Genomic DNA, 59,386 nt, shown 5'->3' on the forward strand with positions numbered 1-59,386 from the left:
GATTCCAACAAATTTCATTTCAATTCTTATGAAATTCAATCAAAGTATATGTGGAGTTTAAGAAAGTCAAATAAAATCCATAGAGTTCTACCTACTTTAAAATCTATTAAAATCTTAATTCAATACACCCCCAAGACAATCTCTTAGAAATAACGGTAAGAGACAAAATTGATGTGCATGGTTAATGTAAGAACAATCTGAGACATTAAAAAAATTATAGTTGTTAGTTTCATAAACTGCATTGACGTTTTGTGACAAAAACTATTGTTCAATAGCTTATTTATTGATTACCCCTTGTGCTTTGCTTATTGTCTCATGTTTTCCTCCTGAACTTTTAACTGACTCAATTTCCCTCTATACTTCATGTCTCACGTTATCCCAATCTATCAATTTCTTCAATAAAACCATTAAGTTGCTGATCTAACATGGTCATTTTAGTAATTTGAGTTATTAATAATTTAAAATCAAAATTAAATATAACAACAAACATATTAAAATATTTAAATATTATATAAAAATATAAGCTTAGAAAATAAAGAACCCAACAGCCCCTCCTCCCCCTCTCTAGGTACCTTGCAGCCACCTTCCGCCTCCTCCCTCCCCCACTAGTCCAACCATTGTACAAACACTATTAGACACCTCAAATAAAGAAAACCCATCAAATCACCTTCATCATTAGGCATAAGCACAAATCGATTTGGAATGGTAAATGGCTCTTCCGTTAACTGTACCAAAGTTTTTAGTAAGTCTCTTCCATTAACCGAATATTAGGAGCTTTAACCATTCGGATCGGTTAACCAAATATTCGGTTCTATATGATCGGTAGCCCGATAGTACTGTTTAACAAGAAACCTACTAATGTAACATCCATATGATCTTTTTGAGAACTATTTTAACATCCATCTTTATTTGTTCTATCAATTTTGACAACATCACAATGGCATCAATTGGTAGCAATTAAAAAAATGCAGAGAAGTATCACATCACAATGGCGTCAGTTGAGCCATCATGAATAATTCCAAATCTAACATGCTCATTCAAAAGGGAAAATTCAAAATCTTGATTTGTTGGGTTTTGAAAAAAAGAAAAGACAACATTCAAGTGATAGGCTTTAGTAAATATATACACAATATTTTCACCCAAAAAAAGAAAGATACACACAATATACTATTATGAAGTAATATCATGATTTGTTTAATACAAAATAAATCAACAAACAGAGCAAGAAATATCTTCAATTCCTGTAACTTTAGATACATCCAGTGATGTGTATGAAAACAACCTGTTACAAATATAAACAAAATTGAAACCCGACTTGTTTAGAAATGCATTATTATGGTACATACTGATATTTGGGACTCCAGAGGCATTATAACTTGGACTTGGGAGGAGATGAGACTTCTCATTCTACCGGTACAGCCGATGCACCACAGAATTATCATGTTAGAGTAATTCTGTGGTGCATCGGCTGTACCGGTACAACCGATCACATGTCATGCACGTGACTTTTTTCAAAAACATGGGAAACCTACTGCTAAGGTTAACAGGTGAATCGATTTCACGCGCGCATTACAGTTGACGTCATCTTCTTCCTTAAACTCATCTAGTTCAACTTCAAACTGATTTCTTCGTGGTCTTCAAAGTCATCTTCTTCAACTCCTCTTCTGTAGAAAGTTTCTTCCTCCTCTCTGCAACATCTCTCTTTTTTTTGCCATCATTGTCAAAAACCCCCTATTTTCGGGTTTGGATTTTGATGATAATTTTAGGGGTTAACATTTCGAATTGATAATAGGAATTAGAATTGAGTTTTTCCAATCACTGGTGGGTTGTTGGCACTCCTCTCATCTGCAATCGAGCCCTTGTGAAAGCATTTGGTATTCGCTCCTTGTGAAAGTAAGTTAACACTATGTTTTATGTTATTCTTAATTGAAATTTTGTAGTGATAACTTGGGGCAAGAGAGGAAGTAGGTTTCTCACATTCATGAGATGAAGTGGGTTTCTCATTCTCAAGGTGTGGTGAGGTGAAGTGGGTATCTCACATTCATGGTTGTAATGTTCATGCAATTTTAACTACTGTCATGCAATTGCATATGTCTATATGCAATTACTAATCACCTGTATACAAATCCAAGTCACTGAATGCAATTACATTATATAGTTTTGTTTTTAAATTATGCAAGTGAGGTGATTTCGTGGTAGGTAGGTAGGTTGGACTGTGTTTTCGAATATTTTGTTATGGAGTGTAAAGTGTTCCGAAAGTGTAATGTTAGGATTGGTTAAGATTTGGATTGAGATTTGAAAGGATTGAGAATCCCAGCCCAAAAGAGAAATGCATGGGTGGGTTGTGTGCATTATTTGTGCAATGTTATAATAGAGGGTTGATGCACTTGCAAGTATTGTCGTGCAATTTCATATCAGTATATGCAATTACTAAGCGATTGTGTGCAAATCCAGGTCACTGTATTTTTGTAATTAAGCAATGTGATGTTGTGCTGTTTAGGGGGTTTAGGGTGTATTAGGCTTTGGATTAGTATTCAGATTCTCGTCGCTAGAGACAATTGCATGATAGTATTGTGTACTTGATTTGTGCAAGTTAGGGAAGCTCAAAAAAGGGGAGAAGCGAAAGAAAAGCGCAAGGCCGAGAGTAATGTACAACAATCAAAAGTTGGCCAATATGCATTTTTTAATTTCATGTAAGTTACACGTACATCTAAAAATTGGAAATGTGGTTACTTAATATTATGATAGTTTTTTTATATTAAAAATAAATAATTGACAGGAAAAAAGAACAACATGAAATGGGGAAAGTAGCCAATGCAAAGATGGACAGTAAGGTGAGAGATGGTAAAGGATTGTGTGAGTTTATTAATTATTTTATTAAAAAGGCTCTTTTAATGAGAATTTTTTTTTTTCAGGTAAAACAACAAGAGATTGTTAAAAAGTGGAGGAAATTGAACCCTAAAGAGAAGGCGACATATGGTTTTGCCATCGAAGGTTTGAGTGGGCAAGTAAATGAGACAGCAAAGGAGATGGGTTTTATCACTAGACGTAGCCCGGACCGATTCCATTGTAAGGTGGAAAAATTGTCTGATGAGAAGCAATTAACAATTAATGCTATTGGGTTCAATAACTTGTCATCTTTATGTTGCACTCGTTTACACCGCAAACTATGCCATTTTCTGATTCAAAGGTTCAATCTTGATACTTCTTCCAGAGAACTGCACGACAATATTTTGGGAATAAGTGTCGTTGACTTCGGGCGTGTTATGGGTCTTAAGAACATCGGTGAGGATGTTGAACTCGGGTGTTAGGTAGAAGATGAAAAGGTGAAACAGTTAGTGAAGAGTTTCAATAGAAATGGTAAAAGAGTATTTAGTAAGTGGTTTAACTGAACAGTTGGAGTGTGAAAATGCGAATGAGGACTTTAAAGTTCGATTTGTAATGTTTGCACTTAGCACTACTCTGCCCCACATCTTCACTATTAGTGACTAGGAATTATTTGACTTTCTTGACCATCCCAGGGAAGATAGAGATAAAGAATTAGGCTGACCATGGATTCAACTTCTTACACGAAGGTGTTAGGTCGTTCAAATCGAAGAAAGTTGCATATGTAAATGGGTCACTGCTTTTTCTCCAGCTATTCTATTTCGATTCAATTGTCCACGGTGGAGTGTTGATAAATCTTTGGATCCCATTCTGTCGTGGAACAATAACTTGGCGTGGAAATTGATTAAATGGGTTAGAAAGCAAAGTGGGTTTGATAGTCCTACCGTTCGGGTTGTTTCAAAGCGCAGTAGAACGAATGAAGTGTACGGAGTAAATATTGAAAGAATTGTTGAAGAAGTTGCTATTAGTTTGGCCCCAGTAATACAGTCCGAGGTGAAGCGCTCAGTTGAAGGACTTGCTATCACTTTGGGGTCAATAATACAGGCCGAGGTCCAGCGCTCAGTGTTGGAACTCACTGAAAAGGTCATGAGTGAAGTGAGCTCCTACATGAAAGACGCAAGACAACATCTTCTTTCGGGACATGGACATGTAAATGAAACTAAGGGGGACGAGACACTGAAAAAACCCGATGAAAGTAGTGAGAATGTTGTGACGTGGAATGGTGAAGAATGTAGCAAATTAAATGAGAAAGGTGCAGTTGATGTGAACAATCCTTCAACAACATTACCGGATGGACGGAGTTTCATTCAACCCAAGGTACGATGAGCGATTAGGAGTTTGAAAATCGAGTTTCTTATTATCGTTTACATTTTTTAAGTATGCATTTATTTGGATAGTTGTAATATACTTAAATATTATTTTTTTCGTATATGTAATATTTGAATTCTCTTTTCCATACAGTTGAAGATTGCGTGGAAAAGAGGAATGTCACAAAATCAGCCCATGGTGATCAAAGTGGAATAAAAGCACGTCGTACATCTGAAAGGCATCCAGGGCATCATTGTAAAGAGCCATGGGTTGACTCGTCAAAAGGAAAGGGAAAGGCCGTGTAGAAAATGGAGTCTAAGATTAAAATTGGGCCATTCAAATTAAAATCCGGGGACTTAGAAGATTCGGATTTGAAGTTATTTAGTTATATTTTTAGGTCTAATGACATTTCAAGGTAACTACTACTTACAACTCTAGAATTAAGAAATCAACCAAATTCCTTCTATGTTGTCGTGTACGTGAATTTAATTATAACAATTGATTTCTTCTTCCGGTGTAGTGAGGAAATTATAATTGAAATTCAAAATGGGCATCATGTGACCCGAGGTGAGTTGATGTGCTTGAGGCTCGAAAGGTGGATTAATGGCAGAGTAATGAATGCGCAAGTGTGGTATCTACAACAAACGAGATCAAGGAATTGGTACTTCCCCACATACATATCGATACGTGTTCATATTTTTCAAAGTATTATACGTTGTTATTTAGTAAATCAATTTAAGCTCACACTATATATCAATGTAGGATCACGTTAATGAAACAAGTGATGATAAACTTTTTGAATTGGGTGTCAAACTGAGAAGGGGAAACTCAAAGCGGTTCACCGTAGGCCTTAATAAGTGTAATAAGGTATCAATTTAAGCAAGTCATTGTAATCCTAGATTTTCATCCCCATTTTGGATTGAATCATGAGTCATTGGTATTTGCTAGTGGTACTTGTTGGTGATAAAAATGTTGAAATATAGGATAGCCTCCTTGATCCTAAATACAACGCATCTCGTTATCAACTAATGGAACGAATTGTAAGTTTAATTTACCTAATTTTGGTTTGTATTTTTATTCTCCTAACATCTCGACTAAGAATTAATTTGAATTGATTGTATCTTAAAATACCGTTGCTTCACGGAGCTCGCTTCTCCAAAATATCAATTGCTTCGTATACCTCAATATTGTCATACTTAGTTGAACTAGCATTAACAAGCTGAGCGTATTTCCTAAACATCTCTAAGTCGATCTCAATCCCACCATTGTAAATGTTGTACTTGGTCACTGAATCTTCTTCACAAAGTATATTGTTACTAGTCTCGATGGGAGGCTTCATGACATTATGGGCTCGTTTCACTCGTTGGCAGACATAATTCAAAGAATCATCATCATCATCACCCACCCTCTTGTTCTTATGCGTGTAGGAGCCTCATAAGCTACCAACCATTGAATGTGACATATTGTTTAGGTTTTCTTTTTCCTGTTTCAGATTGTGTGCAAGACGTAAGAGTATAAGTTTGAGCAATGTTATTAGTTAAAGAGGTGGAACTTTTTGCGTTGAAATGTAATGTCTGTTATAGGAAGTAACTCAACTTAAATAATGCTTGAAATGTAGTTGGTAGTTGGTAGTGGGGTTCCTTTTTTGGGTGAACATCGAATTTTTCTGAACGAACGCACCCCCTTGTGTTCGGTTGCACATAAACCCCATTTGTTTGAAAGTATTATATTGGTTGGGTAATTTTTCTTGGGAACGGGAAACGTTAATAAATGAACACACCCCTTGCGTTCGCTTGAACAAATACCCCATGTATTTGAAAAAGTAAGTTAGTTGGGGACATTTTTCCGGGAAATGGGCAACTTTCTTCAATGAACGCACTACTTGTGTTCATGTGAACAAACACCCCATTTGTTTGAAAAAGTGAGTTGGTTTGGGCCTTTTTTCTAGGGAACGGGCAACTTTGCTAAACAAACACACTCCTTGAGTTCGCTTAAAAAACACCCCGTTTGTTTGAAAAAATAAGTTGGGGCCATTTTCCGGGGAACATGCAACTTTACTCAAAGAATGCACCCCTTGTGTTCGCTAGAACAAATACCCCATATTTTTGAAAAAGTAAGTGGGTTGGGTCCATTTTTCCTGGGAAGGGAACCTTTACTAAATAAACACACATCTTCCGTTCATTTGAACAAATACCCCGTTTGTTTAAAAATGTAAGTTGGTTGAGGACATTTTCCGGGGAACGGGCAACTTTCCTCAACGAACGCACCCTTATCGTTCGTGTGAACAAACACCTTATTTGTTTGAATAAAAAAGTTGGTTGGGGCTATTTTTTCAAGGAACGGGCAACTTTCCTCAACGAACGTATTCCTTGCGTTCATATGAACAAGTACTTCGTTTGTTTGAAAAAGTAGTTGATTGGGTCCCTTTTCGGGAAAACGTCGAATGTTTCTAAACTAATGTACCCTCTTGCGTTCGGTTGAACAAATACCCCATTTATTTGAAAAAGTATGTTGGTTGGGTCCATTTTTTCGGGAAACGGACAACTTTACTCAACGATTGCACCCCTTGTGTTCGCTTGAACAAATACCCCGTTTGTTTAAAAAAATAAGTTGGTTTAGGACATTTTTTCGGCTAACGGGCAATGTTCCTGAACGAATGGCAAAAATGTTCAAAATATGAAATTAGAACTGCTTCAGTTTCTCACTCTCGCGCGTTGTATCTGTCTCTGGCTGAATTCAACTTGGCGTTTTGCTCTCTCCTGTCGTCTCACTCGCTCAATTCAGCTGTCTCCTCTTTCTTCACTCGCAGTTCTTGCTCTATCTCTCTCTCTCGCTGTCTCTGTCGACTGCCATTCTCACCCCTAAACCCTTGTCCGTTGGTTCTCTAAGTCCATGTCAAACGTAAGAACTTCGATCCTATTCATTCAGTTCTGTTTCTAAATGTGCACATGAGGATTTACATGACAAAAAATCCTAAGGGTGTTTGGGTTTGTAACGAATTGATTTCTATGAGGGTTTGGGGTTCCTCCTTGATATTGAAATTATTTTGCAAATCCCTCGTTAATGGAGTAAAAAGGTATTTGTTGTTGTGATTGACAATATGAATTAGCTTTATGGATGGGTTAATTGGTTGCAGCCATCTTGTTGTTGATTGCATTGATAAAGTATTCCTAAAGTATAGATACTAGCTATCGATGAAAACAAAGCATGCATGGTTAGGTGTAACTTTCTCTCTAGAAAGGAACAGAAAAATCTTGAATAATGGCATGATATATCATGTGACATACTTATCTAATATTGCTAATTCATGCATAATGCCAATATACATTCATTAACAAATTATGCTCTGCTTGCCCAAAAAAAATTATGTACCAATTGTTTTAGTGATAAACTAATTTCTAGTATAAACATGTTTATCAAAGTTATTGTTATTGTATTCAGGTTGAAGGATATTCCAAGCGACAATGAGGACCAAGAACAAGTTCACTGAGGTTGAAGCATCTAATGAAGGTTCCCGGCCGCAAAAGACCGCACTTGCAAAGCCTACGAAAAGTAAGTCTTCAGTGGCTACCTCAAGCTCGAAAAAATGAAAGCCAGCAAAACGACTCTGGGGTCCTCTGGGTAGTGGAGTGTTCGGTGTACGTGTGTTCATACCGAAGGACTGAAATCCTTGTTCACCCTTGCTTCACGTGGAATTAGAGGAACATATCTCCTTCAAGGTATTCTTATTTTATTTTACAATTCGCATTTCTCACTTTGGAATAAATTGTAATTAGTGGATCACAATCAAATTAAGATGAATGATGTTTTGTGTTTTATGCAGCTTCCTTTAAAACAAATAAGAGGGTGTGGAAACAATGACAGGTGTGCTACATGGTATAACACAACAATGCACGACACTGTGAAAGCGAAAAGGGATAGGCCATTACTTGTGGCCTTAGCTGAGAGATGGTGGGACACTACCCACACATTCCACTTCGATGAAGTTGGAAAGATGACGATGACCCCTACGGACTTCGAAGCAATCACAGGATTGCGTGTTGGTGGGAAGCGATTAAAGTACGACTTGGAGATTTATAAAAATAAGAACAAGCTAGTTAAATTGTTTGGGAAACCAATTGCAAACCTACTGGCGAGCGAAAGGAGAGTGCCGTATGAAAGCATTTCTACTCCATATTGGAAGAAGATTCCAAAAGATGATAAAGAAGCAGACCAAATTGCAAGGGCATTTATACTGTGCTTGATTGGCTCCTCATTCCTAAATGATAAGAGTCAATACGTGAGTATGCACTACGCTCCCAGTTTGGAAATAGTCTTAGACATTGGTAATTACGACTGGGGCGATGTGGCTTTGGCTTGCTTGTATAGATCAATGGATTCTTGTTCTAGGGGTAGGTCCTCAAGCATGGGAGGGTATTGGAGGGCATGGGAGGTTAGTGGAAAAGAAATAAATGTCCCCAAAGTGCAACAAACTTTTTTGCTTAAATTGCTAATTTGTATACTTGTTTTGTGTAAGTATGGGTTTGCGAGAACCTAAAGCCGTTTGCTTTAGCAAGGCCCAATTGGACCTTGAACACGTGGCCCCGAGCATTGAGGTGGTTAGGTTCAAAAGCAAAGCAAGACTTGCACCATTAGTTGGTACATTTTAGAGTCATGATGCAACATCTAAGAAATGATATGGTATAAAGCCTTCACTCTTGAACCGATATTTTATTACCAAAAAAATGTATCATACGCAAAGGTAACCAATTTGTATTGCAATTAAATTGGAACCCATGGGGGACCGATGAATCTGAGATGTCGGAAGAAGTCAAAAATATCATGTCAGCAACCCGTAAATGAATCCTACTGGAGGGACCAGCTGGTTCTTCCTGGTATTTGGGAGAGCGAGTCGCAATGCAAGGCTTAGGCAGCACGGAACATCGAGTACCCAAAATTCCACCGAGGACAATGCTTTCCGATTATAAGCTCACAGATGAGTAAGAAGTCGAGGAAGCACTTAATGGGTACCCAGCTTCGGAATGGCTTGCAAATTCATCTGACTATGCCCATTGCAGAGATGAATACATAAGGTACCACCACTATGAGGACTTACGTGAAGCGGTAGGTTCTACACTGAACACGTGTTATGTATTTACACTTCCTACATTAAATTGAAATTTTTTTTCTTAAAACTAACATGATACCTCAATTCCACAGGAAGGACAACATAGAAGGGTTGGAAACATCTCTCCTCAAGCATGGTCAGTCCGAATACCAAGTTGGGCCGTCGATAATGGAAGTAAACTTGTGCGGATACCCCATGGACAAGATAGTGCTGATCTATCACACCCCAATTTATTTACTTATTTATTGAGAGTGTGAGGTAAAAGAAAAGAAAAACTAAAATTACAAAATTTAAATAGCAAGAAACTTGAGAATTAAACATAAAACTTCTATTTAAACCAAAGTAATTTACATTGTAATTTTACAAGCAAAATTTCAATAAAATACAGACTCTTAACAAAACATCCAAAACTATCTGCAACTCATTCTTCTTGTTTCCTTGTCACAACTAAACTTCAGATTCAAAACCTGCAATAAATTCATTAAGGGGTGAGCATTACATGCTCAGTAGGGGCCCTATATGATTAGTGAGATTTTTAATGTACAATTTATGCAATGTACGAATGAACTTCAATTCTTCCCAACCCGTTAATCTATATAATAGGGCAAGCAAATCTGCATGTCCCATACCATGCATTTTACCACCGTGATTCCGAATGCCCCATTATATAAACTAACACCCATTTCAATCATGCCATAATTCCCCTTTTGCTAGTCATCTTGTCGATACCATTGATCTCCAAGCCCAAATCACCCAATCGACAATTATACCGCCAATTTCCTAATCTACTGTGCACACGGGCTCGCCTGAACTTGGTCCCTACAATGGTTAGACTCAACTACACAAAAGATTCTTCCCATTATCCTCTTTTCCATAATTTCTTTATCAACCCAAAAATTCCAACCACCGCCGACAACATATGAACATGTCAATATTAATCAAATTATAATGATAATTGATAATCATGTAAACATCCAATATCAAGGATAATAATCAAACAATATTACCAAGCATAATATAGTGTTCACAATATTTAATTAAATCAATTTATGCAAAACCTCCCCAAGAAAGAACCCCTACATCAAATCCAAAGCTATTGCGTAACTCCCAGTTGCAAGTTCAAAACACCTCGAGTTCCTTCAACAAATTTCTTGTTTACACTTTCTAATATTTTCTTCTTCTTTCTATCATGCATTACTATGCATGCTGTTTAAAACAAGTTAAAGGAATCGGTCCCTATTTATAGTAGTGAAAGGCGGCAACTTGATGGTTTGTGATTGGTGGAGTGTAGGTTTGATGAAGCTTAATGTTGTGCCACCTAATTAGTCTATAGGTTCCTAGACTCCCAAATAGCCTTTTGCGTTGGCTTGGTAGAGTGCTTAGTGAGCACTCTCCTATCAAGTTTATATATATAGGAATAACTATCATTCTTACACCTCAAGCTTTAATAGATTTTGAGGACACAACATTGCAACACGTTAGTCATCAACAATGCTTAGTAAGCAAAACTGTAAATATATAGTTTTTTGGAGATTAATAATTGTAAATATTTAATTTTATGAAATATTAAAAAATATGGGGTTTCACATGATCTACCATTACCTGATGGTGTAACGCATGTAAATAGTTTCCTTTGTATAATTTATTCCTAATTGATGGCTTCCAGTGGTGATTGTTGTAATTGCATGTGCCTGAATGTAGGTAACAGCTGAAGCTGCAACCGAGATTTTGGAGCTGAATGCTGGGTTGAATGCCCTACTATTTTCAACATCATTGGAAGCAAGCATAGAGATCAGGCGCCTATGGCAAGAGATTCTAAGTCAGTTCAGCTTCATTTCATAGTGATTTCATAAAATTAACGAACATCACCGATGTTATATTGAAATAAGAGACCAATAATGAACATGAACAATGTTATATTGTAATAGGAGATATTGAAGAATACCAAGGGGACAACCATTGCAAGTGAAGATATTGGTCAAGACGTCAGCTGATGATGTACATGTAAGTTTGATACCTCCATTGCCCTATTCGATTTATAAGATGTTCAATTTTGCAATTTTTAATTATATGTAAAATTCTGCAATGCAAATCATCATCACTCGTGTGCACAACAAAATTGAACAAAATTGATTATTTATATATGTCAATGTTTCCATGTATGTAGGAGTTTCGCTCAAAATTTAAACATGACATAGTTAGAAAATGAAAGACCAAAATTGTGGTACCAGAAGAGCAGGAAGAAGATGAGGAAGAGGAAGAACAAGAGGAAGACGAAGATGAAGCTTGGATCGAAGAGCAAGAGGTTGGGGATGAGGATGAGGAGAGGGGCCGCAGCTAAGGGTAATCCGAATGCAGAACAACACTCCATAGACCAAAAATGCAAAGGTGATAAAAGTGTTCATTCATGTACCCCAAAGAGAAAGAAAACCAATTAAATTATGGATACGATTAAATTTTTCAAATCATTGCTCCGTTTTGTAATAAACTTTCAGTTTATTGCCCCTTACCGTTTCTCATGCTCTGTATGTCGGATAATAGAGCCCTTGGATTAATAGTAAAAAATGTCTAATTATGCGTGTACAATAAAATATGATCCATTTTTCCTTATTAGGGGTTTGCACACAGTCACTCTTGCATTGCATCACCGTAGTGCAATTGCATGTGTATTATGCAAACGCTACCCGCCTGTGGGCAAACTCCACATAGCTTAAAAATGCAAACCTAATTAATGTATAGCGCAAAGACAAAGAAGAGCAAGTAAGTACTTTATTATGACTCTATGTCTATTATCAAATATTATGGTTAATTACAATTTGGTTTACGAAATTCGGGATATTTTGGAATGTAATTCGCACTACATGACAATTTCTATTACTATGTATAGGTCGTTTTGTAATATAATATGTTCAGATTATTGCCCCTTACCGTTTCTCATGCTCTGTATTTCGGATAATAGGGCCCTTCGATTGATGGTAAAAAATTTGTCTAATTATGCGTGTACAATTAAATATGATCCATTTTTCTTTATTAGGGGTTTGCGCACAATCACTCTTGCATATTGCATCATCGTAGTGCAATTGCATGTGTGTTATGCAAACGCTACCCACCTGTGGGCAAACTCCACATAGCTTAAAAATGCAAACTTAATTAATGTATAGCACGAAGACAAAGAAAAGCAAGTGACTGCTTTATTATGACCCTATGTCTATTATTAAATATTAGGGTTAATCACAATTTGGTTTATGAAATTTGGGATATTGTGGAATGTGATTCGCACTACATGACAATTTCTAGTACTAGGTAATTTTCATATAATTGGTGGTTTTGTAATATAATATGTTAGGATTATTTCCCCTTATCGTTTCTCATGCTCTGTATTTCGGTTAATTTCGCTCTTCGATTTATAGTAAAAAAAAAAGTCTAATTATGCCTGTACAATAAAATATAATCCATTTTTCTTATTTTCGTTTGCGCACAATCACTCTTGCATTGCATCACCGTCAGGCAATTGCATGTTTGCAATGCAAATGCCGACCGACTGTGGGCAAAACTATTAAGACCATAAACATGAAGCTAATGAATGTATATAGCAAAGACAAACAAATACAAGTAACCATTTCATTATGAGCCTATGGATATGATTAAAAAATAGGATTAACCAATTATGGTTTACGAAATTGGGTATATTTAGGAATGTAATTCGCACTTTGGGGCCAACAATTTTCTAATACTAAGTATTTTCAGATAATTGGTCTTTACCGATTCTAATATGTTCAAATAATTGCCCCTTACCCTTTCTGATGCTACGTATTTCGGATGACCGCCGCCTACGTAAAACTTCCATCCAAGCACCCCATAGAAGTCATAAAATCGTTTCTCAACAATACATACATAAAACAATAATATATCAATCATATGAAAGCATCTTGTCCATCACTAAATCTATATTTAATGTTAATTGTTACATGTAAACCAAGTTCCAAAACTACAATTGTTTTGGGTTGAACCAGTAGATAGGGAGATAGGTTCACCATTGTCAAATGAGAAACCATTGTCACTGTTGGGGGTAGAATTGGTTGGGTTTGTAGTAGAAAAACTATCAGAACCAGACAAATCAACCACATAATTGCCTTTGCATTGAGAAACTGTTTGACTATCATAATTGTAGCTAATCTCCGGGGACGGCCCTTTCTCGTTACTATACTGATAGCTTTGACAACCTGAAGGGATATTCACATATGCATTTCTACTTGGATGCAAGTTTCTTTGAGAGCAATTACGCTTTGTATGTCCATATCCGCGACACAAATGACATTGTCGACGTTTACGCGTTCCACCCTAGCTTGCTTGAGTGCCTTTTGTCCTAACGATCTTTGGATCTTTGACAATATTTGGAGGACATTGCCTAGCACTACCCAATTTCAGACTTGTCTCTTCTTCCTTTTGCCGTAAGCCTTCACAAACTCCCTCCCATCTACTAAACTCATTCGTCAACATGGCATAACCATCTGCACTCTTCGACGCATAAAAACAAACTTTGTTTGACATAGCACTTAAACTTCCATACCTCTCCATTTCTACAAACTTCGTTGGTAGTGTCTTCACTTCGGGCACTTTTGTCCATCTCTTCATTATGAGTGATGGAGGAATTTCCGTAAGGTGCTCGCACTTCATTACATAAAATAGGTGGCAACACGGGATCCCTTCACTTTCATATTTCCGGCATCCACACTCTATCCGCATATTTTCCCCACCGTGGTAAACACCATATTATGCGATTCACCATATTTTGACAATACGTATACACGACCTCCAAAATTATACATCACCTTATCATAGGTGAGTGCTGAACAAGATTCGATCTCATGACGTATCAATACAAAGCACCTATGCGTGTAAATCAAAGAAGCTTGTTGCTTGAGTTTTGTAAATGCGATTTTAAAAATTGGTGTTGAGTACTTTTCGTTGAAACCATCCTTTGCCGTGGTATTCCTAAGACGTAACATAGCCCTATCAATTGCTGGAATACATTCAAACAACTTCACGCCTTTCCTCAAGTAATCCTTCAAATACTTGTTCATGGACTTCATGCGTTGAGCAGTGCACATACCGCTGAAATTTTTTTCTCTAAGACATGATTCAACCCATGAGTCTCTTTTTGCATACATCATTGTCAACCATTCTTTTTGTTTCGGAGTACTCGCTCTTTCCCTCAAAACCTCCCATTTCTTCTCAAACTCGTCTAATGCAAATGGTTCCCAAATACATGCCTGGAAATTTCTTAGGAATTCATCATCCTTCAAGTTATTCTGTGCATTCCTTGACACATGCCATGAGCACAACCGATGGTTAGATATGTCAAACACATCATCAATGGCTTTATGCATCGCCTCATCACTATCCGTCAATATTGATATTGGCTTATTATCTTTCATGGATGTCATGAATGTTTTCAATAACCACTTGTAAGTTTCAAATGTCTCGTTATGCAATAATGTGCAACCAAACATTACAATAGAACAGTAGTTGTTGGAACCGACAAACAACATTAGGGGCTTGTCATACATATTTATTTTGTACATGTTGTCGAATATGAAGACGTCGCCATAAGCAATGTAATCCAAAAGTGAAGTGGAGTCCCTCCAAAATAAATTACCAAGCCTATTTTCCTCGTCAACACTAAACTTACAAAAGAATTATGGATCCATTGCTCCTTTCGCTTTCAAGTAAGAGAGTGCGGCTTCTGTGTCATCGTCGAGCAAAATTTCCTTGCGTGATGCATCCAACTTATTGTACAGATCCTTTATTTGAAAACCAACATTTAAATACCAGCCACATTGGTCAACCATACTCATATGTATGATATGTTCTAACCAATGCTCTTTGCATTCCCACTGCTTGTGCTAAATAGGAATTTCGAACAACACGGTTACATCGGAGATATGGCGATTCAAGTGGAGTAACTAGTTCATGATGTGATGTGGTTCAAAATTTGTAATAACGTAAGTATCACGTTTCTTCTCATAACCCACCCAAAAATGGGTAGGACAATTCTCTCTTGTAATTGGCTTTGGTTGCCGAATCCTATCCGGTCGATCATTAAACTTCTCATTTCTCAAACCTTCTTTAGAACAACACCATCGTCTCCTACATACCTTTCCTTCCGAATTACGAACAAATTTGTCTTTTCTCAAGAAAAATCCAATGCCCTTTGCATAACTCATATAATATTCTTCCACTAATTCTATCGTTTTAAACTCTTTCCCCATAACATCTTCTTTCCTCGGTACAATAATGTCAACATCATTATCATCACTACTTTGACTAACCGGATGTTCGACCAACATATGCCCACTCTCTGTTGCCAATACCCCGTGAATCAACCTTTCACAACCACCCAGATACCATGAATCACTACAACCACCCTTTGATGTCTCTACACCCCTGTCCATCTTAGCAGACCACTCCAAGCCTGACAAACATAAATTCAAACTAAAATTACATTATAATCTATGTGCTAACATACTTTCTCTTCAAAACACACAAATGAATAATCTCATGCAATTGCACATAGTCAGGTTAATAATTGCCCCACGTATAACTGTTTCGCAACCAAAAACATGCAATTGCATCAACTCTTTACCCAAAATACATTTAACTCCTAAACCAGAAAAATAGGGTTCTTTGAACTCTTATTTGATGTTTCCAAACTTTCAACACCTCCTCATTACACTTCCTATCGCCACCAACTCAAATGTCTTCGTTAACAACCAAGGATCTTTGAAATCTTTACTACCTTGTTGTTATTACAAATCCATTCCGCTGATGTCATCAACAGTCAAACTCTTCGCCTACCCACCTCATATATCGATTGAATGTAGTACCCGCTGGAATGGGCTTCAAAGCTCCTACACACATAAAGAAATGGTTGATCTCATATCAGGCCGATGACACCCTTCAATGTGCGAGATTGAAGTTCTGTATCAGACAATTCCAACAGAGCAAACTAAATTAAATTCTTCCAATTTGGTGACCATTACATCATGGAGGTTAGACCCACCATCAATTCAATATCTGCAGATGAGTTTTGGGCAAGTAGAGAGAAGAGTTGAGGAACTTGCTTAGGCAGAGTCACCAGCGTCAGCTTGGGTTTTCTCGTGGACGACCTCAATTCGGTGAGCATTAGCTTCTTGCATATGCGTTTTGGCCAAGCACAGACAAGAGTTGGACGCGCTTAGGATGGATTTGGGCAAGTGAGAAAGAAGAGTTCCTGGCGAAGCAAAGAGAAAAGAGTTCGTCGGCAAGCAGAGAGAAGAGTTCCTGGAGGCGCTAGGGATTGGATTTGGGCAAGCAGAGAGATGAGTTCCTGGAGGCGCTTAGGATTTTTAATTTGGGCAACTAGAGAGGAGAGCGCGCGTTGTCTTCATCCTCCAAACCTGCCTTTCTCAGAGTCACATGCGACTCATGTGTTGAATAACAAAGGGCTCAAAAAGTTACTAAGTCATTGAATCTCAGCCTTCCATTTTTAACATGCAAACTCAGCCCTTGGATAGATGGCTGTACCGGTATAGCCAATGCACCACAGAATTTTCATGTTATGAGAAGAAGTTTTCATTGTAGTCACTTCTCCTAGTTGTCCACATTATGGTAGCTATCCAACCACTAATAAGTTGACACGTATATTAGTATTTTAAAAAATAAATTAAATATAAATATCGGTTCAATACAAATTTATGTTGAGTTAGGGATATTGTTACCCGATCTTTTAACCAAACGTTTCAGTACGAATCATATTAGAAGAATTAAAAATATAATAATAATAATAATTTAACCAAACTAAACCAAATTGTCAGTATGATACAGTCGGTACACGAATTTTTCAGATGAGATGCCCACCCATGTTCATCATATATTCAACTCCTCTTAGACATGTTTACTAATCCGTAATCGGATTAGGAGGAATTGAATTGAGGAGGAGTTGGGTTGAGGAGAGTTAGAATCCAGATTCCTATTGAAGTTGTTAACTAAACCCTATGGAATTAAGGTAGGAGCGGTACTAATTCCTTATAAATTGTTTACTAAATTCCCATGAATTGGAATTAAAACCAAATTGATTACTAAAATGCCCTCGTTGTTGGGTTAAAGTAAATGAAAATTTTGGAATATTAGAATTGTGTGAGGATATAATGGATAAAAAAGATGAATTCCTAATGGTTTAATTCTTTAGGAATTAGAATACCACCTCCCACCCAAGAGTACAATTCCTCCAAAATTAAGAGTTAAAGTCTTGATTTTGTGCGGGTCGTACTTGTATTTTAATTACTCCATGTGAAGTAAACACATGAGTATTCGTAAGAGGAATTCAACTCCTTATTCGATTCCAATTACGAATTAGTAAACTTGTCTCAAAAAATCCTAATGAAAGTATATACATGGTGGGGGTGGGAAGGGAGGAGGGGGAAAATGGGCTGCTTTTGTTTTTGTTTTTTTGTTTTTTTGTTTTTGTTTTGTTTTGTTTGTTTTTAAAGAAAAGATGGTATTACATAAAACTGAAAGGAACATTACATGGTAAGAACTAGCATCTTAACGACGATCTTGTTAAAAAGTTCCCAGAGAAACAAATCCTGGGGTAGGAAAGAGTACTGTTGCGTAGATACAGCTGCACCAAAATGGATTCAGTTGCATCCTCAACTTGTGATACTCGCAAGTGCACGAGCCGTTTGGTAGTATAGCATATGTAAGTGCGAGGTCGATCCCACGAGGATTGGTGATTGAATGATCCAATTCATTTTTCCTACACAAAACAGAAATGAAAAAGAAAGGAAATAAATAAAACAAGGAAGAAAGAAATAACTAACTCAAGCAGATAAGTTCCCAAGTTCAATTAGATTAATGGATTGATTCTAGCTAAAGTATGATTAAGCCATGGTGTTTGGTCTTAACCTTGTGTTCCTAATTCCCTAATTTGATCATTTGTTGTCTAACCTAAAATTAAGCATTAGGAACCCATTAAGCATAGAAGAACAATTTAAACAACCAAGCATGTATCTAATCCCTGTTGTCGAATGTCCATACATACTCTTCCTATTCATAGTTCAATTCGAATTAAAGCATGGTGTCTACTCTTAATTCAAACCAAGATAGCTAACATGCAAGACTAAATGGTGATCAATCATTCAAACTAGCATATTAACTTATAAGCATAATGAATAAGAACAAAAACAATAATTGAAACTTGGAAACTAATCAAACTTGAAACTAAAGAAAAGAATTTACATAACAAGAAAAATAAATTACAACTAAGAAAACATTAAAGAAAGCTAGAATTGAGAACTAGAAAGCAAAACTAAGAGAATTTGAGGGAGAGAAGGGAAGGGAGCTCTAGAGAAGTGTTTGAGAGCTCCCCCCCTTGGGGTGTGTTTACAAGCTTAGAGAACTTCCCTATTTATAGGCCTAGGGGAAGTGAAAATCTGAATTCAATATGGCTAATGCATACAACACTTGTTTTATAAAATCTGAAATGGTTGATGCACTTGTATTAGAAAATCTAAATTGGGTGATGCACTTGTATTAGAAAATCTTGAATTGGTTGATGCACTTCACCAATAGATCCCACCAGCAGCCCTAGCTCATCTTCATGTCACCATGACCAAGCTTCCAACCAGAAATGATAGCTCATACCTAGCTCACCATGACCAAGCATCCAACCAGCACATGCTGAGGTCAGCATGACCAGCAACTTCAAGGGCTTACAACTTGGGCTTCTCTTAATCAAATTAGAACTTTAAGCACTCGAAATTGAAGTTCAGAATGTCTTCTTTCCAGCCATATATCATTTGGGCCAATCCAAGGTCGGAGGACGAAGTTAAGGCCAAAACAAATTGCTAACTCATTTTGCGCGCTGATAAAATCCATCCTGAGCATGGCTCTGTGTTTGCTAGGTAACAGACTCCATATTTATCCAATGGGGCTGAAGTTTGGATATGTTATAGTACACACCCATTGGAACAACTTTCATGAAGAATGTTGCCTCATCCGAGTTGTGTAGGTTGCTGAAACAAAGCTTGCAATATGACATACGGAACTGGACTGGCAGGGGGCTGTAGCCAAAATGAGTTTGTCTTTAAGCACTTCTTCCCTTTATCCAAATCAGGCTTTAACATGCATGGATTGCATCATTTCCTATCCAAAGCCATCATTGTTACCTAAAGCTGAAAGATAAACACAAAAAAGATTAAAAGCACAAGTTTAACTCAAAAACATAACCAAATCATAAGCTAGAAGGGTACAAAATGATATACAATTATGAACCGATCAAGTACCATCCATGTTGTTAACTAAACAGAAGAGTCAAACAACTTATACGAAACAAACCAACCTAAACCCCAACTACAAAACCCTTAAAACAACATCCCATCACTACGTAGGTACTGTCAAAGAAGTCCTCCTATGATCTAGAAAAAGTATCATAATTCTTCGTACAAAGTCAAAAACGTACTGTGTGTATTAGAATAGATCCAGCCAATCACCCAACCACAAAACCATTGAAACACATCCCATCACTATGTAGATACTGTCAAAGAAAGCCTCCTATGATCTAAAGAAAGCATTATAGTTCTTCGTACAAAGTCAAAAACGTATTATGAGCATCATAACAAATCCAGCCAAACACCAACTGTCACCTCCAATTTTCTTGATCCAGAACCCCAGTTGACAAGCAAGGGAGACCAAGATTGGCCTCTTAGCTTAAAGAAAATTCCAAAGAAAGATCTTCATAGTTGGAACGTTCATCGGTTGCCAAGCCCACGAACATTCCATAGGAGAATTATTAGGGAGATCTTGGAGACCCCTCGAGGCTGGTCTCCTCCGCCTTGTCAACAAAATCATCGATACAAAAACTATGCTTACGGGAAAAATCCATGCCACTAACAATCATATGCCCAACACCAATTTTTGCATGCTTCTGATTCCCACTTGGTGCCTTATACTTGTTATCCCCTTGAGTAGAAAGGCGGTGGCCTTCTCCATAGCGTTAAGATAGAGACCCCTCACCAGCGACTGGCTCCTTGGGAACCCAGAAAGGAAGCCAACGCAGTCACCCCACGGAGAACAAAAGAGCAAAAAAATGTCGTACCCAATTCACCAAGAAGAACCCGAAGAGACAATCAGAGAAGATTGAGAGAGACGGCGCAGAGAATGAGTAAAGAAAACTAGAGAAACCCTAACTCTAGCCATCAAGGCTCTCCTCGCGTGAACGAGAGAGCAACCCAAAAATTTATACCGTTGTCTCATAATAGTTGTCTCTCTATTTCCTCTCATAATCAACCAGAAGTTTTGAAAACCTCTCTCATCTTGTTGTAAGTTTTGTTACTTTTTAATTTTATGTTTATTTAATATTTAAACATTTTTATATGGTTTTTCTATTTAATTTAGATTTTAAAATTTTATTATATAAAACTATTAAAATACCAATGCCACATCAGCATTTTAACGATTATTTTATTGAAAAAATTGATGGAATTGGGTAACATGACGAGGAAAGTGAGAAGATCGAATAGGGACATGCATATCAATAAATAAGCTTTTTTAAATCATTAGAGTGTGCAGTGTTGAGATTAATATATTAAACGCTGCGTTTGTATGCCAAAACTCGTAAGAACATAAAAATCTTGCTCAACGGATAAAACTGGCCGGGGGAAAGCCACGCTGCAAGGAATGGTCGATTCCAAGGTCCTTTAGACAGAGCTCATGAGGTGCTCCTCAAGATAAAGAAAAAAGATATGCCAGTCCTTGTTTACCCCTGTAAGTCTTTCTCCTTCCCCGACTCATCTCTGCAGCTTAACAATTTGAACATACCAAGCAGAGCGCTTGCAAGCATCCCCAAATACTCAATTGCAAAGCGTCCAAGTTATAGCTCATTTTCCACTGTTGGGTTGTCTAAAAGACTGAAAATTTCTAGGAATTTACCCATTTGGGGAAGCAAGCGCATTACTTTTTGCTCTAGAAGTGATGTATATGACGTTTTTTCGAGTACCCATTTGGCCAATAAGTCTGAAGGAGATGCAGTTGAAGAGAATGAAGAGCTTGAGTTGCTAGATAAGCCTTCCCCTATGCCTATTAATAATGGGTCTGTTTCAGAAGTAGATAAAGATTCTGAAAAACTTGATAATGATTCTGAGAAGCTTGATAAAGACGAGGCCTTAGCGCCCTTCTTGAAGTTTTTCACGCCAAGAGATTCTGCAGATGGAGATGGGGTAGAAGAAAAGGGAGGTGAGATAGGAGTTTTTGAGGAAAAAAGTGAGTTGGATGATGAAAATGAGGAAGTTGAGAAGGTTAATGTTGAGTACTATGAACCAAAACCGGGTGATTTTGTGATTGGCGTTGTTGTTTCGGGCAATGAGAATAAACTTGACGTGAATGTAGGAGCAGACTTATTGGGTACAATGTTGACTAAGGAGGTGCTGCCTTTGTATGACAAAGAGATGGACTACTTGTTATGTGATACGAATTATGATGCTGAAGAATTTATGGTTAGAGGGAAGATGGGAATTGTGAAAACTGAAGCTGTGGATGGGGGAGCAGTTCTAGGGAGGCCTGTTGTTGAAACTGGAACTGTTTTGTTTGCTGAGGTTCTTGGAAGAACGCTTAGTGGTAGGCCTTTGCTTTCGACTAGAAGACTCTTCCGGCGAATTGCTTGGCATCGAGTGAGGCAGGTTCTTATCTTGCTTTTTCCTTTTTCTGTTTAGTGAATATAGCAACTTATATGGTCAATTTAAGTGGTTGCTGCATGACTTCTTATGAGCTTTTTCAGAATATGTTGCCTCTGTCGCTGCAGATTTGGGACCATATTTATATCTTATAGGTTTTTAGGAACCATACACTCTTTTGCAACCAAGATTCATGAACTTCATTTTCTCTTCACAACTACTTTGTTGGTGGCTGCATTTAGCTCATAATATCTTGCAGTGTTGAAGTTTGGTGAGGATGTAAACCAAACTTTCTTTGAAGCTTTTCTACTTATTATACAGATAAAACAACTGAATGAACCTATTGAAGTTACAATTACAGAATGGAATACCGGAGGCCTTCTTACAAGAATTGAGGTTTGTGTCTGGCTTTTGAACATTGCTAAATGCAGTCGTTTCAAGCCTAACATTTCTACAATTTGGTTCTTCAGGGTCTGCGAGCTTTCCTCCCAAAAGCTGAGTTATTGAGTAAAGTGAACAACTTCACTGAACTCAAAGAGAATGTAAGTTGATGGTTGTGAGGAATTTTATATATTTATTGTTTCATGTAATGTTATTCATTTAGCTACTTTTCAGGTATGATTTGTATTTCTTTATGTTGATGCATTCAACCCATCAATCATTTCTGATATCATGTATGCACTGGAACTATTTATTGCTAAAACATTTTAAGTATGTCAAATGCATGAGTTCTATAACTTCTATGAGATGCCAATCAGTATTATCAAGAGAAGATAGCATAAGAAAAATAGTTGGACGTTCTATAACATCAGTGGAGCTTGTGTTTACTGTAAGCACTTGTAATCACTGGACATAATCCATTAGACTCTGTTTTCTTACAACCAGTGTTTCATAATGATATGGGCATGCTTCACTTGACTATGCTACTTGACTTGACTCTGTTTTCTTCCAGCCAGTTTCAAGAGTCATTACTTGACTTGACTTGACTATGATAATAATGGGGTCCATGACTTATTCACTATATACATGCGAAGATTTGTTTTGTTAGTCTGCTTCTTACACATTCTGTTTCCTAATGGTGTAGGTGGGATGCCGGATGCATGTGCGGATTACTCGCATGGATGAAGCTAAGAATGACTTAGTATTGAGTGAGAAAGAAGCTTGGGTCAGTTTCATATTTGAAATTTAATTTATTCATGCTCTTTTGTTGCATGCAATGTTCTCTCATTGTTTGTTCTTAGATTTTATGTTTTTTTTTTTCTTAAAAACTAATCTCAGTTGGCAATATAATGTTGCAGGAAATGTTACACCTTAAAGAAGGAACACTTTTAGAAGGAACAATTAAGAAACTTTTTCCGTATGGAGCCCAAGTGAGGATAGGGGAAACTAACAGGAGGTAAAGGACTTTCAAACTTACCTCAAAATTAGACTGGCTATATGGTTTCCCTGATTTTACTACTTTTTAAAGAAATACTGTATGTGTGTGGTGTACATTTCAAAGATTAGGAACACCAGGACATGAAAATAAAATTGTATGGGGTTTTCTTTGAAAAGTATCTACATGCATGGAAAAGATGAGAAGATAAATAACTTTAATCTTCAGAAAGGAAATGAAAATTCCAAACTTTAAACTGTAAAGGCACGCAATTTTGTACCATTTTCACCTAGCAAGTTGTGGCAATGAGAGAATGAGTTATGAGTTGTCCTCAAAACTTTGAAGAACTTCTGCTCATTCTTGAAGATTAAAACACTTAAGAAATGTATCATAAAGACATTATTGTGGCAATGAGGGTATAAGTTGAAATAACTTGAAATGTATCATAGACTTTTTCTGCTTCCTCTAATGTAGATAGAGCCATGCAAGTTGAAATAACTTGAAATGGAGATTATCTTATCATTCAGTATGCTGGACGCACCTGCTAGGTTTCCTTTTCGTTATATTTTGTTTGAAGACTTCTTTTTCATCTGAGTATAAGTTCTATGTGGTTGTCGTTCCCTACTTACACCAGTTCTTGTGTCCACTTGGATCAATATTCTATTCAATTGTGTACTAATTATAAAACGCAACCCAGGTTGGTTCCTTGACTCTTTTTTTGTTTTTTTTGTTTTGTTGTTAAAGAGGGGGCTAGAAATTAGAGCTTAGATGCCGATAAACTTCTGAATGTCAACAGGACCTTGTAAGGAAACTTTTTGTGCGGTGACATTGTCAATAAAAAGTATAATATTCCTGAGGCTTATTCTTGTTAAATTTTATTGATTATATAATATCTTGATTGCATCAATTTGTATCCAAGACTATAGATGTATCAAACAAGCGAAATATGTGTCTCCTGTTTTCACTGGTGGATCGACAATTTGAACCTTCTTATTGTTTCTCAGTGGCTTGCTGCATATATCAAACATGACTCGTGGTCGAATTACCTCTGTCAGTGACATACTTAAGGTTAATGAGAAGATCAAAGTTCTGGTTGTGAAGTCAATGTTTCCTGACAAAATATCTCTCAGGTATACAAGGGGATGAGATGCTTAACTTTCAGTTCATTCATATTCCATACATTTGTGGTTGAGAAAATCTCCGTGATTTTTCTTCCTAGTAAATTCATAATGCTTCGGGCTATTCTGTAGCAATGTTTTCAACACCGGACCTAACTGGCCGATCCAATCTATTAAACAGGGAACTGGTCACACTTCCAATTTAGGCATAATGCATGAGCCATTTTTGGTCAAATCATGAATTGAACCAGATTGACCAAAAGTTTGACCATTAAACTGGTGACTTGTTCTGGTTTTTATGACCCAGTCAAGATCTCTATTCCATATTCCATAAGATAATAAAATTGGACTTTTCGGGAAAAATAATGCATAAAGGGACATGAGAACAGACCTGAACAACTGACAAACCACTTTGTGTTATCATTGTGTCATTTATTATTTAAAAGAGAGCTTTGCTTAGTTATATATTTCTTTCTTTGCCAAGAGAATCACATTGCTTCAGTTATTTGTGGCCATGTGTTGGCCACAAAAATAAATTATTTGATGCCATGGCAGTCTAGGCCATAATTGATGCTAACTCTTTCTTTTTCTTGGCAGTCTAGGGCCTAAAGTCTGATTCTCTATGTAGGTTGATCAAATAGATGATCATTCTGTTGAATTTGTCCATCATGTTGTGATTACATTTTAAAAGTCATGTAATATAATTGATAACAGATTATTGGTTTACATAACGAACTGCAGAGCTTAATCATGCAGCATAAAATGTTTAAATAGATATCAGTAACTGAGAAATACATTAAGGTGAATCAGTTTTCTTGTTTTATTTTTTCCCCCCAATGGAAAGTACTATATGATGAATAGATTGCCTGGAATGGTGGCAGTTTTCAGTTTGCCACTTAGGGCTCCCATCTGGTTCCAAAGTTATCCTCATGAACTAGCTAATGTCTTTGCTGATTTCCTTTTACTTTTGTTTTTTCCGTTGAATTCATATTGTTGAGCAATCCTAACTGATACAAATTCAACTTTGTCTGGCTTACAGCACTGCTGAACTTGAAAGTGAACCTGGCCTCTTTTTATTAAACAGAGAGGTATTTAAACTGTTCTTTCTGCTCAGAAATGAAATAACTCGTTTGGTCTGAGAATTGCTTGCATAACGAGTTGTGATCTTAATGGAAAATTTCTTCCTTCTGGCAGCAAGTATTTTCAGAGGCTGAAATGATGGCAAAGAAGTACAGGCAAAAGCTGCCTTCTGTTCCCAACAATCGTAAGTCAGAATCCCCTCAAAGCGATGCTCTACCTTTTGATAAATTAAGCATGTATGCAAATTGGAAGTGGTTCAAATTTGAAAAGGAGTAAGAAGCTGATGCTTATGGTCGCCCTGTGATACTGGCAATTTAAAAAAGCACTATTAAACTTTTCCATCCTTCTCGAAGCCATGCATCCCTCGAGAGGTAAAAAGAGCAAAATATTTTGTTTTAGGAGTAGTCTTAGATTGGTTTATTTACTTCATTTACCTCATGACCCGTTAGAAAATGTGCAGAACCAAAAAGTTTGAGATGCTCACAGCATAAAACATGATTATCAGTTTGAGTATTCTCATGAATTTTGTAAATCGTAATTTGTTTTTTCCTTTTCCATTTCTTTGTTGTTATCTGAGTCTCTGAAGCATTCATTTGATTATTGTAATCTGATTCTTCACCCATGGAACTGATTTTAACTTGCTTCCCAACCAACAAGCTCTACTCAATTGAGCTGTGTAATGATGTTTTGCGCTTAGTATATACATGCACTACTACTAGGGGTCATCATTTGACCCGCGGCCCGCATGCCAAAGTGGGTAGCTTGAGGCCAGATATGGGCCAAAGCCTGGCTTGGCCCTATAGTTAGGCCCGTTTGGTCCGACTTGCTCTAAGGTTGAGTAGGGCTTGGGCCTAGATTCTGAAACTTTCAGCCTGTTCTCGGCCCGGCCCGATAGGGCCCGCCCATGACCCAGTCCAAGTAAGCCCGCTCATTGCCTCCTTGTTTTTTGTTTCTCCTTAAATTGCCTTATTTCCATTCTAAATATTTAAGTAAATGTCTTGTCCTTTTAGTTTAATTTATTTTTATGTTACTCTATTTACTTAAGTTTACAATGTAAATAAGGAAATACCCCCAAATTTGGATTCAATAAAAAATATTTAAAAAATTCAATTCCTAACTAATCAAAATATGAAAATCCAATTTTAGTATAAGATACAATTTATACCAATATTGATACCCCTATAAGTCAATGTATACTTTATACTAAAATCTCATAAAATCATGTTTGATTATTTAAGTTGTAAGGAATATAAGCTGCCAAAAATATCATTGAAAACATTAGTATTTCAAAAGTCCATTTTCATACTTAGTCAGATTTTGATAGAAAATAGTTTTTCAAGTATGATATGTAGTAATAAGGCAAGGCAATATAAGGCAAAAACAAAAAAGGCTATGGGCGGCCCGTGGGTGGCCCGGCCCAGAAAGCCCACTTAGGCCCGGCTCTATAGGCAAGCTCAAGCTGATCCCTTTCAAACCTCGGCCCGTCCTGAAAAAAGGAAAAGCCCGACAAGGCCCGGCCCAATGACAAACCCTAACTACTACTACAACATTTTTACATGAAATTCTATTTTTAAATCCCACGTACAGTTGGTGCCTAAGATTGAATTAGATTGGATTGGATAACTCACAAGAGTCAAGTATGTTGATATCCTATCATTTTGTGGGCATTTTAAAGGATAAGTTTCCCTCTTGACTAATCAATCTTCTACCTTCGATTTGGACAAAATTTGGCATTTGGCCTCTATTTCTTCCTTCAACATGTCTTCAATCTAATGAGTTATCTAATCCAATCTTAAGCACCAAATATAGTTGAGATAGATATAGAACTCAAAGAAATCTTTTCATTTGGAAATTTAAACACTCTTTTTGTTATTTGGTCACTCCTTTCCACCCATTTGACTATTGTCTTTAATCCCAACTCAAAACTCAGAGTTGGGATACTCCCATTGAATACTCAGGTTTGCTCATCTCTGATAATTAAAATGCACACTTTTCTTCTTCTTTATTATTATTTTGTTCTGGTTTTTTCTTTGTTTCCTTATTCTTAGTGGTCTTCAAATGGCAATGATAAATTTTAACTTGCTTGGTTCCTTTCAGTTTCAGCAAAATTTGGCTTCTAGTAGTGATATAGGTTTTGTTGGTAGGACGACCAAAGTTGCAGTTGGTTAAACAATTCCAAACCTAATTCAAACACTTCAAATTTTTATTCATCAATGTTATGAATTTTTCTTATTAGAACTTATTTAATTGGGTTGAAAAATCTTTTTCTTATTGAAAATGCATGTTTGAATAAAAAATTTGTAGCCAAATTTGTGCAAGGCCTATCCTTATGACAACAAACAAACCCTAGTTTATAAATAATAATACCTCTTCCTATCACATATTTAAACAAATGGCAGTAGCTGCAGAATTCCACCTGTACTAGAGAACAAAATTAAGGATAACTATGAAGTTTAAAATATAAAAAAATTCATAAAAATACAGACAAGATGAAAAGTTCAAGAAGAGTTAAAACAAGACAAATTTGGATACACAGAATCTCTGTTCTTAAGAGTGATGACTAAATTAGTGTATTATTTGTTGTTGTTTAGTCATTAAAAGGGCTTGGAAGAATCTGGAAAAAAAAAAAAAAAGCATATTTATGAAATGAAAATTTTCATATTGACCCAAAAGGTCTTCATTTTCTTGACCCACAACAGGATTCCAGTAAGATGTCTATTACCAACCCTAGCCTACTAATTAAGAAAATTAATTAATTTGCTATACATTTGAACATAATTAGTCTGCAGCTCTTTTTGTCTTCTTCATGTTTTCTACTATTTCTTTAAGATTTATTTATTTATTTATTTTTATTTGTAGTGAAATTGCTTTAAAATAAAATATCCCTAGACCAGGTTCAGGTTGTCATATGCCCTAAATAATTAGGGTTTGGGGCTCCATGAATTCCATTAAATTAAAGGACCAACAAGTCACCAAAAACAGCTTGGGTTGGGTTGCCAAATGTGATTATGAGGCGAGCCTTGTTTGGCCGCATACGACGTAAATTTGTCTTTGAAGTGGGATTTGAAGATTTTATAATGATACATGATCCTTTAGGATCTTTACTTGCATTTGAAGATTAATACAAGTGTAATTAAATAGAGGCATGAAATGATGTGTGATTGAAGTCCTTGAGGGAGGTGGGGAAATAAGCGAAGATTAGTATATAGTTCAAAATTTTAATCTTCTCCAATATAACAAATGAACAATTTCTGGCATTTCATGATATTTTAATCAAAATTGATATAGAATAATTTTAGTACCAAAAGTACACAAGGCCCTGAGCTTGAATCAATGGTGGAGTTAGAATTTTCAAATTGAGATTTCACAAAATAAAATAAAATATATAATAAGTGGTTCTATTACTAATAGTATTTAGACCTTTTGTATAAAACATTACACCAATCGGACTATAAAACCTCAGACATATCAAACTATAGAGGTACAATATACTTGAATTGAATCCTTGATGATATAAATGTTATTAGTGATAATATTAGAACAATATTTTTAAATACTTGCAGACCCAGGTCCAGGCTGGTAGGCTAGCTCAAGTCCACTCCTACGTTGGGCACTGACGACCCAGGAAAAATTAAACACACCCACCTTTTTAGAGGACGATAAAGCTCACAACTAATTTTTTAATGTACACCTTATACAAACTAAATTTTAATATATTAGTACCCTTAATTTGAATATTATACACTGAGAAAAACAGCAGTACAATTATTAATTTTTTATTTCAATTATTTTTTACATACATTCAGTTTCCTAAATCCTCATAATTCATCACAAGTGAGGGATAAGTACAAGAATGTGAAGGTAACAAGTCTCATATTGGAAAGTTAGAAAACCTTACAAGGGCTTATAAGGAGTTGGGCTATTTTTCCCATTGCCAATTAATTTTGGAGTGGAACCTCAACTTCCTTCATGGTATCAAAGCGAGTTGCCCATGTGTGAAAACCCAATGGCCACACGTGCTCCACGTCACCCAAAATGTGTTATCCATGTGTTAAGCTTGAAAATTCGCCACACGTGCAGAGATATGTGAGAATGTGAAGGTAAAAAGTCCCCATATTGGAGAGTTAGAAAACCTTGCAAGGGCTTATAAGGAGATGGACTACTCTCCCCATTGCCAATTAATTTTGAGGTGGAACCTCAACTTTCCTTCAATAAGTTCATAAACTTAAATATATATTTTTGGACATCAACAGTGCATGGATTAATTATACTTGAAACTTAAGGGATATGAACCTGCATTTCATTAATATCTAATTACATGCTATGCTTTTTTTATAGATATATGTGGTCTTGATTTTATATAATCCCATCATTGGTTGACTCTTCTTGGTATTTGAACATTTTCATATGGTTGATGCCACCTATCCTTAACTGGATGGATTTTGATCACTTGTAGCATAAGTTTAGCTGACATGTGTAGTGAATGGACTATCTCACTTACGATGGATCTCAATCAATTTCACCCTCTCCTTTAGAACCAATTCCCCAAATATACTAGACGTAGATACTTTCCTTCCCGTACTATGCATGATTACTAATCAAGTTCATCTACATTAAGTTCACTTGGAAATGAAGAGTAATTTGTTTTAAGAGATCGAGATAAATAGTAAATAGACATCTTAATTACTAGGGTTGGGCAACCAAACCAAGATGTAGCGGAAGAGAGATTTCTACCACTGAACAAACGTTATCGACGATTACTTCACTGACTATGATCGGTTCATTGAGAAATTAGTTATGTGGTTCCAATTTCGATGAGAATATCGGTGGCCTTCGTCGAGAACTAGATCCAATGGCCTTTGTTCATATTTGAGTGATATGAGAGAGAGAGAGAGAGAGAGAGAGAGAGAGAGAGAGAAGTGGCAAGACAGAGAGATGAGGTAAGATTAGGGTTAATTTTTACATACCTTCGTTTTGGTTTAGTTAACTGAAGGTTTAAGAATTTATGAGCTAGGCACTGATAACTGGTTGAATTTAACAAAGTAAAAAAGCACCAAAATCAGTCCGGCTGGCTCAGGTCGACTGGTTTGGCCAGTTTTTCGATCCCAACACCCAACCTTATTAATTACCAACCATAAAACAACATCAACCGTGACTAGGAAGAAGGTGAAACATGTATGGATAAGGAATTCTAAAAACAAATATTACCTTCTGTTTTTTTGTCTATGTTTTCATATGAAACATAATTTCCTAATGTTGTGGTCACATATATGATGTAGAATATGTGCCAGAGATGATTGAGGTGCAACTTGATAGGCGTAATTAGCTCATAAACAACAAAATGCAATTTTTGCACATGTACGGGCTCCGAGCTTCAATTTGGACCCATAATCTGATGTTTAGAAGAGAATGGCAAGACAAGTCAAACACATCATGCTGTACATATGAGTTTTTTTAGGCGAAATAATATAATTTGCTATTTCAAAACACCAGTTTAAGTTTTAAATTTCATGTTGGAATTATGTTATTTTTGTATTTTTACTTCTAATTAGGCTTCTAGTGATTCAAGGGTTTGAGATAGTATTAAAAAGCTGCTTTAGCGTTGTGATTAGAGTTTTCCATATTATTATTCAATAATACTTTGTCTTTCCTTTATTATGCTATGTTATGTGTGCATGGAAATATCGTAAAGTATCGACTCTATAGAGCATGTATTAAATAATTAATGATTTTATTGTGACGAAACACATGTTTGCAACCTATTTGGACAGACTGAGATCAAGTACACTTGTTAAACTATTAAAATCATCATCACATACCAAGAAAATAAAGGGCATAATTCAGTTTATATTACTGGATTTTCTTTTATTTCTTTGCAGTACCAAGAAGTCTCATATTGGAAGCGGAATTTTATAAAAGCTTGTTTGTCAGTATCAGTTTACACAGACACATTAATCAAAGCCTAAACTCTATGAAATTCAAAATAGCCGGTTTAGCAAGCACTAGATATACTTCAGTGTATATACTTTTAGAAGGCAGTGAAAAAAAAAAAGCATACTTAACTGATGAAAGATAAAATGTGAAGGGGATGATTTGTGTATATAAGGAGAGCATGTTGTAAACTTTAAAGCTATTATAACTTGAACACTAACCTTGTTCTGCCATTGAAGCCTTTTATCGAACACTTGGGAGACAGTATCAAACACTTGAGAGACAGCTCTTCTCTAAGATAACCGATTGCCTTATTCTCAAATTCCAGATGGGGTGAATTACTTGATGAGATTTTATGTGTATCGGCTCTTAGAGGGAGCTGCTCTATTTATATGCATCACTCAAGGAGTCTTGCCCATCAAGAGACTACTTGAGGTATCCTTATTACTATAGAACTGTTAATCCTAATTCTCATAGAACTAGAAACCCCTTTAGCCTTGTAATCCATATGGAACACTGACACAGAGGCTGTAGGTCAAGAGGTGTGTTGAGTTCTTGATCAGTCTTGAGTCTTGCAATTCGATAATGAATAGAAGACCAATTCTGTAAGGATTGGGATAATAAACTATCTTACATTCTCCCACTTGGTCAAATATTCATTGTGACTCAAGAGCAATCTCTTAATGGCACTACTACATTTTTCTATTTGCGCGACGATAGTTTGCGCGACGAAGGACAAATCGTCGCATAAAAGATCATCGCGCGACGGACAATAATATGCGTAGCGCAAACTAGAGCGACGAAGAAATTTCATCGCGCAAAACAACTTCGCGCGACAGAAAAAACGACCGTCGCGTAAAATAAGGGGAAAAAACCGCGAACAAATATTCTGGCGCCTAATTCTTGCGCGACGACTAAACTCGTCGCAAATGACATCTTTCCGCGACAAAACACCTATCCGTCGCGCAAGGTACGATATACAAAACCATTAATCCTAAGCCTTAATTTTAATTTTGCCATCTAAATCATATGTTTTTCATTGATTTTAGTGAAGATCATCATTCATACCCTTTTAATTATGGGAATGGTAGAGAAGAATCTTTTTGTATGGTTATCAACCTCCATACGAATAAATTTCAGGGTTATCAATTTCCGTACGAATCTTTTTGTAGGGTTATCAACCTCCATATGTTTTGAAACTAAAAAGTGTTCATTCAACTCTACAAAACTAATTTCAACGATCCAACCGTTAAACGTGTTTGTATATACTGTGAGATCGTATACCCCAAAAATCGCAAATAACAAATATTCAGAGATCTAGAAATGGGACAAAATATTCAACGGTTATAAATGAAAATGTTTGCGCGACAAATATTTGCGCGACGAAGATATATTCGTTGCCCTATGATGTTTAGCGAGACCGAAAAATCCATACGTCGTGCACAATAAATAGTGGGAAAACAAACAGTGTTCCAGATGTTTCGTGCCACAACTTTGCGCGACGAAAAAGCAAATTAGTCGCGCAAGGTGGCTATCGTGGCTGCGTGCATGTCAAATTGGACATGGCCAATTTAGAACTCAACCTTCTCAGTTTCTTACCAAGCCACTGTCATTGATATAAACTTATATGGAACTGTCAAAGAACATTTGACCAACCAAACTCAAGTCTTTTACAACCACACATACAAATGTATATCAACACATGCGACTACCAACTGAATTAGAATCAAAGCAATGTTGTGATCTACCTTAGAAAACTTAATGATCAAAACAAAGCTTAGCTCACCCTTACAAGACTACCAAGGTCTTAATAAACTTGCATGGCTCCTTCATGGATACGAAAATGCAAAACACATGTGCTAGCAAAATTTTGCAGATTCTTCCTTCATCCACATGCCAAAACATTCATAAGAAAAAATATTATTAAATAAACTGTAAAACAATCTCGATTAAACTAGCTAAAAGAAAATAAAACTAACTATGGCTCCCACTAACTCCCACAGACTTCAAGCATCAAAACTTATCTGTAAATCCATACTTTTAACATGCCTATGAAAAGCATGATTAGGCAAGCCTTTGTTCAGGGGATCTGCAATATTGAAATCTGTTCCAATATGATCTAAGGCTGTATAACCATCTCGGATCTTTTCCTTGGCTGATAAAAACTTTAACTGCAGGTGTCTTAATCCTCCTGACCTCTTATTTCCTTTTGCAAAATAAACTACAGCACTGTTGTCATTCCACAATTGGATTTGCCTTTGTATAGAATCCATGACTTTTAACATTGACATAAAATTTTTAAGCCACATAGCTATTGAGGTTGCTTCATAAATTGCTAAAAACTCAGCCTGCATGGTTGAGGTTGATATGTATTATTGTTTGACACTTCTCCAAGCCACTGCTCCTCCTGCAAACAAAAATACAACACCTGATGTACTCTTCTGTGTATCCAGACAGCCAGCAACATCTGCATCTGCATATCCTTCTAGTTTCAAATCTTCAACTCTTTGATAGATTAGCTTATACTCTTTTGTTCTCTGCAAATACCTCAAAACCTTCTTGCCTGCTACCCAATGTGCCTGACCTGGATTGGATTGAAACCTTCCAAGAACACTAATGCTGAAAGCAAGTTCTGGCCTTGTGCAAACTTGAGCATACATCAAGCTTCCTACAAGTGAGGCATAGGGCTTGTCCTGCATCTCCAACTTCTCTTGCTCAGTTTTGGGAGATTGTTCGCTGCTCAATTTATCACCCTTCGAGAATGGAACATCACAACCTGTGCAGTTTTCCATGTTGAACCTTTTCAGTATCCTTTCTATATATCCCTTTTGTGATAGACTAAGTAACCCCTTTTCTCTATCTCGGCTTATTTCAATTCCTAATACATAGTTTGCTTCTCCCAAATCAGTCATCTGAAAATGGTTTGATAGCATTCTCTTAGTGTCATGCATGTAATAGGGACAGATTACTGCTTGCTAAGAGAATATCATCAACATACAGCAGCATGAAAGTGTAATGTCTCCCTTGAAATTTTTGGTAAATGCACTCATCTAAAGGATTGTCAATGAAACCTTGAGACTTCACCAGTTCATCAAACTTCAAGTACCACTGCCTAGAAGCTTGTTTTAATCCGGATATTGATTTTTGTAACCTGCAAACCAAATCTTCTTCCCCTTTTTGAATGAAACCATCCGGTTGTTTCATGTAGATTTCTTCAATAAGGTTTCCATTCAAAAATGCAGTTTGAACATCCATTTGATGAAGATGAAGATCAAAATGTGCCACTAATGCCATTATAACCCTTAAGGAATCTTTGGTTGACACAGGTGAGAAAGTCTCATTGTAATCCACTCCTTCTTGTTGTGTGAACCCTTTTGCTACTAGTCGTGCCTTATATCTATCTATTTGTCCCTTTGAGTTTCTTTTGGTCTTGTAAACCCACTTGCATCCTATTGGTTTACATCCTTGAGGTAAGTCAACAAGCTTCCATACGCCATTCTTGCTCATTGACTGGAGTTCAGACTCCATTGCTTCTATCCACTTGTCACAGTTGTCACTTTGAATGGCATGCGTATAAGACAAAGGGTCATCTGTGGTATTGATGTCATGTTCTGACTCCTGCAAGTATATGAAATAATCATTGGATAGTGCAGGTCTCTTAGTTCTTTGTGATCTTCTCAATTCTAAGTTGTGAGGCTGCTGTTCTTGTTGATCTATTTGCATATTTTCTGGTGCAATTTGTGGAACTTCAGTTGTTAGATCATGATTTGGTGAGACTTGCTTGTCATTCAAATCAGTGAATGGTAAGATGGTTATATCTCTAAGCATATTTTCCTTTTCAGCAGTTTCCTTGTTTTCCAAAATTTCATCAAAATCAAAGTTTTCCTCAGTGTCTGATTCAATTTCATCTTCAATAAAAATAGCTCTTTGAGTTTCCATGAATCTTGTGTTGTTGTTGGGACAATAGAACCTGTACCCCTTTGTTCTATTCGGATATCCAATGAAAAAATAGCTCAATGTCTTGGAATCTAGTTTCCTTTCCATTGGATTGTAGAACTTTGCCTCTGCCTTACTTCCCCAGATTTTAAGATGTGAGAGACTAGGCTTTCTATTGCACCATGTTTCATAAGGAATTTTGTCTGCACTTTTGGTAGGAATTCGGTTTAGCAAATAATTTGCAGTTTTTAAAGCCTCTCCCCAAAGAAATTTTGGAAGCTTTGTGCAGCACATTAGGCTCCTAATCATCTCAATCAAGGTCCTATTTCGTCTCTCTGCCACTCCATTTTGTTGTGGTGTGCCTGGGTTAGTGTATTGAGCCACTATACATTCTTCTTGTAGAAATTTGGCAAAAGGTCCAGGATTCCTTCCTCTCTCATCAAATTTACCATAAAATTATCCTCCTTTATCCGACCTTACTACTTTGATTTTTGTATCCAACTGGTTTTCCACTTCTGCTTTATAGACTTTGAACATGTCCAAGGCATTGGATTTTTCAAATATTAAGTACACATATCCATATCTAGAGTAGTCATCTGTGAAGGTTATGAAATACTTAAAACCATCATGTGTTTGAGTGGGAAAAGGACCACAAATGTCTGTATGTATGATTTCCAGCACTTTTTCACTTCTTGTAGCACCTTTCTTTCTCAAATTTGTCAATTTCCCTTTAACACATTCTATGCAAACACTATCTTTGTCATGGTGGTTAAGTGGTGGCAACAAATTTCCTTTGTTAAGCAAATTCATTCTTTCAACCGAGATATGTCCTAGTCTCTTGTGCCAAAGTTTATAAGATTCTTCTTTTTCTGCTTTTCTTTTAGTGCTTATCACATTCATGCTTAGATTTCCAGTGCTGGGATTTGGTTTCTTGCAGTTTAATCGAAACATTCCATCATTTAGAAAACCATTACCAATCATAACTTTATTTCTGAAAATAGAGAATCCAAACTCATCAAACTCAAACTGTAAGTTTGACTTTACAAGCTTGCTGACTGAAATTAGATTCCTTTTCATAGAAGGAATATAAACTACATCTACTAATTCTAAAACAAAACCAGATTCTAACTCAATCCTAGCTAATCCAATGTATTCCACCTTGACTCTTTCTCCATTTCCCACGAACACTTTCATCTCAACCTTGTTTGGCAGCCTCTTTGTTTTGAACCCCTGCAAACAATTAGCCCCATGAACTGTTGCACCACTATCCAACCACCATGAATATGAAGAAATCTCAATTGCATTAGACTCAAAACAAACATTTACTTGACCAGACTTACCTTTAGCCTTCTGTTTATCTAGCCAGTGTTTGTATCTGTCACAATTCCTCTTCATATGACCAAATTTCTTGCAGAAGTAACACTTGAAACCTTTTGGTTCTAGCCCCGTAGTTTCCTTTTCTTCCTTGTTTTTCTTCCAAGCAGTTTTACCCTTTCCAAAATCCTTTTTGGGTTTGAAGTTGTGTACCATGTTAACCCTTTCTTCAGCCTTATCTTTCTTCATATTTTGTTCTTCCATCATATTTTCATCCACATTGACTTTGAGTGCTTGCAGCTTGTTCCCAATTTCTAGCATATTCAGTATGTGTGTTCTTACACACTTCTCCCCATTGTATTTGGCATCAGTGAGTTGTGCCATTAGAGTACCAATTTCAGCTTTCTTGGATTCCTGAAATTTTTCCGCAATAGAATCAATGAACTTCTTGGCATTATCAGATGGTGTGATGCTTCCCCTGACAGATTGTGAAATTGATCTCCTCATGATTAGAATAGCCATCTTGTTGGCTTTAATCCATTTTGCATATTTTGCTTTTGCTTCAGCAGATGCAGTAGCAGCAGGTTTTGCAGGAGCTTCTTCTTCAATGACCATCTCATAATCTAGCAATCCTAGAGAAATTTCCACATCTTCCCTCCATTTGGTGTAGTTGGAGCCAATGAGAGTTTCAATCGAGTTGTGATTAACTGAAAAACACATAGTATATATATGTTTAAAATTGAAAACCCCAAAACTTTAAAACATGATCGATTCTCACCTTTTGGTGAATAAAACAAAACATGTTTATCAACACTAAGACATGAAAATCACATAAGCTTCCTGTATAAGAATGGTTCCACATCTTTGGACAGAAGAACAATCTTGATAGCCTACATGTTTCATCTCTTATGCTGTTCTGCTGAAAATAATTGCACGATGAATCATTCACATCTTTGGACAGTGAATCATTCATTATGCCTTTATTTTCAACACAAGTTTGATCATAAAACTTTGAATTGTACAGATCTTGTTGTGTCTGAGTTGCTTTGGCTTGCTCAAAACACGGCAAGAACTATACAAAACTCTGATCAATTTCTGCTTGTCACAGCAAGGTGTTTAACTTTAACTTTTGCTGTGTCAAGTTTCTTTAACCTTGAAAACTTAATTATCCTTCAGTTTTCAAGTTCTAAATGCTGCAACAAAATTGGTTAGGTAGAAGATAAAATAACTTATACTCTGATACCACATGTAAACTTTAAAGCTATTATAACTTGAACACTTACCTTGTTCTGCCATTGAAGCCTTTTATCGAACACTTGGGAGACAGTATCAAACACTTGAGAGACAGCTCTTCTCTAAGATAACCGACTGCCTTATACTCAAATTCCAAATGGGGTGAATTACTTGATGAGATTTTATGTGTATCAGCTCTTAGAGGGAGCTGCTCTATTTATATGCATCACTCAAGGAGTCTTGCCCATCAAGAGACTCCTTGAGGTATCCTTATTGCTATAGAACTGTTAATCCTAATTCTCATTGAACTAGAAACCCCTTTAGCCTTGTAATCCATATGGAACACTGACACAGAGGCTACAGGTCGAGAGGTGTGTTGAGTTCTTGATCAGTCTTGAGTCTTGCAATCCGATAATGAATAGAAGACCAATTCTGTAAGGATTGGGATAATAAACTATCTTACACATGTCACATGAGTTTATATAAGAAGACCACTTGGGTTCACTTTCCATGAATCCTATTCCATCTCTCTGCCTCTCTAGGGTTTATATATACTCTCCTGTTATTTCATCTCTTAAATAAGCTTATTTGAAGGGCACATTGTGGGGCTCATCCAATATTCTTTTTCAATGAACCAAATCGTTTAATTTTGAAGTGTTCATTCATAGATCATTTTTGAAATATTAAAATGACTATCTTCAAATGAGATGTTAAATTTTTTTTAAAAAAAATTTGAACAAACTTTTGTTGAGATGATCTATGAATGATGACTTGAAAAATAAACTTTTGTGTGAAATGGTCCACATAAGGGTGTGTATCAAATAAAAACGGGATGGGTCGATCTCTCGTCATAGGCGAGGAGAGGAAGTGACCGCTTTAGATCGATTTTTTGAATTTGGTACGAATTGCTTTGCTAATAAGGTGGAGGAGACCAGCCTTAAGGGGTTTCCAAGGTCTTCATGATCATTCGCTTTTGGAACGTTCGTGGGCTTGGCATCTGACGAACATTCGATAACCTAAAGTTTTCTTCGTCAAGACAAGAGGCCAGTATGGGAGGAAGTTGGGTCCCGAGGTAGTTCTTTTTTGTTTTATGTTCTGTTTATGTAGCTGTTCGTTTTTGACCCATTGCATATTGTACCAATCTCGCGGTGTATAAAGGACTACATTCTACTATATTTACATATGTGGTCTTCTTTGACGGAACCTGAGAGACGTTGGTGTGCTCTTTTGTTAGGTTTCATTTTGCTTAAGTTTGTGTTTTGTTCATGTGGATCATTTGTCTTGGTGGTTTTTTGGTTATGCTTGTTGTATGCTGAACAAAAATCTCACATTGTACGAATGACTATGCTTACATGGGAGGTCTTCTTTGACAGAAGCTGAGAGGTGTTGGTGTGCTCTTTTGATGGGTCCGTTTTGCTTCAATTTGGTTCTTTGTGTTTTGTTCATGTGGATTGTTCATCTTTGTTGTTCTTTTGGTTCTGCCCATTGCATTTTGAACAAATCTCGCGTTGTATAAAGGACTATGTTTATATAGGAGGCCTTCGTTGGTGGGCTCTTTTGTTGGGTTTTATTAGTTTATGTGTGTTGGTGGGGTAGATTTGTTTTAGAGGTGACTATTCTGTGTTTCTGTTTTTTGTTTGGACTCTCTTGTTAATCTGTTGCACGTGTGGTACTCTTTTCTCGTTTGGAGTTTTCTGAGAAGGTTTTAATGAGGCCACTGTTAACATGCCGACTCTTATGTAATGTTTTTAGGTTATTAATGGAATTTATATTCCTTTAAATAAATAAATAAAAAGGATGTGTATCAAATAAGCTTATCATGAGTCCTTCCTCCATCAAAGTTCCTTGATATGTATCTAAGCCTGAAAAAGAAAAATAGAAGCGTAATAGTGGATGAAGCCTATCACAAACAATTGGAGCTTCAATGGATATTCGAGCTAATTATCTATTTTGACTTGAAAGTGCCAAAGTACAAGGACAGTGACTAAGAGCATCCACAATCATGCTCTCTATTTTTAAATTAAATTTTAGCTAAAAATATATAAAAGTTATTTTAGGAGCTCTCTATAAAATTTAAACTTCAATCATGCTCTCTAGTTTAGAGAGTCATAAATGCTATAACTCTTTTTTAATTGGTCCATTTCTATTAAAAAATAAAATAAAAAATAGTTAGTATTAAATAAAGGTTTGAAATACTCAATAAATAAAGCAGCATTAAATTATAGGGAGCCACTAGGAGTCCTTTCTCTCTCCTCAGATTTAGGAGCTCCTAGAGATCTCTCTATTTTATGAGGTGGATATGGAGCATGGTTGGAGTTGTATTTTTACAATTCCTCCCTAAAATTTATCTAAGGAGATGATTTAAGGAACCCATTGTGAATGCTCTAAGGTTTTGCCATGTATGACCAATTTCCGTTCCAAAGGAAACTAGTTGGAGCACCTTACGATCCTTCAGCCGCCCACTTTAGGTTGGAAAAATGGGTTCCTAACTAAGGACTGTAACTCTTCTTAAAACAATTTTTGTTTTTTCCCTTCCTCATAGGTGCATCAATAGTTTTCACACTCCACTATTTTTCAAACCTATGGGCGCCCAAATTCATTATGTTTTTTTTTTTAGGAGATTCCAAAATTGATTGAAATGAAAACTTCTTGTGTGTGAGTGTAACATTAATGAAATGAATAATATCTCGTGCGGCTGAATTGCTACAAAACAGTCAAAACCTAAAGCCCTAACCCTAATCGTGCATTGTGCCCTAATATATTCCAAAACCTCTCTCTCTCTCTCTCTCTCATGTGATCATGTAAATTTTTCTTTTGCTCCACTCCCAAAACAAACCCACTACCACCTCTACCTCGGAAACCAAATCACTGCCCCTCTTCTTACATAATTTCACCCTTACCACAGTTAAAAAACTAGTAAACCATAAGCTCCAATAAAAGTTCCTCTATTTCCACGCTACCCTTAAGCCAACCCCTTATAATAACACCAAGGCCACGTTTGAGGCCGCATAATTTATACCACAAAAAGACATTGAAATTGGTTTGCCTACTCTAAACCCTTTTGCCTTTCACAATCTTCCATGCTCTCTCTCTCTCTCACAAATTATGATCAAAGCCCATCTCTTCCCTAGGCAGCAGGCAGAGTCTCCCTGTGCCACCCCATGCCCTAGACTCTGAATTTTTTGATTCTGTCTCGACCTAAATGCAATTACCATCTGTACATTACATTCATTTTAATTTTATTACTAGGGTTGGATTGGATGCCATCTATATCTATCACAATATACGAGCCTTGCTATTTTCTTTATGTTATTAATCACATATTTAATGGAAAGTGAGATTCGTAGACGAGTCTCACCTCTATTTAAACATCATCAATAAAGTGATCCGTACCGTAAATGTGATCGAAGTAATTTTATTTAGAACATTGTCGTATTTCTATACCATTAATAAACTGATCAGTAAATGTGATCACACAACACTTAGGTTAGGGCCCTTAAAGGGTTTCTCGGTCACTTATTAGGTCAGATGAATATTTCTGATATTTTCCACCTAAGATTAATCTGGAGCGTTGGATCGAAACCTTATTTGGTATATATAAAGATTAATTCCAAATGAGTGTTGCTATTTCCACCCACCTGTCCTATTTTCCCACCCACCATATAAATTTAAAAAAACACGATCCTATTTTTCCACCCACAAATATTCCTAAAATACCCTTTTAATTATTACCTCATTCCTCTTTCCTTTTATTCACTCTGCTCATTTCTTCTCTCTCTTTGACGGCCTACATATCTCTCTCTCATTTTTGTTGTATCTTATTTTCCATCTCTCACGCTCCATCTCTCTCTGTCTCACATGTTTACTATACATCTCTCTATGCCTCAATGGAAACCACACCATCTCTCAAATCAAACTTCCTCCGGTACAGCAAGACCTTGTTCTTCTTCATCAAATATTCCACCATGTATTTCACTCTTCATCACATTTTCATGCAAACAATAGGGTTCGTGAGAACTTGAGAAGTCTACATCTTTCTTCTTTTTTTTATCTCTTTTTTTTTTTCTTCTTTAAGTCCTTTAAAGTCATTTTACAATAGGGTTAAATTTGTCTTTAAAAGTTTAAAAATAAAGTGGGTGGGAAAATAGGACAGGTGGGTGGAAATAGCAGCACTCTCCCAAATTCAACATCTAGGTTTGCAAGATAAAGATTCCAAGTGTCACCTATCCATGACAATTGCATGAGCGGGAACAAATAGAGGAAAATGATATGAGCAACCCCACTTTGAGTTTGTCAACAATGCCCCTAGTAACTCAGAGAGAAAAATGAGGGACCACCTTCATTGACTAAGAAGGGTAATTTAGGAAATCAGTTTGATAAGTGGCGCTCAGGCACTTCACTACTAGGAAGTGTAGAGTAGAATAATTGGTGGTGATAGTAATATGAAAATATAAGGGTGGGATTTCAAAGCCTTGGAAACATAACACAAGCAAAGAGAAAGAGAAAGAGAACAGAGAAATCTCTCTCTAGCTCCCTTAGACCTCAAAGCTTATAGTAACCACCGCCACCGCCACCACAACTCCAACCTTGAAACCATTCAAAAACATGGCTATCTCCACCATTAATTTCTGGTGCTGTTGATCAGAGCAGAGGAGACAATTTAAACTTCAAACCTAAACTTTGTCATCTTCATCACCACCACCACGACAAGAACAAGAAGAGCAAGAGCACCAGTGCTAGCTAGGTCTTGAAGATGAGAAAGAGCATTTTCAGGTAAAATAACATCACACTCCACCATTTTTGGTTTGACCAAATTCAACACTGTATATACAACTCCACTTAAAGATATGTGTGACACCAGCTTTTTTGTTCACATGCATGTTTAGTGCAACACCTTGTTGTAAAATTCAAGCATTCTCATCAACCACAGAAACCTCCTTCACATGCATGTTGTCTCCTTAGAGTAGACTTTCACCTTCATCTTCAACAACAAGAACAACCCCCCATTTTTCTTCACCTTCTTCACCATTTGCAAGCCTTCATTTTTCCCACAAGTACTCAAAAAATGGAACAAAACAGAACCCATTTTCTATTTTCCTTCACATTGCTGATTTACATAACCATGGCAAAAATCTTATTAGTTACCTCTTTGTCCTCTGATGGCCAAGCTCTTCTCTCCCTTCTGCCTGCAAAACAATCTTCTTCTTCTTCTTCTTCTGTGCTGTCTTCATGGGACCCATCTAGTCAAACACCATGTTCATGGCAAGGCATAACCTGCTCTCCCCAAAACAGAGTCATCTCACTCTCTCTCCCCAACATTTTCCTCAACCTTTCCTCTCTGCCTCCACAGCTCTCTTCTCTCTCATATATTCAGCTTCTCAACCTCTCCTCCACCAACATTTCAGGCACAATCCCTCCTTCCTTTGGCCAACTCACCCATCTTCGCCTCCTTGACCTCTCCGCCAATTCTCTCACTGGTTCCATTCCCCCAGAGCTGGGCAATCTCTCTGCTCTCCAGTTCCTCTTCTTGAATTCCAACAGATTGTCTGATAAAATGCCTCAGCAACTTGCCAACCTCACTTCACTTCAAGTGCTTTGCCTCCAAGACAATCTCATCAACGGTTCAATCCCATCACAACTGGGCTCGCTGGTCTCCCTCCAACAGTTTCGTGTCGGTGGGAATCCGTATATATCCGGAGAAATTCCATCACATTTAGGCCTACTCACCAATCTCACAACCTTTGGTGCCGCGGCTACCGGGCTTTCGGGAACGATCCCATCCACATTTGGGAACTTAGTTAATCTCCAAACACTGGCTCTTTATGATACTGAAATAGTTGGCTCCATACCCCCTGAACTTGGGCTCTGTTTGGAGCTGAGGAACTTGTATTTGCATATGAACAAGCTCACTGGTTCAATTCCTCCACAACTGGGAAAGTTGCAAAAGCTCACTAGCCTGCTTCTTTGGGGCAATGCATTATCAGGACCAATCCCAGCTGAGATTTCAAACTGTTCTTCCCTTGTTATTCTTGATGCTTCCGCTAATGATCTCTCTGGCGCAATTCCAAGAGATTTGGGGAAGCTGGTGGTTCTTGAACAGCTTCATCTTTCGGATAATTCGCTTACCGGGACAATACCATCTCAGCTGAGCAACTGTACAAGCCTTACTGCTCTTCAACTTGACAAGAATCAGTTATCAGGTACAATTCCATGGCAAGTTGGTAATTTGAAATCCTTGCAGAGTTTCTTCTTGTGGGGTAATTTAGTATCTGGAACTATACCATCTTCATTTGGGAACTGCACAGAACTCTATGCACTTGATCTTTCAAGAAACAAGCTTACTGGGTCAATCCCAGAAGAGATTTTCAGTTTGAAGAAGCTGAGCAAGCTCTTGCTTCTGGGAAATTCTTTATCAGGCGGGTTGCCGCCAAGTGTTGCACACTGTCAATCTCTAGTCAGGCTAAGACTTGGAGAAAACCAGCTTTCAGGACAAATTCCTAAGGAGATAGGCCAACTGCAAAACCTTGTCTTTCTTGACTTGTACATGAATCATTTCTCTGGAGGCCTTCCAGTTGAGATTGCCAACATCACAGTTCTTGAACTATTGGATGTGCACAACAACTATATAAGTGGTGAAATTCCATCTGAGCTTGGGGAGCTTGTGAATATGGAGCAGCTTGATCTCAGCCGAAACAGCTTCACTGGCAAAATTCCATGGAGCTTTGGAAACTTGAGTTACTTGAACAAGCTCATCATCAACAATAATCTACTCACAGGCTCAATACCGAAATCTATTCGCAACTTGCAGAAGCTAACTTTGCTGGACTTGAGCTTCAACAGCCTCTCTGGACCAATCCCACCTGAAATTGGTCATGTGACAAGCTTAACAATCAGTTTGGACTTGAGCTCAAATAGTTTTACAGGAGAAATCCCAGAGACAATGGAGGGTTTAACACAATTGCAATCACTTGATCTTTCTCATAATATGCTCTTTGGAAACATTAAGGTTCTTGGTTCTCTAACTAGTCTTGCTTCTCTAAATATCTCCTGCAACAATTTCTCAGGTCCTATACCAGTTACGCCTTTCTTCAGAACTCTTTCTTCAAGTTCGTATCTTAAGAACCCACATCTTTGTGAGTCTGCTGATGGGACTACTTGTTCTTCAAGTCTAATGCGGAAGAATGGTTTAAAATCTGCAAAAACCGTTGCTTTAATCTCTGTGATTCTGGCATCTGTAACCATAGCAGTTATTGCCTCATGGATTGTTGTTATGCGAAATCATAGGTACATGGTAAAGAAATCTTTAGGAGCATTGGCATCATCATCGGGAGCTGAAGATTTCTCCTATCCATGGACTTTCATCCCATTTCAGAAGCTAAATTTCACCATTGACAACATCTTGGATTGTCTCAAGGATGAAAATGTGATTGGGAAAGGTTGTTCTGGGATTGTCTATAAGGCTGAAATTCAGAACGGGGATTTGATTGCGGTGAAAAAGCTGTGGAAAACAAAACAAGAGGAAGAACCGATAGACTCTTTCGCTGCAGAAATTCAAATTCTTGGACACATTCGCCATCGGAACATTGTGAAGCTCCTAGGTTACTGTTCAAATAGAAGTGTGAAGCTACTTTTATACAACTTCATTCCCAATGGTAATCTGCAACAGCTATTGCAAGGGAATAGGAACTTGGACTGGGAAACTAGGTACAAGATTGCAATTGGCTCAGCTCAAGGTTTGGCATACCTTCACCACGATTGTGTCCCGGCAATTCTTCACAGGGATGTGAAGTGCAATAACATACTCTTGGATTCAAAGTATGAAGCTTATCTCGCAGATTTTGGTCTGGCAAAGTTGATGAACTCTCCAACTTACCACCATGCAATGTCCAGAGTAGCTGGCTCTTATGGTTATATTGCACCAGGTAAGGCTATTTCATTTTTGCTTTATGAATTTAATATAAATTGTAACACACTGCCCTCTCAATTAACATTTGATCTTTTCCTAGTTGGCTGTATAAGAGTATTGATGATGCACGATTATGCATCAAAGGTTGCATTAGAATATTTATAAAAATTTGTTCAATCTGGATGGCTCTAGTTATCCAAATACAAATAGATTGGTATTTATTTTGTCACAAGTCTTGGGAATGATTCATATTCTAACAAATAATAATCTCCATTATGAATGCAGAGTACGGATACACAATGAACATAACAGAGAAGAGTGATGTCTACAGCTATGGTGTGGTTTTGCTGGAGATCCTAAGCGGGCGTAGCGCTGTTCAGCCACAGATTGGTGATGGGCTACACATTGTTGAATGGGTGAAGAAGAAGATGGGAAGCTTTGAACCAGCTGTATCAATACTAGATGCAAAGCTCCAAGGCCTGCCAGATCAAATGGTGCAAGAGATGCTGCAAACACTCGGAATAGCAATGTTCTGCGTAAACTCTTCGCCAGCAGAACGGCCGACCATGAAGGAAGTGGTGGCATTGCTAATGGAGGTTAAGAGCCAACCTGAAGAATGGGGAAAAACTTCCCAACCCCTAATAAAGCAGTCTTCAGCTCAAAGTTAATTTTTATCCTTTCTTTTTTCTAAACCTTCCAAGGACATTAGTGAATTGATTTTCTATCCCAACATAAGAGAATATTACTATTGAGGGACATGAGGAAAGTTTGAGTAGTTATTTGGATGGTGATGGGTTTAGGTTGCTTGTACAGTTTTGAGACGTCAATATGGTGAAAATGCTTCATGTCACACGTCCCTGCATTTCTTTTTTTCCCTTTTTTTTCACTATATTTTCATAATTTTCCTTTTTCTTTTTAAATTGTTACAGATTACCGTATTGTGAGAGAGACGTTATATATAATAGGCATGTTCACTAGTTTTTTCATCTTGGTTTGAATTGCTGAAAATGTGGCTGAACCTTAGCATATCAGCAATTGCTTCTTTCAATCTTGTTTTTTTCCTTAACAATTTTGAAGTACTTAATTTTAATTGATCACATATAGAATGAATATTCTAGATTCTATGTTGTCTAAGACTAAATCTCTGCTTGTAACAACACAAAAGAAAAGCTGTCATTCCTCAACAAAAATCACAAACAGTATCAACAATTTTGGAGGCAGAAAGAAGAGAATGGAAAAGCAGCTGCCACACTTGTAGGCCCTGAATTGCAGCTTAAAATGCAGACAGACAGAAACAGGGCATGCCTCCCTCTCCCTCCCCTACATGCTCAGCAGACACAAGATTTGTCACCCATGTCTCTCAATTTCCTCACTTCGTTTGGTCCATGCCACTTGACCTTTTCAGAATTGATGGTTCAAAAAAGCATATAATCAAAATCAACTTTTATCATATATTATTTAAACATTGCAATATCAATAATTAATTCTATCAGCTTCTCTTTTTGTTGCTTTGATGGTCAACTCAAAATCCTCTCAGTCCGGATATGATGGCATAAATATGACCCAGAAAAGAAGGTGAAAGCACAGCAGATTTTATAATGCTGCCTCCATATTCTCACCCTTACAATTTTGTAATAAGACTCAGAAGTCCTAGTTGAGGGGCTGAGTGGAAATGGAGGTAACAGGTTTGCAAGTCCCTTGAAAGCCAAATTTTTGTTATGTCCAAATCAACGACAGGAGGCCTTGGACCTTGGACTCTGAAGTCTTAAAGATGAAAAATGAAAAGTTAGAGCAGCAAAAGGAGGCATTGGACCAGTCGTTAGTGGCTCTTAGAGCTGAGCCCAACGGCTCGTCCAAAACTACTTCTGCTACTCTAACTTTTAATTTTGTCTCATCAGCCATCTTTGATTTGTACATAACCAAAATTTCACTTTCAATTAACTTGTAAACTTGTTTTCTCCTTACAGCCTCTTTTAACAATGGCGAAATTTTGGTTAGGGATCGATTTCTAAGACAAGCCAAAGACACGGTGAGGGAGCTCTCACAGGGGAGAGAGGTTTTTTTTACCCTTACTTCACAAGATTGTTGAAGGCAGGATATTTGAGGGGAGGGGGAGGGGGGTATTTAATGACTGAAAATATATGCATCCATCCCCCCATGCAATTAATATGAATAGGGGTAGAATGTGGTTAACATGCAGAAGATTCAGATGGTAGGTGAAGATGGTGATTTTTCATTTGGTTTGACTGGATTGAATGGATGCAAGGCTAGTTCCACAAGAATTGGATGCTTCAAGTATCATCACTCTTACAAACGCTGCATTTTCATTAAAAATAATAATTTGTGTTTTTTTTTTCCCACCATCTCTCTGATGTGGTCAAATAAATAATTTCATTAATATTCTAAAAAATATGAAAATTGGATTAAGTGTGATCAATAAACTTGTTATCTACTGGTGTGATGAGTTAGTGTGTGTGAGAGTGACATTCTTTTTCATGTAGACTGTAGTCGAAAACTAAGATTAATGGCCACCAACGGCCATTGAGATTATTACTAGTAATTCAATCACTAAATACTTATTTTGGCACTAGCCTTGCATCCATTCAATTCAGTCAAACCAAATGAAAAATCACCATCTTCACCTACCATCTTCTGCATGTTAACTACATTCTACCCTACTCACATTAATCGCATGATGGATGCATATGTTTTCAATCATTAAATACCTCCCTCTCCCTCTCCCTCTCCCTCTCCCTTCCCATCCCCTCCCCATCGCATCTTTCTTTCCTGATTGTAATTTTCAGAATTTCTACTGCAGTCTCTATCAAAGTTTTTATTTGCAACGTCAAAGACAATGTAATGCTAAAGCACTGATAGAATTGGGGGCACCCTTCAAATGAAATGGTGCAAGTTTGCAAGTCCCTTCATAATGTAACGTTGAAGCACTGATAGAATTGGGGGCACCCTATGAAGGGGCTTGCAAACTTGCACCATTTCATTTGAAATACTCCAATCTAGTCTATGTCAAGTCCTTATAAATGAAAATACAGTCCAATCTCCTCTATGTTACACTAGCTTAGGAAAAATTGTACTTTCAAAAATGTAATCGAAGCTTTTCTTTATACTTTAAAAAATGTAAACGAAGTTTTCCTGGTAAAATAGAGGTAATCCACTAGTCTGTTTGTGACAATGTTTCAGTTTTATCGTTATCGAAACCATAAGCTATAGAAATTTCCTAAATTAAGGTGTCTCGCATGTAGGAGATTAGAGTATTTCAAAATATAACTTCACAACAATAGAAGTTGCACCATTTCATTTGTAGAACAGTCATCCTCCCTAGCTCTGTTCCCACCATTATAAGTTTCTTTTCTACTAAACCAATGAGCAATACAAAGAAACAACTTTCTTAAGAAATTAGAAGACATAATCTATTCAATGATATCTTAATTCTCTTAATATCTTCTTCTTCTTTTTTTGATATTATTCAATTCAGTCAACTGATTCTAGACATTATGGCACAGCAAAATCATCAAGGTGGAGTCAGGTAAATTCATATTTTGGGGCCTCCACAATTGGAAGGCCACCATAGAGTAGTTCCAAGGACTAATCTAGATAGCCCATGCCCACCACATGACAAACCATGTCCTCTTCTGCAAACCTATTATTTCTTCAACATACTTGTGCCAATTGCTTTTTCTTTATCCATCTTCTTTTGGTCTCTTCTATGCTACACCTGTGGGGTCCTAGCGTGTGAAAGAAAAGGAGAATAAACAGTCAAATGAACTCGAATGCTGGCCAGCACATTCACTTATCAAAATCTAGTACCATCAGCTCTGTTTCTAAATTGATGCAGGACAGAGAATAATATGTATAGAGGATAAAGATAATAGAAAAAAGGAGAGAGAGAGAGAGAGAGAGAGAGGAGAGAGATATAGATTGAATATGAGAAGTAACAAAACAGGGGAGAGAATTAGGATAAACTGAGAGTCAACTTGAAGCCACCTATCAAAATAAGGCCTATAGGAAACCCCCAAAATAAATTAAGCACCTGAAAATAATTCAATACAACAGTAACAAGTAAAAGGAAATAAATCATTTTTAAATCCTAATATAGTCAAAATAATATCGGAGCTTCGCACCTATGCCTAAAATAAATGCAAATCTCATTCACCTGTCAGTGTCAACGTTACTCTCAAATCATAAAATGAAAAAAACAAAATAAGGGTTTTAGCAAAACTATTGCTAGCCATTGTAGTTAGTTTAGCAGCTGTTTCTTTACTTAAACTTGGTTCCTGTGCCTCATTCTAAAAAGTTCTTACATACCACCTCAAATAGGTTTGGAGTGGAGGATTCTCTTGTACGTTCTTATTCTCTTATTTATTCAATAGTTATTGCATTGAAATATTTTTTTTTTTGAAAAACACTAAGCATAGTGCTAAACTATTTAGGAACTATTTCATTCAAAACGACAAAAAGAAAATGTCATTAACAAGCTAAACTCAAGAAATGCTTCTTAAGAAAAATATTTTAAAATAAAGGATGAAACAATGAATATAATTTCTCTGGCGTTTCCAGCACCAGGTAATTTCCAGAAGCTTTTCACTGATTCCCTATATGGGTTTGTCAACTTTAGATAACCTGTTCTAAGCATCAGCCTTTATATTACATCTCTGTATTAGTATCAAATTTCCTTCTTCCAGAATTTCATTGGGCTTATTGCACCTCAGTATTACCTACAATGCAAATACACCCAAATTGTGGGGGGACAAGATTTTATTTTCTTCTACATTTGCAGGGCAATCAATCAGAGCTTAGTATGAGAAACAGTAGTGCATAAGAGGAATTTCAGTGTCTGTATTCACCAGTGAAAAAAGAGGACTTCCAAAATAATGTGACCCATCTTAAGATAACTCTTCATAAGAACTCTTAATCGATCATTTAAGCTATCTTGGATCATCAATTACCAAACAAAAGTGTTTAGATTTAACCGAAACTTCCATTTTTTCAGACTACTGCCACCAACCACAGTTTAGTACCAGGAAAGAAGATAATGCACTTGTGCACTAAAAAGATCAGTTCAGGTCCTACCTGAATTTGGTGAGGGATGCTGGAAAAATATGGAAAACACGCACAGGGAAGAATGACTAAGGGAAAAAGAAATTGTAAGAATCAAAATCAACAAACTTAATTAAAAATAAGAAGAAGAAGAGAACGAAGAGGAGAAGAAGATGAATGAACAGTAACAAACCAGACATGCATTTGTGTAACATATCTGCACTTTTACTTTTCTGAAGAATCATCTTTGAATGTAGGTCTCCCTAGAAGTTTTATTTGATTTAGATCTACAAGTTTTATTTGATTTAGCTGCATTCCCAAGAGTTGGAGCAAACTTTCAAAATTATCTAGGTTATCCAAAAGAGGTCCAGCCCCTGATCAATAGTGGTCAACTTTTCAATATTTTGCAGTTTTTTTATGGTTAAAAAGATAACCGAGACTGACAGATACAAGAATCCATTATGCAAGCCTGTTGCCCTTCATTGACCTTGTGCCAACTTCCAATAACCTAAATATGCATTAAGATCGCAAAGGACCCACTAGTGTAGTGGTTTGGAGCAATTGCTCACCCAGGTGAGGTCTTAGGTTCAAGTCCTAGCCTCTGTGTAAAGCGTGCGAGTTTAGTCTGTTATTGCCCCTCTCAATAGGAAAGGTCTTCAAAAAAAATATATGCATTAAGATCAACTAACAAATTAAAAAGATGACTGTTGTGCTTTGAATTTCTACCTTGAATTATATTAATTATTTTCTTTTGAGCACGTAGTAGTTAATATTAGCATATTGAAGTTAATTATAAGATGTGAAGAGCATTCACAGTATCATGTACTATGTGGCTTTGACAATACTGTAGTTTTCTTAAGTGGGGAAAGAGGACATGTGATCATCCTTTAGCAGAAAAGGCTCCCTTGATTCTTCTCTTGAGCTCCTTCCTACGGGGCTCCTATGCTGGAGTACCAACTGATGTAGTGGGTGATGTTAGCACATTTCCTTCTGCAGAGTGACAACATTAGGGTATGGTTGTGATCATGCAGCAGCATAGGTTTTGGGTCCTCAACACCAGAGACTGGAAAATATGGCTTCTGGTGAAAAATAATCAATTGTTTTGGCCAAGGCAATGGCTCCATCAGGCTTTAAAAAAAACTTTTCATTTGTGTCTTACTTGTATCTTAAGTAAGATCCTTACCGTTGCTAGATGTTTCTGGAATGAACTAACTTGTTTAGTTGGTTTTCCTGGGTATTTGATTGGTAGCAACTAATCTTACTGGTAGGAATAGGATCTAATTGCCAGGTCCTATCTAATGGATTTCTCCTTTACAAATAACAATGCCAATATAACTTAAATACCCCGCAAAATAAGTAGGCACCATATCACTAATAACTCTTTATACCATTCAGTTGACTGGTTTCATCTACTCAAAGTAATTAGAATAAATGATACTAAAAACAAAAGGATTATAGACATGGTATAAAATCCTAGAATTTCTGAACAGTGCACAAGACAATTAGCAAGAACGCAATTTAGAACATGAACTGCAGAGTACACCAATTTCCACAATTAGCAAGATTTGAATAATCTATTTCCTTTCTTCTAAAATAAAAACAGCCAATTATTCAAAGAATCATCCCTAATTTAGTACCACCAACTCTTTGCCTAACTTGTCGTCAAAAATCAGAAATACATAATCAAAGCATAAACGAATTTATCGAAATACAAAAAAAGGGGCAAAACCTCATATCCACCAACCTCATTATCACTCATCCAACTGTTTCAGCTCAGCCTTCAACTGCTCAATCTTAAGCCCCATCGCCCTCTGCAATGCTGCCTTTTTGTCCTCCGGCGACTTAGCCAATAGCCCATCAAACAGGTCCAGCACTTCCTTCACAGCAGTTCGAGCACACTCTGCCTCTTCATCAAAATAAACAGTCTCTTTGGACTCCATGGCCATCTCTATCTCCTCCCTTGCCTCTGCAAACTTGAGGTTGATCATGTCCACCTCTTTGTTCTGATCAAACCCATCCGCCCCACCGCTGAATTGTCTCAGATTATGACGATTTATGAACTGGGTCGGTGAGTTTGAGAACGTCGGGTGAAGAAAATGAGGGGAATTTGTGGTGGGTTTGTGAAGAAGAAGCTCAGGAGTCTTGGGTTTCGGCAATGGAGCTGAGTCCGAAACGCACAGAGCCGGACTCGTTGTGAGCGAGTTGAGGGAAAAGAGGTTTGGAGAAACATTGAAAGAGCGTCTGAAAAGCAATTTGCAGAGCGAAGCTTGTGAATGTTGATGATGCATTTTCTCTCTCCCAATTTGCAGAAGAGGAAATGCATGTAATTACTAAAGCAAAGAGAGGAGAGACTTAAAACCCCCATCATCAGTCTCTACCCAATTAAACCCTAAAAATTTGACAAAATTTAAAAAATATCTTTGTGAACATTTGATATTCTACTTTAATTTAATTTAAACTACGAAAAGGGTGCTTCGAACTCAACTTAGCTAAACTCATGTATACAAATATTTAAACCAAAATATTTTTCAATTTGTTTTAAGGAAAAAAAAAATTATAGTATTTTTCTTTAATCAATCTCTATGTAAGAGCTGGTAATCAACTCGTACTTTTTAGAGTACCTCCAACCCCAAAGGGTAAGGGTAAGGCAAAGGTTTGTTACTATTCATATGAATACTGGCAGCCTTGCCTTTTTTGGTTCCACCCCAAAAGACAAGGGCAAGGGCAATTACTATTTATTTTAATTTATTTTCTATTTTTTATACTTAAATCATTAATTTTGATAAGCGTTTTGGATAAGATTTTCCATTGCCACGTGTCAATATTTATTATAAAATTCTCACCTAAAATTCAGATTATATTTTCGGATAAAATTTTCAAATTAAATTTTCGGTTTCAGGTGTCCATATTTATTATAAAATTCACATCTTACTCATCATACAATTGAAATACTCCCAGTCCTCATAGTCTGACATAATCGAGTACAATGACGACTCAATTATTGGTGGAGGCGATTTCACTGGATCATGATGTGGGGGAGTATTTTCCTTCGAATGACGTAATAGTACAATTATTTCCAACACAGAACGCACCACTGGAATCGACTACGGGCATTGTTCACTTTAGGAGCTATGCGTAATGGTTTTCCTCTTTTTTGTTTTGCCTTGAATAATCTATTAAAAAAATTAAATTGGAAATGCAAGAAATATATAATTAAAAAAATAATATTAAATTGAATAAAATGGCAATTAATTCTTTTTACCTTGTCGCCAAGATTTTGACCTCTTCGAATATTTGTCCACGACCCTCCAGCTTCGATGGAAGAGGCCATTTGTATTTTTGCACAAATGAAATTTTGTAGTAGAAAATTTGGTGTGGAAAGTGAAAAATATTGGAAGGAGATGAATTTGTATGAAGATTTGGTGTGAAAAGTGAATAATATTGGTAGGTATTTATAGAAAAAATTTCTAGAATTTTTTGATTTTTTTTTAAAAAAATGGTTTGATAATTTTTTTTAGCCAAAAATTGGATAGCTGTTGGATTGGGCAAGATTTTTTGATCGGAGGCTCTAGGAGAAGCTACGTGGCTTGTAGCCATTGGGCTATGTGGGCTGGTGGGTCAGTAGCTGATTTTCAATTTTTTTTACTATTGGCGCGTGGAATACAAGCACCAACAATAAAAAAAAATTGAAAATCAAGCGTTGACATCAGTAGCCTGGGGGCAACAGCCCAGTCCATTTTTGCATGTGGGCTTGCCCGGGCTACCTTTTGCACACTAGAGGTTGAAATCAAGCCTGGGGGGCCTGTTGCCAGGGCTTGGGTGCTGTGCTGCACTTGCTCTTATGAGATAGCTCGAGTTCGGTTTCGGCTCACTAATTAAAACCTTGCTTATAAAAATTAGACTTTAAGTCAATAAACTTCTTTAGTAAGAGTATTACTCAAATTCAAGCTCATTTCTAAGCTCGAATAAATCTCACAGACCTATGCTTATCTCAGGTCGACTCAACTTGATATCGATTTTTTTTAAAATAGAAATTACAGGATTACATTCGTAATTCAGCCAAAAAATTCACTAGCCACAAAGGGCCATTACAATAACAGAATGACCTAACATCAAATTTAAGACAAAATGGTGTACCTCCACTAACGATCACGTAGGTTCAAAAAAACTCTAGCATAGGCATCCCAACGAAAATTGCAAACTCAAAATAATCAAAAAGAGATAAAGCTTGAAAAAACCAAGTCATAACAATACATATAAAAGTCTCACAAATGCGAGATGAAAGCTCTCACAATGGAGAGATGAAAAGCTCTCACAAAAGGAGAGGTGAAAACTAAACAGAGAACCCAAAGAGCCTCTGCAACTTCCAAACATAAAGAAACCGCAAAAAGGATGGTGATGGAGATCCGATGTTGAAATGCAGGTGGAGATATGACACTGAGACGCAACTGCTTGTGATGCTTGGAGGAAAATCATAACAAAACAAAGACAAATAAGGAAAACCTTTTGTCTCTGAAAATGGTGGAAGAGAGGAAGAGAGGAAGGGAGGAAGAGAAGAGGGGAGAGGGGAGGAAGAACAGTGGCTTCCCTCCATTCTCAAAGTGAAAATGGCTCTAGGAGTGTTTTTTGAGAAAGAAGGGGCTAAGGTTTCTCTTGGCTCAATCTTGACTCAAATTCATGTCAGTTTTGGTTGTGCTCGCATTTTATCACATGTTTTGCAATCTTATCGTCACCTTGACAAGACAATTTGCCGACTATCAGGGGAGAGAAATGACAGTTCTTCAAGAACAACGTGAATTAGTGTGGAATACATCCATTTTTGTCTTACCAAGATAATTCATATGTAAGTTATGAATATGCTAGCATCCATTGACATCCCGAGAGCAAAACCCATCAACCACATGGTACCAAGTGACTATTAATGATTATCTTTTGCATGCATGAAGTTGTCAAAATAGGGAGAGATATTGAAGGTTGAGTAGAGATAATGGAGAGTGTAGAGAATTTGGGAGCTATGCATATTTTCTGATTTCAACTTACTTCATTCTATTACACATCAAAACATATATACATGTAATAACCCTAAAACATTCCATGAAACATTCCCTAAGACATTCCATGAAACATTCCCTAAAACAAGGATTACATTGCTCAAGAAAAGTATTCCCTAAAACAAGGAATGAGACAAGTGCCATGAGACAAGGGGTGTCTTGTGTTTCATGTCTTTGTGTTCCACAAAGGACAATCACACAAGAAGCCAATATTGCTAACACTCCCCCTCAAGTTGGTGCATAGATATCACCAATGCCCAACTTGACCAGTGAGTTGTGGAATACCCTGCTAGAAACTGCTTTTGTCAAAATATCGGCCAGCTGGTCTTCGGACCTGACAAACGGAAGCTGAATTTCTTTATTGTCAAGTTTTTCTTTAATGAAGTGCCGATCCACTTCAACATGTTTAGTACGATCATGTTGGACTGGATTGTGTGCAATGGATATTGAAGCCTTGTTATCACACTGTAGATGCATTCCTAATGTAGGTGCATATCTAATCTCTGTAAGCAATTTCCTTAACCAAAGGAGTTCGCAAATTCCTTTGGTCATGCCTCTGAATTCGGCTTCTGCACTAGACAAAGCAACAACATTCTGTTTCTTGCTTCTCCAAGTAACCAAGTTACCACCAACAAATGTGAAGTACCCTGAAGTTGATCGTCTATCAGTGACATTCCCTGCCCAATCTGCATCTGTATAGCCACTGATATTTAGATGACCATTTTTAGAGAACATAAGTCCTTTACCCGGTGCGGACTTCAAATATTTAAGAATTCTAAGAACCGCATCCATATGATCTTCACTCGGATAATGCATAAACTGACTAGCAACACTTACAGCATACGCAATGTCGGGTCGGGTATGGGATAGGTAGATCAGTCGTCCCACCAATCTCTGATATCTTTCTTTGTTAGTGGGTACTTGATTGGGATATTCCCCAAGGCGGTGATTCTGAACGATTGGAGTGTCCACAGGTTTGCAATCCAACATTCCCGTTTCTGCCAATAAATCCAGAACATACTTCCTTTGGGAGAGAAAAATGCCTTGCTTTGATCGAGCAACTTCAATGCCCAAGAAGTACTTGAGTCCACCAAGATTTTTCATTTCAAACTCCTTTGCTAAACATTGTTGGAGTTGAGAAATTTCCTGATTATCATTCCCAGTAATAATCATATCATCAACATAAATGATAAGAGCTGTTACCTTTCCTCCCTTGTGTTTTAAGAACAGAGTATGGTCAGAATTACTCTGCTTAAAACCATAATTCTTCATTGCCAAGGTAAAATGCCCAAACCATGCCCGGGGAGACTGTTTCAATCCATATAATGCCTTCCGTAATCTGCACACCACATTAGCAGGAGTAGATGTAACATATCCCGGTGGGATATCCATGTAGACTTCTTCTGTGAGTTCTCCATGAAGAAAGGCATTCTTCACATCAAATTGGTGGAGAGGCCAATCAAGATTTGTTGCAAGGGACAATAGCACTCGAACAGTGTTAAGTTTTGCAACCGGGGCAAAGGTTTCTTCATAGTCAATACCATATGTTTGCGTGTAACCCTTTGCCACAAGTCGTGCTTTGTAGCGTTCAATTGACCCATCAGCATTGTATTTCAAGGTGTAAACCCATCTGCATCCGACAGTCCTTTTTCCCCGAGGTAAACTCTCCAGTGTCCATGTGTGATTTTTCTCCAGAGCATGCATCTCTTCCTTCATTGCGTGAACCCATTTTGGATCCTTCAATGCCTCACTCACTTTGGTTGGAATATAAATTGCAGATAATTGGTGGACAAAGCCTTGGAGAGGTGCAGATAATTTTTCAGCAGAAACATAGTTTGCAATTGGATACTTCGATGCTTTGCCATTATCCGGTGAATACCGAATTGGTGGTTTTCCACGGTTCTGTCGATTGGGTAATTGATAGCTAACAGTTTCATCAACTAAAACATTAGATGTAGTAGAATCACGTACCTCAGGAGTATTCTCAGGAGATTGATCAGCTGGTACTGAGATGTGATGGGGGTCTTCATCATTATCGTCGGCGAAGTATGAAAAAAGATTGTGCTCTCTGCTGTGGAGCGACCGGTCGCTGGGCTCCTGGCGACCGGTCGCTTTTGTACAGATTCGAATATCGGCTTCAGCGCTTGGAAGCGACCGGTCGCTGGGCTCCTGGCGACCGGTCGCTTTTGTACAGATTCGAAACTCATCTTCAGCGCTTGGAAGCGACCGGTCGCTGGGCTCCTGGCGACCGGTCGTTTTTGTACAGGTTCGAATTTCAGCTTCAGCGCTTGGAGGCGACCGGTCACTGGGCTCCTGGCGACCGGTCGTTTTTGTACAGATTCGATTTTCTCCCTCAGAACTTCTGAGCGACCGGTCGCTAGGCTCCTGGCGACCGGTCGGTTTTGGGCAGATTACATTTTCTTCTGGACTTTTGGAATCCGTTTTGCTCCAATCTTCAAGTTCTTGAATTTCCAGGGCCTCCTTGCCCAGTGGTTCTCGTTGTATGTCTCTGTGAGGCGGAGAGTTGGACATCGGAGCATGAAAAAACATTTCCGATTCCATAAAAGTGACATCCAAAGTGACATATGTACGACGACTGGAGGGGTGATAGCATCGATATCCCTTCTGATGAGCAGCATAGCCTACAAAAACACATCTGATAGCACATGGATCAAGCTTGCCACGTTGGTTCTTATGGAGGTGTACGAATGCCACACAACCAAAGACTCGGGGCGGAAGCATCTGAACAGAGGGCAAGGGCCCATGTTGGGCAAGTGCTTGTAATGGAGTCCGGAAGTCTAAAACTTTGGAAGGCATTCGGTTGATGAGGTAGACTGCAGTGACTATAGCATCATCCCAATGATGGCGAGGAACATGAGCTCCAATCAAAAGAGCTCGTGCTGTTTCAAGGAGGTGTCGATTTTTTCTTTCCGCAACACCATTCTATTGAGGAGTTTGAGGACAAGTGGTCTCATGAATGATGCCATGCATTTGGAAGTAGGTCTGAAAATCATGGTTGATATATTCACCTCCATTGTCAGAACGGAGGACTTGAATCTTGGTAGAGAATTGAGTGTCAATTTGCTTATGAAATGACTGAAATATAGGGAACACATCAGTTTTATTTTTCATCATGAAGAGCCAAGTCATGCGAGTACAATCATCCACAAAGGTAATAAACCATCGGAAGCCAGAAGTTGTGGAGATAGGTGAAGGACCCCAAACATCAGAATGTATCAAAGCAAATGGAGCACCACTTTTATTTGTACTTAATGGATAAGAGACTCTGTGGCTCTTGGCCAAGATACAAGTATCACATTGGAAATCAGTGGTATAGGAATTTGAAAACAAATCTGGAAATAGATGTCTCATATAG

General features: G+C 37.3%; 5 protein-coding genes across 7 annotated transcripts; 2 read left to right on the forward strand and 3 right to left on the reverse strand.

Moving 5' to 3' along the window:
* Window positions 1-14,037: 14,037 nt before the first annotated feature.
* LOC110765312 (protein FAR1-RELATED SEQUENCE 5-like) lies at window positions 14,038-14,748 on the reverse strand. The gene has a single exon (XM_021968399.2). It carries the CDS (start codon window positions 14,746-14,748, stop codon window positions 14,038-14,040), a length of 711 nt encoding a protein of 236 aa, XP_021824091.2.
* A 6,203-nt stretch (window positions 14,749-20,951) lies between these two features.
* On the forward strand, window positions 20,952-26,206 carry PDE338 (Nucleic acid-binding proteins superfamily). The gene is made up of 8 exons (XM_021968426.2): window positions 20,952-22,017; window positions 22,333-22,407; window positions 22,482-22,553; window positions 23,096-23,176; window positions 23,310-23,407; window positions 24,391-24,516; window positions 25,544-25,592; window positions 25,699-26,206. Exons 1-8 carry the CDS (start codon window positions 21,085-21,087, stop codon window positions 25,858-25,860), a joined length of 1,596 nt encoding a protein of 531 aa, XP_021824118.1. The 5' UTR covers window positions 20,952-21,084; the 3' UTR covers window positions 25,861-26,206.
* Window positions 26,207-36,646: 10,440 nt separating this feature from the next.
* LOC148291199 (uncharacterized) lies at window positions 36,647-38,061 on the reverse strand. Its single transcript, XM_088245293.1, has 3 exons — window positions 38,049-38,061; window positions 36,792-37,472; window positions 36,647-36,681 (listed from the first exon to the last, which is right to left on the reverse strand). The coding sequence occupies exons 1-3, from the start codon at window positions 38,059-38,061 to the stop codon at window positions 36,647-36,649; spliced, it is 729 nt and encodes a 242-aa protein (XP_088101419.1).
* Window positions 38,062-42,498: 4,437 nt separating this feature from the next.
* LOC110765315 (Leucine-rich receptor-like protein kinase family protein) lies at window positions 42,499-46,656 on the forward strand. The gene is made up of 2 exons (XM_021968403.2): window positions 42,499-45,920; window positions 46,190-46,656. The coding sequence occupies exons 1-2, from the start codon at window positions 43,064-43,066 to the stop codon at window positions 46,570-46,572; spliced, it is 3,240 nt and encodes a 1,079-aa protein (XP_021824095.2). The 5' UTR covers window positions 42,499-43,063; the 3' UTR covers window positions 46,573-46,656.
* Window positions 46,657-47,007: 351 nt separating this feature from the next.
* On the reverse strand, window positions 47,008-53,368 carry LOC110765327 (embryogenesis-like protein). Of its 3 annotated transcripts, none has more exons than XM_021968424.2 (2): window positions 52,704-53,366; window positions 47,008-47,301 (listed from the first exon to the last, which is right to left on the reverse strand). In XM_021968424.2, exon 1 carries the CDS (start codon window positions 53,245-53,247, stop codon window positions 52,711-52,713), a length of 537 nt encoding a protein of 178 aa, XP_021824116.1. In that variant the 5' UTR covers window positions 53,248-53,366; the 3' UTR covers window positions 47,008-47,301; window positions 52,704-52,710. The 3 variants fall into 3 exon arrangements, with proteins under 3 accessions (XP_021824116.1, XP_021824115.1, XP_088101768.1); XM_021968423.2 differs by lacking the exon at window positions 47,008-47,301 and adding an exon at window positions 49,334-49,647 and having other exon boundaries at window positions 52,704-53,363; XM_088245642.1 differs by lacking the exon at window positions 47,008-47,301 and adding an exon at window positions 51,931-51,949 and having other exon boundaries at window positions 52,704-53,368.
* Between the last annotated feature and the right edge of the window lie 6,018 nt (window positions 53,369-59,386).

This window comes from Prunus avium, chromosome 8, assembly GCF_965620075.1.
Source record: "Prunus avium chromosome 8, drPruAviu1.hap1.1, whole genome shotgun sequence".
In the NCBI taxonomy this organism is placed as follows: Eukaryota; Viridiplantae; Streptophyta; class Magnoliopsida; order Rosales; family Rosaceae; genus Prunus; species Prunus avium.

Bases quoted from the DNA above. Each gene is read 5' to 3' on its own strand.
- LOC110765312 (XM_021968399.2), bottom strand. From the start codon at position 14,748: ATGACATCCATGAAAGATAATAAGCCAATATCAATATTGACGGATAGT.
- PDE338 (XM_021968426.2), top strand. From the start codon at position 21,085: ATGCCAGTCCTTGTTTACCCCTGTAAGTCTTTCTCCTTCCCCGACTCA. The intron at 22,018-22,332 runs GTTCTTATCTTG...CTTATTATACAG, and splicing joins CTTGGCATCGAGTGAGGCAG to ATAAAACAACTGAATGAACC. The intron at 23,408-24,390 runs GTAAAGGACTTT...ATTGTTTCTCAG, and splicing joins ATAGGGGAAACTAACAGGAG to TGGCTTGCTGCATATATCAA.
- LOC148291199 (XM_088245293.1), bottom strand. The intron at 36,682-36,791 runs GTAAGTCTGGTC...AATTGTTTGCAG, and splicing joins AGATAAACAGAAGGCTAAAG to GGGTTCAAAACAAAGAGGCT.
- LOC110765315 (XM_021968403.2), top strand. From the start codon at position 43,064: ATGGAACAAAACAGAACCCATTTTCTATTTTCCTTCACATTGCTGATT. The intron at 45,921-46,189 runs GTAAGGCTATTT...TTATGAATGCAG, and splicing joins TTATGGTTATATTGCACCAG to AGTACGGATACACAATGAAC.
- LOC110765327 (XM_021968424.2), bottom strand. From the start codon at position 53,247: ATGCATCATCAACATTCACAAGCTTCGCTCTGCAAATTGCTTTTCAGA.